General features: G+C 43.9%; 2 protein-coding genes across 2 annotated transcripts; both read left to right on the top strand.

Annotated features, from left to right (window-relative positions):
* Window positions 1-5871: 5871 nt before the first annotated feature.
* Window positions 5872-12617, top strand: si:ch73-362m14.2 (NHS-like protein 2). The gene is made up of 3 exons (XM_063203244.1): window positions 5872-8153; window positions 8932-9073; window positions 10661-12617. The coding sequence occupies exons 1-3, from the start codon at window positions 5915-5917 to the stop codon at window positions 10896-10898; spliced, it is 2619 nt and encodes an 872-aa protein (XP_063059314.1). The 5' UTR covers window positions 5872-5914; the 3' UTR covers window positions 10899-12617.
* A 3946-nt stretch (window positions 12618-16563) lies between these two features.
* LOC134451807 (retinal guanylyl cyclase 2-like) lies at window positions 16564-54006 on the top strand. Its single transcript, XM_063202206.1, has 22 exons — window positions 16564-16568; window positions 17762-17826; window positions 17965-18645; window positions 20008-20312; window positions 21402-21650; window positions 24547-24667; window positions 28295-28379; window positions 31278-31374; window positions 32385-32513; window positions 37316-37396; window positions 38687-38863; window positions 40894-41050; window positions 42755-42904; window positions 43381-43529; window positions 43837-44000; window positions 45931-46123; window positions 47865-48039; window positions 49180-49278; window positions 50592-50683; window positions 52589-52674; window positions 53515-53592; window positions 53877-54006. The coding sequence occupies exons 1-22, from the start codon at window positions 16564-16566 to the stop codon at window positions 54004-54006; spliced, it is 3468 nt and encodes a 1155-aa protein (XP_063058276.1).
* The last annotated feature ends 250 nt before the right edge of the window (window positions 54007-54256 follow it).

Below are 54256 nucleotides of genomic sequence, written 5' to 3'. Positions count from 1 at the left end.
ATAGCCCATGGAGACGTTGAGGTATTAACTGTTATGACATTTCCGCCTTTGGCAGTGCTGAGTCTTTAGCCTGGAATCACCTGGGGAGAAAAACAGTCCCAAAGCAGACCCACCTCCCTCCACCCCTCTCCTTTAGTTCACTTCCCTCCTCTCTACACTTCACTCTACCTCTCCCCAACCTCTCCTTTACTTCTCTGCTCTCCTCTGTCCTCCTCTCTCGTTTAGTTATCTCCTCTCCTCTCCCCTCCTCTGCTCTCCTCTCCTCTCCGCTCCTCTCCTCTCCTCTCACCACCTCTGCTCTCCTCTCCTACACCTCCTCTCCTCTCCTCTCCTCTCACCACCTGTCTCCACCTCACTTTATTCTCTCCTCTCTTCTCCTTCTCCTTTTCCTTCTCCTCTCCTCTCCTCTCCTCTCCTCTCCTCTCCTCTCCTCTCCTCTCCTCTCCTCTCCTCTCCTCCTCTTTAGTCCTAGATTGATTCACTACAGCACATGCTCTTGGCTGGGAGGGAGGCCAGTTAAAAAAGGCTAGTTTGATTCTGTTTATTTTATTAAACCCCCGTGTCTGCTTCGGTGGTCTGCGAAGTTGCCTGGTTGCTTATGGGCGTCTTAGTCAGTGTGTGCTTTAAAACCCCAATGAGAACTCTCTCTGTATGTCTGTCTGTGAAGGACTACTGCTGAAAAGCACACAAGGAAAACACTCATCAGGACTGCCTGGCCTATATCTTTTACACACTACACGTATTACGTAAAGGTGTCTGCTTGTATTGTCAATTGGAATCCGTTTTGTTGGCCTTTATATAGCCCACACTCGTGTCTTTCTATGAAAAAATGCAGCAAAGAAGGGAAAAAAATCTTCAGAGCAGGCTATGCATATCATGGGAATCTGATGATACTGAAAAAGGGGGAACAGATTTGCAGCCTGCATACAGTTTTATCCCTCACTTTGATTTCCACCTTTTCCCCCTCAAGTATTTTTTTATTTGGCTCCTGCTGAAGTTGCTTTGTTGGATGTGCTTGCCCTCCATAACTCTTGGGCTGATGGTGATGCAGATCATTGCAATGCATTTAAGAGGTCTTTATGGTAGATATATACAGTATATACCATTAGTGTTGTTTGGTACAGCACATTCATTTTAAGGATACATGAACTGAGCTGAATGCTATACACGTCAGTGGATCCATGTCTTTCTTATTCTGAGAGCATACGAGTTTGTGGCCTTCACTGTAACGCAGAGCACAATGGATGGGGGGAGACTGAAGATTTGTTGAGCTCACCCGGATCTCCCCTACACCTGGTGAGCTGCGGCTTTTGCCGGACAAGTGGCGACACGGTGATTTTCACCACCACAGTAGAGGCAAAGGTTGGAGCTTAGACGGCGCCGACGCTCCTCGGGAGTCAGAGAGGCACGGCCAATCTCCATGGGCTCAGGCTGATTGAGTTGGCTTTGGGACTTGACAGGCAGGGGCTGGACAGAGGCGGTATCGACCCGAGTGCGGATGGCAGGTTGACTGAGACGGCCCTTCTCCCTCCTCCGGGTCTGTATACGGCGGTCAATGCGGACGGCAAGGTCAATGGCGGCATCAAGCGTTGAGGGCGGGTCATGGGAAACAAGCTCGTCTTTGATATAGTCCGCCAGGCTATGGAGGAAGGCTTGCACCAGTGCCTCTGGGTTAAACAAGCTTTGACTGGCCAGGGTACGAAAGTCAATGGAGAAGTCTGCCACTGTCCGATTGCCCTGACGGATGGTGAGCAGAGCTTGTGACGCTTCGGCTGTTGGCGAGCCTAGGTCAAAGACCTTTAACATCTCCTCCTCAAAGGCACTGAAGGAGGCACAGGCTGGGGTTTGCCGGTCGAATTCCGCCGTTCCCCACAACCGAGCTCGACCGGTGAGATGTGTGATGACATACCCCACCTTGGCTCCCTCTGTTGAGAAAGTCCTGGGCTGTAGTGCAAACTGGATTCGGCAGCTGCTCAAGAATGGTCTTACTTGCTTCTGGTTGCCATCAAAACGTTCCGGGTTCCCAATCTTTGGTTCAGGAGTGTGGGGATCTGGTGGCAGCACTGCCGGGCCTGCAGCATTGGGACCTCCAGCGGAGGGATGAAGGAGTGTCGGTGGTACAGGAACAGAAGGACCAGGGGGGAGTGCAGGTGGAGTTGCCGGGTTTGAGAGTAGTTGCAGGGCTTGGGCTAGCTGTTGTTGCTGCAGTTGGAACTGTTGCTGTTGTAGCTGAAACTGTTGCTGCTGCTGCTGAAGCTGTTGCTGTTGCTGCTGGATCTGTTCTTGCTGCTGGTTGAATTGCTGTTGTTGTTGGTTGCCTAGCTGGAGAAGTGAAGCGATGTCGCCAGCCATCCGATTTATGTCTCCCTCAGAGCGTTCCAGTCGCTGTAGGGCAGTCATCTCTGGCTCTTCTTCCATCGTGGTCAGGGAGTGCGCTGGGTCCATGATGGTCAGATCGTTCTGTCACGGACAGAAGAGGACCCAAGAGCGCAAGTTCAAATTCAGAGTTCTTTATTGAAGGGTTTCAGGGGGGAAGAGGAGTGAGATGATCGTGAGGTCTTGGGAGGTTCCGGTTCCAGGGGTGCTAGGAGTGCCAGGGGTGTCAGGGGTTCCAGGGGTGCTTGGGGCTCTGGGGTTTTTCAGGGTCCTGTGGGTTACCTGGGCTCCGGGGGTCACCAAATGTTCGGGGGTGTCCAGTCCAAGTGCTTAGTGTGTGTGTCCCCCAGTGATGGAGCGGCGTATCGGGCTGAGGGTGGTGAAGCGTCTGGGCTCGCTCATCTGGTGGTCGGAGACCTGGGGGAACACACACACAACAGCAATATGAATGGCAGGCAGAAGTACAGATCAGGGCTGGGCAAATATCGTGGTGAAAGACAGAAGGCAGAATCGAGTTACCGGAGGGGCTGAAGATCGGAGAGTAGTCGAGATCCAGAAGGCAGGTCGGGATAGTCGGGGCAGTAGAACAAGGAGGCAGTCAAGAAAGGATCGGTATCACAAACAGGAGTCAGAGCGCAGACAGGCAGGTTACTGGTCCGGGTTTGAAGACGATCTGACAGGGCTTGGCTGAAAAACAGGGCTTGATATACTGGGAGAGGTTAGTGGGGAAATGCAGTGCAGCTGGCAGAGTAATTAGAACAGAGTGAGGCAAGGTGAGGATGGTGAGTGGGAAATGCAGTGCAGCTGGCCAGGTAACAAGAGCAGAGCAGGGCGGAGCCAGGTGGAGCTCGTTAGGCAGAGTAGGGAGAGAGTGAGCAGAGTGGCAGAGAATTGAATGCAATTAAGGTTGCTACCAGGGAGAGAGAGTGCTCATGACACACATGTGTATTTGTTTGCATGTACGTTGACAGTAGCGAGACACACAGTAGGCCACACACATTATAACCGTCAAACTAGAAGAGGAAGCGAGCGAGGGCAGTGTGGTTTAACCGAAAGGGGAGAGCAGAGGGCACAGAGTTCACTGTAAATGAGTTCAAGACACGGTATTTACTCCGCAGTTCACACCACGGGGCACTCATTGCTTAGATGAAAATGTACTGAAACCTCAATCTTGGCGGCTTAACCGTATGTATCTAATGGATAACAATGAATGCCACTTACTATGTTGCATTTGTCACCCTTCTTAATCTTACCACCACTTGCCTGTCAAAATGACTACAAAGCATTTTCATTTTGGTCTCAATGCCACCACAATGCAAGTGGTAAATCCACATGCACTTTCAACCCTTTCCTGAGTTTACATATCTGCAATGCAATAGTGGTCCTGACCGATATTTTGGTGTTAGCTGTCGTCTCTGTTATTGGACTAATTTGGATTTTGTCTCAACCTGCTTTAGCAGCAAACATTAAGAAAATCAGTGATGACCACTCTTTTGTATTGCAGATCATTCGGAAAAGGAGATAAACGTGCTAAATCGTGGATGCATCCTTTAAGTTAAAATTAGTGACAGGGAGGTCATCTCGAACAATAAATAAACTCATCGACCAACAGTTTCCTCCAAGCAGACTTTGCCACACCTGACAGATTTCAACATCATGTCCATCCTGTACTTCAGATTTCATCGGTGTGTTGCAACTTCGGATATGTTTCCCACGCTGTCCTCAGTGTGCTTAACATTCACTTTTCACATTTCACTTTTCCCCCATGATGACACCACAACATCCTTCTGCTTCTGTCTCAATGGCACTTTCTCAATCTGATTTCCTCACTAAATACTGCTTGGGGTATTCATGTAGTATCTCCTCCTACCTTATTTCTCTCCCTCCCTCTCTTTCTCTTTCTCTCTACCTCTTCACTATCTCTCTTTCTGATTCTCTATCTCACTTTTACTCTTTCTCCCTCTACTTTTTGCTCTGCTTCTCCGTCTCTCTCTCTCTCTCTCTCTCTCTCTCTCTCTCTCTCTCTCTCTCTGGAAGCACAGGTATAACTGTTGCCATAGAGAACGCCCACTCATGTGTCAAACACCCAGAGAGAGAGAGAGAGAGAGAGAGAGAGAGAGAGAGAGAGAGAGAGAGAGAGAGAGAGAGAGAGAGAGAGAGAGAGAGAGAGAGAGAGAGAGAGAGAGAGGAGGAGGAGGAGGACAGGTTTCCTCATTTGTTGTCTGTAATTCAGGCAGCACTACAGTGGAACATTTCTACACACAGCTGCTGCATTGCTGCACACACAAACAGGCAGGGTCAATTCAACACTTAGAGTGTCGATTTAACACCTCGCAGAGTGTACTTGGTCCCAGAGTACTATCTAAGAGTTGAATTGACACTACATTTTTTTAGTGGAACATTTCTGCACACGACTGCTGCATTGCTGCACTCACTACACTCCCAACTGCCGATAACCAGATTGACCAATTTTTAAGAAGCCACAGCAGTCACGTGTTGCACCAAAATCACCTCCCACCTCTCTGTCTAAATTTGTCTGTTCTGATAATACCGATGCCAGCACGAATACACACGGCTCGCTGGCTGCGTTGTGCAATCCTACATGTCAGCTGCAATGTGTTTCAAGAGAAAAGCATAGGCACACAGTGTTTTGGTTTACTCAGGGTACCTCAGTCAGCAGGGGTGTAGTGGGCGCGGTACGCAGGGGTACGCAGTCCACCCATTTCTTCTGAAGTGAGATTTAAAAAAAAAATCTTCTGACCATGTTTGAATACCAAAAGGAATGACCACTTAGCAGTATTGCAGGTGATTGACCAAACAGATGAAAACGGAGAAGCAATGACGGTAGATTAAGGACAGTGGGGGGGTTTGACACAAGTTGTAATTATTTGATGATGTTAAAAATTGCTTACCCTCACTAAATATCCCCACTACACCACTGTCAGTCAAATATTCTAGGAGTATTATCTTATCCAGTCTCTCTGCCTCAATAGTCTGGAAATACAGTACCGTACTGTAGATTCTGTAGATTCAACTTGTCTTACTGTCACACTGAGCAGTCATGTCTGCAAAGGCTCATATAGACTTTCACTTGGTTTGCAATGGGTGTTTCACAGTCACAGTCACATTCACAGTCCCACTATGTTTTATGTGTGTACATATTATATACACTATGTGTGGTCTCACTTCTTTTTGCTTTAGTCATTGGTGTGAGGCAGCCATCAAAATATTGCCATGTCTTGCAGTGAAAGTGTCTGTGTGAACTGTCACTCATATATTTTTTTCCCCTCCTTGATTTCAGATGCCCTTCAAGTGATTGGTGCCTGAAGATCACACACACAGAGATGGAGCAGACGGAGAACTGCTGCTGTCACTAACAGTCTCATCTGTCACCAGAGCGTCTTGTTAGCCTCTCTCTCTCTCTCCCTTGTCCCCAATTCCACCACCCCCAACCCCAAACCCATTCTCCACCCCACGACCCCCCCTCCCCTACCCTCCCCTGTGGACAGACTCTGTGTTTTTTTTCTGAGCCTGTTCCATGGACCAGACTGACCTGATAGTCCGCCCGACCCCGTCCTGGAATGGGCCCAAAGGCTCCACCTTCTCTCCCGACTGGAAAGACGCCTTGACCTTCCTGACGCCCGACGTCATCTTGCCTTCACCTCCACCTGACTGCCAGCACTCGACCTCGATGACCGACCTCCACCAACACCACCACCCCCTCCTCCGCCAGCCTCAGGTAGGAGGAGGAGGAGTGTTCATCACTGCAGTGCCACCCTCCACGCCTACTGAGGCCCCCGATGCGGGTCCAAACGGACTCACGGGTGCCAAGGTGGAGCCCAGTTACGGCACCGTGCAGAAGAACCACCGCCGAGGTCGCCCGGTCAGCGCTGTCGACCCGCACCGACGCTCTCAGTCGCTCTGCGCGGCGGCCGCAGCTGATGGTGGAGCTGGTGGTGGCGCCGGTGACCCCGTGACCTTGAGGCGCCGGTGCGAGAGCTACGCCATGGCGTACCCCAGCAGCAGCTCCGACGACAGCGGGAGTGACAGCGCCTCCACCAGGAAGGGAGGAGGAGGGGAACTGCTGCCGGACGCCGTGCCGCGACCCCGCGCGCGCAGCATCATCCTACGGAAGCTCAAGAGGAGGCCGGCCCCGCCGGAGCGCACCGTGTCGCTCGGGAAGCACGGGGGCGAGAGACGCTGCCAGAGCCTTTACATTCCCCGGGACCTGCACAGTACCCTACTGCCAGACCTCATCCCCATTGCCAAGCTCGAGGACGGGGACACTCCAGGGACTCCCCTCCCTACAGACGCCACCAAGACCACCGCCACAGCCACCGCAACAACCATCACTGCCACTGCCAAGGTGAAACCAACCGTGTCGTCGACCAGCTCCAGGCCTCTGAACGAGTTGAGGTCCAGTGAGCCGTGTAAGACCCTGCAGCCTCTCCAGCCCTGCTCTGCCGCTATCCCCGTGCCCCCGCCGGCGCCGGGTCCTCCCCCCTCCAGCGAAACCGCCAAAACTCCCAGCAGCTCGGACTCCCTGAACTCGCCCACCTCCTCCTGCCGCTCCTCCCCATCCCAGCTGCCCGCCACCTCGCCCTCGAAACCCACGGGCTCCACGTCTCCCTCCAGTGGCTACTCCAGTCAGTGCGACACCCCAACGGGGCCCGTGCGTACGGCCGCCATCTTCGGACCGTCCCCCATGGGCTGTCGGATGCGCCCCAAGCCGGCGGGTCAGAAGTCTCGCGCCAGCCGGGTCCGGTTGTCCTTGCAGCTTCCCGAGACGACGGCGACGGAGACGGTTCTGGACGAGCCCGGCGGCGCGGACCCGGATGGCAAACCCAGTCGGCGTTACTCCGACTCCTCAGCCACGGCTAAGCCCAAGCCCCAGCGGTGCCTGAGCATGCTGCTGCCCGTGGTCACCCAGGAGGACCTACAGAATGTGCGCCTGAAGTCCGTGTCTAGCGACGAAGGCGGACGCTTCGAGGTCTTCGCTGACGCCATTGCCGAGGAGGCGGAGAGAGACACCCCGACTCCGTCCATCGAGAGCCCCAAAAACAGGCCGCCGGTGGCGCCGAAACCTCCTGCGTCCGTCTGGCAGCCCATCATGGCGGGGCAGAGCATCCAGCCAGAGCAGCAGCCTCCGCCTCAGGTGTCTCCCTCTTGTGGCCCGGAGAAGAGGCGCGCTCCCATTCCCAAGCCCAAGAGGTCTTCCCTCTCACTGTCAGGTGGAAGTGTGGATCACAGCAGCACCCAGCCCAACCTCAACAGACCTGTCTCTTGCCATGTTCCTGACCCGACGGCACAGTCCAATTTCAACAGACCTGTCTCTTGCCATGTTCCCGATATGGCACAGCCCAATCTCAACAGATCTGTTTCGTGCCACGTTGCGGATATGCCACAGCCCCCGAGCAGACCTGTGTCTTACCACGTTCCGGATACTGCACAGCTCCCAAGCAGACCCGTGTCTTACCATGTCTCTGACACAGCACAGCTCCCAAGCCACACATTCCCGGCCCCAACCACAGACTCTCACCACTGCGATACGAGTGACGACAAGAAACGGGCCATGCCCCCTCCTCCCGTCGCCAGGAAGCCAGAGGTGCTCATACTGCCCAACGGCCATGGCGTGTGTAACAGGGACATGGGCATGATGCCTGCTGCTTACGTGCCAGCAAACGGCTACCCAGACCCGAGACTGGTGAACATTAACAACATGCCAATGCAACACCATTTCCCCATGGAGCACGGACATGGCAAATACAACACAACGGGTAAGGCGCTGTCAATTTGACACTTCTGATGGCACCAGGGCTTGACATTGACTCTTAATGCTCACCAGTTAATGTGCCTGAGGCTTTACAGCAGGGGTGGGGAACCTATGTCTCGAGGGCCTTTTGCGGCCCTTGAGGCCGTTTTATCCGGCCCCCGATATAATTTTAATGTTATTCAGCTTCACATGAAATATGACATATTTTGTAAAGGAATCTTAGAAAATGCATTTGCAATACGATTAAGTTATATTGAGGGAACCTAAAGAAGGTGGTGTTTGTTTAAAAGGTTGCTGCCTTAAATGTAGGCCTAAAGTGAAGGGGAAAATCCTGGTTTGTGTTCATAGTACGGCCCTCTGATGAGTTTGAAGTGGCCCTTCGAATGAGAAAGGTTTCCCAACCCTGCTTTACAGTCACTAGCCATTCAGCCTTTCTACTAGAAACACTTTTGATCACAGTTATCTTTTTTTTCTACCATGATAGCCCAAGTTTACGCTTGGAAGACATTTAACTGACATGAAACTAAATCAATCAGACAAATACAAACCAAGTGTATGATGCCCAAACAACATAACAGTTTATTGTGCGTCATGACCAAGAGTAGGCTACTACCTGCTAAACTGACAAGTGACACTGAATTCACTACTAGACACACACAAATTTTACCAGCATTTGGCTGGTTGACAGGTGTCAATGTCAAGCCCTGGATGGCAGATCTCTCTGTTCGGCAATGAAGGCTTTGATCATGAACTAATCACGTCACACTTGTTTTCTCAACTAGGGAGGAACTCATCAAGTGATAGACATCAGAGCAGAGCCCCACACCTGGGCATGATGCAACGCTATCCAGAGATGCAAGACGACGTGTTTGTCAACAAGACATCGTCTCGCACCACTGAGGACCTCTTCACCATCATCCACAGGTGCGTGTTAAGCTGGTCATCGCTATGTTCCCTGGGTCCTATGTTCCCAGCAACCGGGGAACTTAGGACCCTTTTTTCAAAAAAGGGTTCTATGTTCTCCGTTGCTTCCAAGTAGGTTGTTGTTCCACCTGTGAAAGGTTTAGGGATAGTTTTTGCATTACTGACAGCTTAAGTTTAGGGATGGTTTTGGGAAGAGTTAGATACAATGTGGGGAACATAGAACCCTTTTTTAGAAAAAGGGCCCTAAGTTCACCAGTCCCATACAAATACCAGGGAACATAGGACCCGAGGAATATAGGACCCGGGGAACATAGGTACGCTCCCGTTAAGCTAATGCGCGTTCACTCACTGAACCATGAGCCCCGACTTCTAAGCTTACACTTACAGAAGCTTCACTTGGGGACCCTTTTCTCCATTCTTGTAAAACATTGCTCACCACATGAAACTGAAAGTCAATTAATGGTGTGGGAAGAAATAAATCATCATAATTCACAATAACTGTTAATAAAACTTGCACAAAGAAACAGAAACACTTGGCTAGTCATATTCTGAAAATGTCCTACCCTGAAATTTGTCCTATTACCTGCCATTTAATAAGTTTAATGAATTAAGTAATTTAACTCACTACCAGTGATGTACAGGAACAGACCCCCAAAGTAATGTGGAAAAAATCATTTATCATTGCACCACTTAAAAATGTGTAATAATCATCAAGTTCACGTCTCTTTACGATTCCTCTGATCCCATTAAACCAAGAAATAAAATGCTAACCAACACACAGCTGATTCTAAATCACCATTACATTGCCAATCCAATTCATTTTCCCATTGACCCTCACGGACTGAATAATAAAATAAAATAAAATAAAATAAAATAAAATAAAATAAAATAAAATAAAATGCTAACTAACACACAGCTGATTCTAAATAACCATTACAATGCCAAACTAATTCTTTTCCCATTGACCCTCACAGATTGAACTAACACATAAACTATGTTCTAACAAAATATTTCTTCTAAATCCTAATATAAGGGTATAAGTACAAGCACACGTCAGGGTGGTGCAACGACAGCTAAATGCCACTATTGTATGGATTATATGTTTTTAGTGGATTATCTAAGAAACATATTTATTGCAGTACATTCATTAATTACTTACTTACTTTGGCCCATCGCTCCCAATGGAGCATAGGCCATCAATGACTCCTCTCCATGCAGCACGGTTTTGGGCTGTCCTTTCCGCCTCTCCCCAGCTGGTTCCCAACCTTTTCAGCTCCGCCTCAGAGTCCCGCTTTAACATCTGGGCAGCCGTGGACTAGTGGTTAGAGAGTTGGTCTTTCAATCTAGAGGTTGCCGGTTCGAATCCCCCATGACCTCTCCCTACATCTCCGTCCATGGTTGAAGTGCCCTTGAGCAAGGCACTTAACCCCATATTGCTCCAGGGACTGTAACCAACACCCTGAAAAATAATAGCTGTAAGTCGCTTTGAACAAATGAAAGCATCAGCAAAGTGAAATGTAATGTAATATTTACTATTTACAAAAAACGTCATTGACCCCTAAACTTTTTACACACCACTCCATACAGGTCGAAGAGGAAGTTGTTGGGCCGTAAGGACTCGTTTGAGGGCCGTCCGAGTGACCTGGGCATGCAGACGCTGGGGGGCGCCCCCCGCCAGAGCTCCCAGAACGACAGCTTCATGGCCCTACTCCGGAGGACCCGCAGCGCCAAGGCCGCCCCGGCCACACACCGCATCTCTGCCGCAGAGCTGCTGAGGAGCTCCAAGCCCAACGCCGCCGGACAGGCCTCAGCAATGAGACCATGAGGGGAACCCGGCCGTGACGGCTGCAGCTGCTATGACTATACGGAGAGTCAGGCAGGGGATCAAGAGAGAGATTCAGGCGGCGTAGAGAGAGTAGAGTCTGCACACTACAGCTCCGATTGTAAGGTTTATTCAAGATATAGTAACAACGTTTTGACCCATCAGGGTCTTCATCGGGCATGTCACATGACACATGCTTGATGAAAACCTGATCAGAGCTGCAGTGTGCTGACTTCTACTCTCTCTAATGTCAGATACACTGTTGTCCTGCACCTGGCCTCAGTGATGTGGGAGGTGCATACTTTTACTCTTGTGAAGAGATTCAGGGGGGCGCACAGAGGACTATGACAAATGGATGGTGCAGAACAAGAACTGTTTACTTTCAGGGGGCCAAGAATTGTATTGGGCTTGCAGCCCACAAATGGACCTAGGTGTGCTACTAAGGGTAGTTTTGGAGGGTGAGGCTGTACTCTAAAAGAGGACAATTAGTAGGGGTTTGGGCTTAGAACTCTTTTCTTCCCGGGGAAACCATTTTTTAGGGGACGGCCCTACTGTAAGTGTACCCAGAGGCACTAAGGTGGGAGAGGATAATTCAAGGGGCCCACAGCTAAGCAGGGGCCATAAAAGACCAAGATAAGGGTTGCGGTGGGGTGGGGGACCCAAAATTATTTTCTTTTAGGGGGCCTGCAATTGCTTATGTGGACCACACTCTTCTTGTGTACCGTAAGCCCAGCTTTATATAAAGTGTGCTGATCAGAGTTTGCCCGGTAAACCACCCCCTCCTCCTTGCATTTCATTTTGCACACAGGATCTGGGTGTGGTTCACTTGACCTGGTATTCACAGGTAGAATCTATACTTGCTAATCTATGCCAATCAACAAAAAGAGGGAGTATGTGGGGTGATGACATTTGCTGTGTCTCGGATGGCACACTTGTGCACTTAGGGCACTATATAGTATTTCAGTGCGTAACCAATACGCCATATGCACTGAAACATAGTACCTGAAGTGCACAAGTGCGCCATCTAAGACACGGCAACAGACTGTGTGCTACTTTGCAATGCTAGCATGAAGAAAGTCTCATGGCTAGGCTAATTTCATATGTCACAACACTACCTTAGCGATTTGGTTAAGACAGGGCCAGTCATTTGAAACCTCAGCAGTGTCTACTCTTTCAGAAAAAAAATAACAGCAAAGGTCCTCTGTATGAACTGAATTGAGGTGCAAGGGGTTGGTTTACAAGGCTAGATCAGACCTACATTGTATGAGTAAAAAGATAAATACCACTGTGCACTTTTCCTGTGAGTAAATATAATTACATGTTGCCCACCCAAACCCTCATTCCATTGATCTAACATTCAACCTGTAATTGCATGTATTTATATGGAAATGCACCTACAGTATGAAGCCCATTTGGTAGTTCAGTAATATGTACATAGAATGTTCAATGACACTTGATATGAAATATCACTTAATATAAAGTGGGGCCATTTTTTGTATCATTATTTAATTTCAGCCTTGTTTGTTTTTGTTGGGTACTTTCTAATGGTTTTAACTTTGTGAATTAACAACAAAGAGTATGTGTCATGATGATGTTGCACATTTCCAAATGTATGACCAATGCCATAAAAAAAAACATAACACAACACAACTTCAAGGCCATAACGATGCCATAGTAACACCACTTTAGTGTTTTGGGTCACATTTTACTTGACGCCAGTGTCATAGGCATGTCATTACAGTGTCATAACAGTGTCATGGCACACTTATGCATGTGTCATAAACAGTATGTCCATGTCATAATAACTTTATGACTGTTGGCCTTAAGTGAAATTCGGTTATGGCAAAGGGTTGTCTTTGCCATAACCGAATGTCCAACAGTCATAAAATGCTTATGACACTGACATAATGTTCATGACTGTGTCATGACACTATTATGACACTGTAATGACATGCATATGACACCGGCGTCAAGTATAGTGTTACCGTGTTTTGTTGTTGTGGTTGCTGTTGTCGTGTGCCTTGCCTCAAGATTTTGCTCATGTGTATTTGCCAAGGATCTTTGCTTCAGAGTCTACGGCATGTATATAGCTTCTACGGTACCTACTACTGCACTGTGGCTCAGTAAATCGATTCACCAAGGGGAGAGATATAGTAACACTTTACATTAACGAGCCATTGCATCATCTTCATGCATCCTCATGATCTACAGTAATGTGTCTCTCTTGATGTAATAAAGACACAGCCTAGGCTTCCAAAGGGAGGCGGTAGATGTCTGGGGCGCAACCACCAATCAAATTACAACCCTCTTTTCAGTGATTCTAGACCCACGTCTCCATGGACTGTGATGGACTTTCAGCGGATGATAGGCCTTCAGCGTGGTGGTTTTCAGGGCAGTGTTAGAATGTAACAACACCAGATTTTCTTTTTGAGTAGACAGAGGCGTGTGAGGTGAGATTTAAGTTACAGGAGGAGTTATGGCCATATCAACAATATCGATACAACCATAATTTGTTTTGTTCATCACTGCTGATATTCATGGTTAACTAGCCAATCATAAGAAAAGAAACTATTGCAAAAAAAGAAATCATGTTTTACATTTAAAGACTTTGGATGTCGTGAGTTTTCTTCTTGAACAAGCCATACTTTTATCAAATTCACTGAAATGATGTATGATCACCTGATTATTGGAGTGTTCAATAATCTATAGTTATGCACTCAAATTTATATGATGTATGTTGATGGAATATTAATGTAAAGGGTTGCCAGCTATGTCTTTCCTCAGCCATTGCCACCATCAGTGTTGCCAGATTGGGCGGTTACCCGCCCAACTGGGCTGCTTGGGATAGCCGTCTGCGGGTGAAATCGGGAAAATAGAAACCAATGCAATTTGTTGAAATTGGGTGGAATTTAGCGGCTCCTAGCGGTTTTTGAGCACCTTTTGGGCGGGATTTGATCAGACACATCTGGCAACACTGGCCACCATATGTCAGCACGCACCCAAGCGAAGTTGATGGGCGGGGCATGATGATGCAACGATAGAGTAAACTGTACTTGCCTGAATCCTATCTCTGTACATGACAATCAAAACAGAGCTTTTAGAATATGTGATAATGGAACTGAGTGGTTGTGGGACGGATGTGCAAACAATGTGGATAGAGACATTCTTTAAAAGAGCTATCTTTGACAAAAAAATATATATATGCTGTTTGCTGTTTGAGTTGAAATTCAGTGCTCTGCTCAAATTAATAAAAAGAACTTTATTCAACCATTCATCCTGACTTGGATCAGTTCATGAAAATATCATAATACCGGTATTCTAATGCTGCAGAAACCTAGCCATCTTTCCCTTTTTATTATTCAACCAATTTGAGTTTCAAATGTTGTTCAATCCTAAGAGGTTCCCATAAATGTCACTGCAAGATACGACTTTTCACCTTTGTGCTGTAGGCAATGGTGAAATGGTGAATAGCTTGAGTGGTGAAGTCCTTGTGAAATCAACATAGTTGCCTGCTGGGACTGTCAATGATCACTTTAGCCAAGGATAGATAACTGCACGGGCCTACTGGGCCCAGGCCTAGGGGCCCAAGAGTTAAGGGCCCCCTGAAGGCCAAGCCTCTATTTCCTTTTCATATTGCGCTAAAAAACGTAACAACTCTATTTTCAAATTTTCTCATTGGCCATTCCACCGAACCCCCAACAACAACATAGGGTCTCTAACATCTGGCCTGAAACCCTGAATCTTGTTAAAGACTAGAAACACCCATGGAGGGTTTTTTTTGTTGTTGTCTGGCCAAGGGGCCCATGGAGTCATAATCAGTCCCTGACAGTAGCATACAGAAAAAAACTGCATGCTCTGCCTTTTGTTTTTCTAGAAGCTAGCACATGCTAACATATGTTTCCATGCTAACATAATAATAATGGCAATTCCAATTCCAAAAAGTTAAACCCTGTCTGTTTTTTCAGGACTATTTTTTCAAGCCATTGTGTTAGCACGAAAAAAACAAATGTTCACTCCCAAATTACCATCACGGTCATGTCACCTACCCTTCATGTCCAAGGAGAAGAAAGTGGCCAGTGAGGTCATAGGTCGCCATTTCCCGTGCAGTTCCTGCTGATTTGAATTTAGATCTTTCTATCCTTCAATGCCTATCGAATATTCCTTGAGGGTTGCAGCAGCTCATCTCATGCTGCTTAGGTTTGACTGACATTTACAGCAGCCTAGATGTTCAAATTCCTCTCACATTCGATGGAGTTGAAGCAACTCTTGGTCATTTGAACAACCACCTGTCACCAGTAAGGATAGCCTTCTAAAGTTTTCAGATATCAAGCCAAAAGTAAATACAAAGGTCAGAGGTAAGCAGTTCTAATGTAAGGTAGGCCACAGCTAGGCTATTACTGCATATTACCAGTCATCTGCTCTTGCAATATATTGCGCATGTGTTTCATTTGGACATGTTAAATACATAGATAGCCTACAGTACATGTTAAATACAGACTTGCACCAGAACATTGGCAACACTGCTATAAAACAAAGACCGTTCTTGATTTTAATTTTACCTATTTATTTTTACAAAGCACATGGAAGCGGAAAGGCCCTGTAGGCCTACTCTTACAACTTGAATATCCCCCTGAACATTATTATTTCACATACTACATTTTGTATATCATACATATGCATTATTCACACACTAATTATAAAGGGTCATTAGGAATAATGGAATTCGTCTGTTTAAATATTAATGTGTTGCTTTGTACACATTTGCATTGTCTTTAGGACATGCAAACCTACGTAGTCCATAGGCGTAGCCAGGAGTGGGCCTGGGTGGTCCTGGGCCCGCCCACTTGACATCCAAGCCCACCCCATTCACACTTGACAGTCAACTGTTGCCTCATTGAACTATAATTAATGGCATAGCACTGAGCGATAATTAATCATTTTGTCAAAAGTCTGGTTCATCTTCTGTGATTTCTTTGATTTCAATTTCAAAGTATCATTTTTGAGCACGATATTATAATATCTACCTACACGCTATCGGGTTGGGCCCGTCCATTTTTTTCTGGGCCCACCTGTTTCATTATTTCTGCCTACGCCCCTGCGAGTAGTCATTATGCTTATAAGTAGCAGTAGGAGTACAGTAGACGTAGTAGTTGTAACAACCATAGGAGTGACTACCACTACAAAATCCTTCATTGCCTTTACAGCTAAAATGTCTGATTAACAAAACACTTCAACATCAATGCAGCATGAATTCAATTTAAATCCCGGCAGCAAATGTAACTTGGGTGTCATCCATGAGAAATGTCTTTAATGTAGCCTACAGAGCAGAGGTGGCCAATGCACCAATATTTTTGCTTCAATTGGCCCCCTCACTCCACACTGATGAATATCACAATCCTCCCTTGCCCACTCTCAAGTTCTTGGCCCCCTTTAATTTCCTGTCTTGCCCCCCTTAGTGGCATCCAACTGCATTGGCGGGTCCCTTTCCGGTAATGTGCAGTAGGCCTAATGGAGGAGGACTTAAAGATGGACAGGCAGTGAGCCTAAGGGATTATAATTATAATCTGTGTGTGTCATCTGCAGCACTGTTATATACACCTGATACAGAGTGTGACTTTGAGAGGATTATATGCGTAGCAACATGTAGAACAAAAACTGGGGTTTACCGATGCGGTACCTCAAGTTTTTGTCCTAAATTTCCAGTTACAAATTCGTTTTAATGTCTTTGGAGTTAGTAGGTCTTATTAGACAGCAGTATGTGTGGATGGTTGACTGGAATCAGACAAGGTCCTGTGTAATTCTGGCTGAGTAAAGGATCTACTCTGGAATGCTAATTGCACCTAGCATGGTAAGTGAATCATTTGCTGCAGCTATATTTAATATATATTGTATATATATATTAAACTTTTTACGATTTCTCTCAAGCTATTGGACAAGTTTACTAAGAAGTAATACACATTAGGAGCAGTATGCTATATGTGCAATAAAGTGAGGTAAATCTCTACTTTCATGTGAGGCCTAAATGGGTAGGCCTAAGGCTATACTGATATCACCCCCTTTCAAATGATCCTTTCACACATGTAAACATTTGTATAAAGTTGAAAAAAAGATAATCTAATGAATTCATGTTGTGAAAATTCCTCAGAGAATTATCTAGTTTTGGTTGTTTTTACAGACATGCTACACTAGCAGGCTATCCATTGCTAGTATAACACAAGAGGACATTAGCATCAATTCTGACACTCCTGCAAAGAAAATCCTGAGTCCTTTTGCTGTGAACACTATATCGTATACTTGAATTATACTGGTCATATCTATTAAATGTATATCTTTCCTTGATATGAGCATGTAGCCTAAGAGGGCAAAGAAAATAATTTAAAATTTATTTTTTTGTGTCCTTTCCTTAGCCTATGGCTGAAGTTATTCTGATTGTAGTGATCTATTCAGTAGGCCTACTGTACTTTACAAGCACACCATATGTACTAGTAGGCCTATGTACTTGTATTTACAGAAAGATTCATTGTGTAGCCTCTTTGTGCAGATGGGATCACCGGCAGGCCTATTCTCTTTTTGCTGAAAATACGCTGCATCATAACAACATTGCCATGACATTACTCAGAGCCTTAAATTACAGATTAAAGCCATTTTTGGCTCATAGGCTCTATGGGGTTAAAGGTTATTGAATTCAGTTGCTTTATACAGTACATGATGGCTGACACATAAAGTAGCCTACTTATTTTGGTTCACACAAATCACATAATCTTTGTGATATTTGCATAATAAACAATGAGGCTAGTATTTATAGACAAAAAGCATTGTTTCCAATCCTCATGTTTCTTATCCTCACCCCCTCTCACCTCTCACAGTCTCCACAGTGTCTTGTGCCTGAGAGCGAAGCAGAGCATCTTGAGGACGACCACTAGGCGACAAGGTGCAACCTCTCCCCTTGCCATGCAAGGACAACTCTCCCTGCTACTCTCGCTAACGCACGCATGCCCACCACTCTTGGCCCATCAACATGGCCCATCCTCCTCATCCTCATCCTCATCCTCATCCTCGCCCACTGCAGGCCTCAGGGAGCTGCCCAGGGTTCCCTTCCCCCCGTGTGGCATCTGGCTGCTGTGTTTCCTGTTGGCCACCCTGTGCCTCCCCTGTACGGCCCCTGTGCCGGAGGTCTTCCGAGTCGGGGTGCTGGGCCCATGGGCGTGTGACCCCATCTTCGCCAAGGCCCACCCACGGGCAGCCGCCCAGATCGCCGTCCAGCAGATCAACGAGGACCCCAACTTGTCGCTGGGCACCAAGTTCGACTACGTCATCCTGGAGGAAGACTGCAAGACCTCAACGGCGCTGAACCGGTTCCTGGGGCTCTACACACACGCCGCTGCCCTTCTAGGGCCCATCAACCCGGGCTATTGTGACACGGCCTCCCTGCTCTCCAAGACCTGGAACAAGGCCATGTTCTCCTGGGGGTGCGTCAACCACGAGCTGGACAACAACAAGCGACACCCGACATTCGCTCGCACCGTGCCGTCGCCGATCCGGGTGCTGGTGGCCCTGGTGCGGAACTTTCGGTGGGCCAACATCGCGATTATCGCGTCGGCTGATGATGTCTGGACAGATACGGCCAATAAAGTGGCTGATGCGTTGAGGAACTATGGATTCCCTGTCAGGATGGTGCTCTACACTGGCAACAAACCCAGCACTATCCGCCACATGCTGGCAAAAATCAGGAAAATGCCTGAAATCCGCAGTAAGTTTTCTGTAGCCTAGTAAACTTTTGAAATTATTTTTTGCCTGCGAGTGGGTCTAGCCTCGGACAATGCCCCAGGCCCCAGAACTGGCTGGCCAATCACAATACAGAGATTTTTTGTATTGGTTTTGAATCTTTGGATGCAAAGCGGACAGGGTTTTGAGGGAGTGACGACAATGCGTTGGCCAATTAGGCACAGGCACAGTTTGAAGAACAACAGATTGTTCCCATCAACAATCTTCATTCATCGGGGCCTGACTAAATTACACATTTAATCTCACATGTAGTCTGGTTTATCAGGCTAAGTTGTCTGTGTTGTTTAAAGGTAGCTGTGCACACATAGTCTTTCTCACAAAGACTGAAACGTAAGTAAGATGAACAAACATGTTCTGACAATTTTGTGTATTTTTGTGGTATTTTCAATATCATCCTGCCGGATGACCCAACTGCAGCTCTGTATATGTCAGTGTTTTAGCTACAGAGAAGGAAACATGCTTACACTCTTTCATCCAGGATCTCACCTCAAATGAGTCGCTTCATATGGCTCTTATGGGAGAGGATATCCATCTTTCCCCTTTGATCTTATTTTCCTCTGACATCTCGCCGTAGAGACATGCCATGGCTTTTAGGGCTTCTAAGTGTTTGCAGACACTTGGCAAAATAGCACAGTAGATGAGCCTCCAGAATGCTTCAAAAGACGTGCTGTGAGTAAAGAGCAGTTCACCAGCTTCTCAATTTTAAATTCTGACCTTGCCACTCCTGACAGCTGGTACTTAGAAAAAGCATGTTACATCACAACTACTTCAGACCTCGACTGTACATGTACATCTGATACAGGTCCAACTCTTTTCACTTTTCCCCTGCTCTAAAAATCCTCTTGCCTTTCAGAGCAGGAATAGTAAATCCCTTAATTAGCACAGCGCTAGATAATTCACACGGTTTTTAAACTCGTGGCCCGTGCAAAATTCAAAATTCATCTCGGCAAGTCCTTACGTAACCTGCACCATTGGCTCTTCCATGTGAAGTCTGGGAAGTTGTACAGATATCTGGATTTGGGAGGTCAGTAAAACTTCACTTCACAGACTCTAACTGTGCTTTTGATATTCTCTGTTTTTCTTTTCTTTCTTGCTTGCTTGCTTTCTTTTCTTTTCTTTTCTTTTCTTTTCTTTTCTTTTCTTTTCTTTTCTTTTCTTTTCTTTCTTTCTTTCTTTCTTTCTTTCTTTCTTTCTTTCTTTCTTTCTTTCTTTCTTTCATTCCTTTGGTCTGTCTTTCTTCTGGCCTTTCTTTCCTTCTTTCTTCTCATTCTTTCATCCTTTCTCTCCACTCTTTTCATTCTCTCACTCATCATATACATCGTCTCAGTGGTGGTCCTCTGCATGCACTCCGTTCTGATTGGTGGAGAGGTTCAGAGGCTGGTGTTGGAGACTGCCATGGATATGCATCTGATGGAGGGCTCACTGGTCTTCATACCGTACGACACCCTCCTCTACAGCCTGCCCTATCGGGGGGTCACGTACCCGCCCCTGCACAAGAACAGCAAGCTGCGCCGAGCCTACGACGCAGTGCTCACCGTAACCATGGAGTCCGGGGCTGAGAACTCCTTCCATCGGGCGTTCCAGGAAGCCATGCGGACCAATCAGCTGCCTTGGAACACCCAGCCTCTCCAGGTGTCTAGTGCACTGCTGTGCAAACATTAGAGCTCAGTAGAGCGCACATGGTGTAGCAGTGTGTGTGTGTGTGTGTGTGTGTGTGTTTGTTTGTACTGCACCAATCTACCTACATGAGGCCACCGCTATTGGAGCACACCAACAAGGTGGGGCCTTCGCTCCATGTGGGGTCCAAATCCTGGACCGTGTGCGTGTGTATGTGTGTGCATGTATTTGTTCGCACATGCAACACATGCCCTTCTCTCTGTGTGCACATGCATGTGTGGGTGTTAATGTATGCAAAAACATGCTGGCCTATGTATAGAATTGCTATAGGACTGTGAGAGGATGCATGTTCCACCAACTTTGACATACAGGCCATGTACAGTACAGTAGATCCTTAGATTAATGGCCGTAAGGCTGTATGGGAAATCTATCCATGAGAAATGTATGTGGCTCTCGCTTCCAACTTCAACAATCAACATTTCAGAAGCTTGCACACAGGCACCCTCATAGTATTTGTCTTCATACTTTTCCATGGCTGAAATGAGACCACAAACCGGCCCGGGTATATTAGGCATAGACCAGCCTGGCTGTCACCCCCACCCCCACCCCCACACTAAAATTATGATGGGATGCGTCCACTGTATAGCAAGGATGCACTGATGGGTCAACCCATCTAAACTGCGGGGCCGGTCAATAAAAAAAAAAAAAAAATAGCCCCTGATGACTGTCGTCCCACCAGGAAAATTCCCTGTATGCCAGATTGCCATTCCAGTCCTGTACTTCTCCTACTGTATGCAACAACACAGGTCTCTCCGGGGTTTATCCAGTGCACACAGGGCACAACATTTCTTTGTACATCTCCCCTCATGCATCCACCCAGGTAGCTCCTCTGTAGTCTTTCATGTCAGCACTCTCATGGCATCTCACAATATTTTCTCATACATCTCTCATGCAATCACCCAAGTAAGGCCATCTCACAATATCTTCTCATACATCTCTCCCTATGCAATCACCCAGGTAGCTCCTCTGTATTCTTTTGCGTCAACACTCTCATGGCATCTTACAATATTTTCTCTGTACATCTCTCCTTACGCAATCACCCAGGTATCTCCTCTGTTCGGCACCATCTACAGCTCCATCCTGTTTATGGCGAGCGCCATGCAGAACGTGCGTGACTCCAAAGCATGGCTCACGGGCGCATCCCTGGCGCGCCACAGCAAGAATGTCCACTTCCACGGCTTCACCCACGCCAACCACACCACCCCCGTCCCCGGGAACTTCAGGCGTCGCATCATGGACTACGTGGTCCTCGACACGGATGGCGTGTCATGGGAGCTGACCCCCACCCACCAGGTGAACCAACAGTGGCATGTTTTAAAAAGAAAAAAAGAAACAGCTTTATTTTCATTTGCCTACTGTAGAACATTGCAGCCAGTTAAAAAAGCATGTTGCCCTGCTGCCTTAAGTTTTTAAATTAACTCAACTTGAGAAAGCCTCAAATTGAGTTAAGCCTCAATTTGAATTAACTTACAAACTTAAGGCAGCAGGGCAACTTACCTTTTTACGTTTAACTGGCTTACAATGTTTAGCAGTATATAGTTAGGGTTATTTGGTACGTTTACATGACGGTCTTAATTACGAATTAATAATTCCAAATTAATTCACCTTTGTCTAAGGCCCGCCCTAAAATGCTATTTGACCAATCACAACGCAGCAAAGGAACAAGGTCGGACAGACCTCGGACAGTTTGACAGCGCTCTGTTGAACTCAATGCAGAATCGTATGTTTTCAAGTCGGTTTTAGCAAGATATTACTGTCATATAGGGTTGCCAACTGTCCCTTGAAATACGGAATCGTCCCGTATTTAGAGATAAAAGTAGGGGTTCCGTATTGAACTGAAATGGGACACGGGACGTTAAAATGTGTTAAAATGCCAGACCCCCAGACCCCCGCCACAATTAAATGTCCCGTATTTTTTTCATTGACAGTTGACAACCCTACTCTCATTTTATTATTAAAATATGATTGGAAATTGTGCCTGGGGTATTCGTGACAAATGTGTAAGTTTCCCCGCTAGGTAATCGCTTTCTCCTTTCCCTAGAACTGGCCTAATGCTACTAGCAGCTGGATAGTCTGCCTTGAAGGGTCTCGGCATCTTCACACTCGACTAGAAAGCACACGGATCAAAAACATAATTTGTGTGCTCCAATCATACCACCAGATCATTCGTGTCACTTTTCAGTAAGGTTGTAAGCAAACCACGTACCTGTTTCAGAGTAGGATTTTGGATTTCTGACCTAATTAATGAAGAAACACCGCTAGCAATGTTAACTATCGGTCACGTCAGGATTGTTTTGACTGGCAGCTGATGGATGTCATTTTGTTAGGCTACTGAAGATATAAATGCCAAACGTTTATGTTAGCCTACACATGGGCTGGATCTCAAATGGCGCACTTTTGCACTTCGGGCACTATGTTTCAGTGCGTAACTAATACGGCATACGCACTGAAACCTGAACACTAAAGTGCACAAGTGCGCCATTTGAGATTCAGCCATTGATGTGGTAGCTTTGAAGATGACTACAGCCATCACATTGTGTGATTTCATTTTAGTCTAGCAAGTTTGAGTCAGGGCTCGAAGATATTAGCTTACCATGGTGCTGGTTACAATGCCTATCGATACGCAGGTGAGAATGAGAGCCCATAGTTTTAACAGCTTAACAGCTGTGGTGCATGACAGTTCAGGAAATAAATGCTTGCATTCACAATACTATGAATGGAGTTTTTTTTCATTTATTACGAGTGAATAACTGCTGCGATTTGCAGTCACTGCATAAATGACGTTGATATCTCAGCATTGAAAGTTTATCTGTCCGACCTAGCAGTAAATGTAACTAAAGAGGGCGGGGCTTAGCCAAAGGCAACTTGTTCTTTCAAATTTACTTTGATCTTTCATTTAATTCCAAATTAAGAAGTGTTTATATGACATTTTCAAAGTGGAATTAAGCTTTATTCAGAATTAAAATTAGTTAATTTGTAATGAAATGTCTCATGTAAACGTATTTCATTTATGGATATAGAGTAGAGTATCCAAGGGAGTAGGCCTAGGCTACACGTAAAAATGTTAAACACTTCCAACTTGGTCCCTGATGGAGAAGGACAAGACATACACTGTAAAACATTGCAAGTCAGTTAAACTTAAAAAAGTAAGTTGCCCTGCTGCCTTTAGTTTGTACATTAACTCAACTTGAAAATCAAATTCTCAAGTTGAGTTTACTTACAAACTTAAAGCAGTAGGGCAACTTACTTTTTTAAGCTTGACTGACTTGACTTGACTTGCAATGTTTTACTGTGTAGAGCCACATGCAACAAATATCACATGTCAAGGACATCCCTAAGTCACATAGGCCTTCGTGATTGCCTACTTTATGCCACAAAAGTCCTGACTTTTTGTGTAGGACTATTCCATGAAAAAATCCTGTGTGGAAGAAAGAGTTATGTGCCTTGCCCTTTACTGATGGTACTTTGCAAGGGTTTTGTTTCGTGAGTGTGTTGATAATACTACACACTAATACAGACATCCCATGGTCCAAAACCTGATTTCAGGGAGATTTTTAATCCTAATTTTGCTGACTAAACCAATCAGCGTGCTGCTCTCTGTCAAGCAGTCGACCTGAGTGAAAGCTCGTTCTGAACAGAGCACTTGCTTTGAACAGACATGCGTGCATATAGGTTCCATAGACACACATCCTCTCCTTCTCTCTGTCTCTCTCTCCCTCTTGTAGCCTACCTGCACAATCTAATCGAAGTATTTCACACATGACGCACAAGTTATCATCTTGCTTGCACGCCCTCACTCACATTGTTAAAAAAATCAGGGATATTTTATCTGAATCGAGGGCTGTAGGGAGCAACTACCAACAGTGTTGCCAGATGTACGATAATTATCGTATTTGTGCCATCATTTTGTTCATTTTGTCCTCTGTACCATCAAAAAAACATGATGTACGATAATTTCAGAGTTGTCATTCAGCTCATTTAGATGCCTTGAAACAACCATTTGGGTCTTAATGTCTTCCCAAAAAGCGCCATAAAACGATAATTTTGAGGTTTTGGTACGATAATTCAGCATTTTGCCATACAAATACAGTACTATTGCTATTGCTTTTGCTACTGCTACTGCTATTGCTATTGCTATTGCTATTGCTATTGCTATTGCTATTGCTATTGCTATGCTATGCTATATCAGGTGGAACTGGAGGTGGAGATGGTGAGGGCAGTGGGGCGGCCCATCCACTACCCCGCGGGGGTGCAGCCCAGGGCGGACAACAGCTGCTGGTTCACCAAAGGTGCCCCGCTCTGCACCAGGGGTGAGTGAACCACTAGGATGGGACACACAGGGCCAGTTGTCCAGGTGCCAGGCAGAGGGGGTTGAGTCCAGAATTGGGTCTCCTTTTCAGATGAATTTGTCTTGGGCCTGGTCAAAGCTATCATCAGCAGCCATGGTCCTAGGCTCAGTCAGAGGGTGGGCCCAAATTTGGGTCTGCATTGCATTTGATTTATTGGGTGGGCAGAGGGGCTTTTCAGTTGACTTTTGTCCTGGGCCTGGTCAAAGCTATCAGCAGCCATTGTCCTGGGCCCAGGCAGAGTGTGGGCCCTGAATTGGGTCCTCATTATATTTTGTGTTTTTGGGTGGGGGGGCCTTTCAAATGCCTTTGTTCTGGACCTGATCAAAGCTGTCAGCGGCCACTTGGTGAGCCACTCGGAAGCTGTGAGGTGGAGTGGAATAAATGCATGAAGGAAAGTGGGGTAGCCTGAAGGGGAATATTTAAGGATGTTTGTATAACCGACTGAATTTTAAAGAAGCCTTAAATTAGTACGCACAAGGGAAATCTGTTTTTTTACCCTCTTTTTTTGCCTCCGCACTACCAAAGTCCCCCTCGATACCTAGGGCCCCCACACCACCCAGGCCCACGCTACCTAGCCCCCACAATCGACAAACTGTAAGGGTATATTAATTAATTAGTCTTTCTGCAGTTGAGTCATCTAACTTCCTCTTTTTCACAATTTTGTACAGAAGGTAACAGGAGCCATTATATAGCAAGGATTGAACGTACACTTCTCGATGGCGGTGGGTTGGTGAGATGTAATTTTTTTCATGTACCACTTAGTTTAAATTGTAAAAACCCCAAAAATAAATGCAGAACATTAGAATAATAGTTTTGAAGCAAAACTAATCTATTATTTTGTGATAATTAAGTTAATGTTTGAGAATATTAGCTTCAAGAAGTGCAGTGCATGATGGGTACGCAATCTAGGCCAACAGACAACCTACCCAGCTCTGAGCCTACGTTCTTAGCTCCTCCCCTCACTCGTGAAATTTAGATGCTATCCAAACAATTTGCCATGTATGTAACAACAGAAATATTATCATTGCTGCATTGGCCATGCATTGCATTTCTGACTAAGGGCGTACCCATCATGCACTGCACTTCTTGGAGCTAAGTTTCTCAAACATTAACTTATTTATCACAAAGGAATAGCTTAGTTTCACTTCCAAACTATTACTCATCGTTATATTCTGCATTTATTGTAGGGTTTTTACAATTAAAACTAATTGGTGTATGAAAAAATGACATCTCACCACCCACCGTCATTGAGAAGTTTACGTCCAATCCTTGCTATATAATGCTTCCAATTACCCTCTGATATCTTGAGTAGAACAAGTGAGGTCAATGTACCCGATGAGACCAATGTAGGTTCAGCAACATTCTTACACTTTGCCTCCCGGGGGCGGAGTGTGGGTAGAGTGGGGTCCCTTGGTAGTGTGGGGGCCCTAGGTAGTGTGGGGGCCCTAGGCCATCTGAGCTGAGCAATGCATCACTTTAGAATAGGGACCCTTATTCCACATCTGTTTTCACACTGTTCAGGGTTTGTTCACACAATGTACCAGGAGCTTATACACATTGTATTCTGGCCCTTACTGCTTACTCATAAATAGAAATCTAGGTCTACTAGGTCCTTACTAAGGTTATGTTGGTAATAAATCCCTAATTGGGCATAAACAAGACATTTGTGAATACATGCTTAACAACTGTCTTATTTTGCTTAGTACATGCCTTACAAGTTACTTACACAGGCATTAATATTGTATGTATTAGTGCTAATAGATGTATCCCTAAAATAAAGTGTTACCATAATTATTTGACATCAAATAATGTGTGTCACAATTATTAGCACCCCTGTTGTTAATATTTTGTACAACCCCCTTTTGCCAACAAAACAGCACCTAATCTTCTCCTATAATGTTTCACAAGATGGGAAAAGACAGAAAGAGGGATCTTCAGCCATTCCTCTTTGCAGAATATCTCTAAATCATCCAGAGACCTGGGTCCTCTCCTCTGTACTCTCCTCTTCAGCTCACCCCACAGGTTCTCAATGGGGTTGAGGTCTGGGGACTGAGATGGCCATGGGAGGAGCTTGATTTTGTGTCTGGTTAACCATTTCTGTGTAGATTTGGCCATATGTTTAGGGTCATTGTCTTGCTGAAAGACCCAGTGACGACCCATCTTCAGCTTTTTGGCAGAGGGCAACAGATTTTGATTTAAAATGTCCTGGTATTTCAAAGCATTCATGATGCCATGCACCCTAACAAGCTTCCCAGGGCCTTTGGAAGCGAAACAGCCCCACAGCATCACTGACCCACCCCCATACTTCACAGTGGGTATGAGGTGCTTTTCAGCATGCGCATCTTTCGTGGCACGCCAGACCCACTTAGAGTGTTTGTTGCCAAAAAACTCAATCTTGGTCTCATCTGACCAAAGCACACGGTCCCAGTTGAAGCCCCAATACCGCTGGGCGAACTCCAGACGTTTGCGTTTATGATTGTGGGTCAGGAAAGGTTTTCTCCGTGCATGCCTCCCAAACAGCTTGTTGGCGTGTAGACAGTGCCTGATGGTTGATTTGGAGACTTTGTGACCCCAGGATGCTACCATTTGTTGTAATTCTGTAACAGTGAGCTTTGGAGATATTTTGATTTCTCTTACCATCCTCCTCGCTGTGCGTGGTGGCAAAATAAACTTGGGTCCTCGTCCAGGCTTGTTTACCACTGTTCCAGTTGTTTTGAACTTCTTAATTATTCCTCTCACAGTAGATATGGGCAGCTGCAGTTGAGTGGCAATCTTCTTGTAGCCTCTGCCTGACCTGTGAAGGTCGACGCACATCTGCCTCACTTGTATGCTGTGTTCCTTTGTCTTTCCCATGTTTAAGAGTGGATAAGAGAAATGGCCTCGGTGTCACGTCATATTTATACCCCAGGGAAACAGGAAGTGATGAATTACTAATTAAATGTTCCTACATACTCTGGTAAACTGTGTAAACTACTGTAGAAATGACAGATATGCTTCAATTATATTTATTTCCTGGGAATTGTTAAGGGTGCCAATAATTGTGGAACAGGTGATTTAATGAAAAATAATTATTTTTTAGTCAGGGATTTTTTTTATTTTCCTACAATTCATTTGAGTTGAAGGCTACATTTTCCTAAAATTTTCAGTGTGACAGTATTCTTCTGCAATAAACACTGAATTTATTTTAAGGCTTTTAACACATCTCAACCAGGGGTGCCAATAATTATGGAGGGCACTGTATGTACCGTAGCCACACACTATGTGTAGGCATAAAAATAAAGGCGAGGTGACAGTGGCTCACAGACACAGTTGGTTTAATTTTAGCCAAAAAGATGGAAAAAGATTCAAACGGAAAGAAAGAAAAATCGCCACAGGATCGCTCTGAATGATTCACTTTGAAGTGCCACTTTAAGTGTGTGCACTTGAAATAGCTTGGTACGTTTGTAGATGGAGCCTTGTGTAGGAGGATGTACTGTACGTACAAGGAGGAGAACTCTTTCACACTCCCTTTGCGTGTCTTGATTTTCTGTGATCTTGTGTGTATGTGTATGTGACAAATAAAATTCATTGTATCCTTGTTTTGTACAGGTGTGGATCCATTTTTGCTGTTGAAAAGTTTCATGTACACTGTGCTGTCCATCCTACTGTCTGTGGCGGTCTTTTACTTCATAAGGTATGTGTATGTGAAGTGTGGTTCTTTTACTTCATAAGGCATGTGTATGTGAAGAAGTGTGGTTCTTTTACTTCTTAAGGCATATGTATGTAATGAAGTGTGGTTCTTTTACTTCTTAAGGCATGTGTATGTGAAGAAGTGTGGTTCTTTTACTTCTTAAGGCATGTGTATGTGTAGTGGCATACAGTAAGTGGCGTTTACGGCATAGCTGCCCTACAAAGCAAAAAGGCAGTAACTGCATCGTTGTTGAAAATGAGTTACTATGACTTCAATGTCATATATATCAAAGTCTGAAGTTAAATAAAATAATTGATCTGCAAAAAAGGTGATAATATAAAGTAACAAAACAGTCACATGTCAATAATCTCCCCAAAACTGCTTAGACTGGATTGCAGTATCATTTTAAAGTCATTTTACTCAGTTTGAAGCGCTGCGCAGTTACTGCCTTTTTGCTTTGTAGGGCAGATAAGGTATGTGTGTAGTGTGGTTCTTTTACGGCATAAGGTATGTGTGTAGTGTGGTTCTTTTACGGCATAAGGTATGTGTGTAGTGTGGTTCTTTTACTGCATAAGGTATGTGTGTATGGGGTTCTGACCCATGGCCTATGGATGTGCTTATTTGTTTATTTGTTTATGTACTGTATTTTAATATTTGTTTTACCTGTCCAGGGACTGCAGATGGAAATTAGCTATATAGCTATAATCTGGCACAAGCCATCTTTTTACTTCTGTAAACAATGTCTATCGTGCATGGTCCCTGCTGAACTAAACTAAATAAACTAAACTAAACTAAACTAAACTAAGTGTCCCTGAGCAAGGCACCTAACCCCACCTTGCTCCAGGCACTGTAACCAATACCCTATAAATAATTGTAAGTCACTTTGGATAAAAGTATCAGTAATGTAATGTAATGTAATGTAATGTGTAGTGCTGTTGTTTAGCGCAGCACTATGGCTCTCTGTAATGTCATAGCAATGTTATTATGATATAGTTAAGCATTTTCAGCAAGTGAATAGGGTCGCCGGCGACCCCAGCTGCAGTAAGAGGCTACGGTATGTGTGTGTGTGTAGTGCTGTTCTGGAGAGCTTGAGTTGCTGCAGTTGCTGATCCTACTGGATTAAACTCCACCGCTCCCCAGATTAATTATATCAAAGGGATACATAGCCTGTCGATTACCTTGCCTGTGTGACGATCATGCCTGATAACTCGGCTGTCAGATATTAACAGATGCATTTTTTCTGTAGGTTATTTTCAAACATTGGCAGTATGAATCGTATTATTTGTGATATTTACAGCGAGGAGCAGGCTTCATTCTTATTTACATTATGAGGGTGCTGTCTCATATGCTGGTTCAAATGCTTCTAGGGTTTTAAAAAAAAAGAATCACCATGCTTACAGTGCATCAAGAAGCACCAAGAAGCACCATGCATATAGTGTTTTTTATTGCAACGATGCATGTGCTGAAATGCATCTGTGCAAGTGCTTCTGTGCAATAAAAAAAACACTCATTTTTTGAAAAATGTTATCATTTGTGAGCCGTGGAATGAGAAAGAAGCTGAGTAGCCATTATAAAGTCATCACTGTTTACTGAGCGGTGACAGTCTGCACTTATTGTACTGTACCCAAAGGTGTAATCATGAGGTGTGGAGTCTTTTCTTGTCTGTGTCACTGACATTTTATGTAATAATAATTATAATAATAATAATAAAAAAGAGGTTGCTTTTGGTTATGCAATTCGTATGGGCGTTAGACCTTAACAAAGCAAAAATCACTCCGCTCGTAAGTCATAAGAACAGAGAAAAGCAGAGTGGTCAACTCATTACAGCTTACCTAGTGGCCATCATCCACACTTACACAATGGTAGAATTATGGGATATTGGCAGTGTCATCACTAAAATTATCATCTTTGCCATTGGCATTTCAAACCTAACAATTATATCTGCCAATCAGGCCACAAATGAATCGCTAAACATTTTTGGAAGTTAATAGATTATAGATTTTGTGCCAACACATTGACAAGAGTTTATTTTTTACAGTAACTAAAGGCATACAGTATATTTTGTAGTGTTTATTCAGCTCTTAGGGTGTAGGGACAACACTATGCCTATGTTCAATTCTACCCTCTAAGTGTTGAATAGACGCTGAATAATTTATTGTAGAGATGTTTGTCTCTATGGGCATTTTCAGATATAGTCCCCTTTAACCCATTTTTGCCTGAGGCTGCATGTTGTTTGACCTTTGGCGCCTGGAGCGACATATACGCTGCATTCAGGCTCATGAGATTTGAGCTTTTTTTTTTTTTTTTTTTTTACAAATAGACTATGTTAGAGCTGAATGATGCTTGCATTCTAATGCAAGATGAATGTCTTAGCTTTTAAATGGAACTTATTTCATGTTTTTATTTGCTTTGGAGGCTGAGATATTCAGGTTTTAATAAGCAAGGGTACCTTTTACCAAAAAGGGCTTAGGCATTCACAGGCGTTTTTTGCAGGTGCCTTAAGACAAAATGGGTTAAGTGAACAAGTAAGTGGACCAGAAGTGAACCAACAGAAAAACAACTCAGTTCTGTTTGCCCACACATTGTGAGTGCATTACAAGTAGGACCAGTTGCTCTTTCGTGTTCTGCTCGGCTTTTATGGAGTGTCAGTCCTCTTTTTTGACCAGACCCAGTCCTCTACAACTCTGCTTAAATTATTACACCTAGTCACAGGGGAGGATTGTCAGATCTTTTTAGCAAATCGTACTGAGACCATGTCAACAAAAGGTGTCAGTACGGTTCACTTCCGACTCGAGGGGTCAAAATGCTGAGTCACAGGTCTGAATTTGCTTAAATGGCTGAAAGGGACCATGTGTGAAAATGCCCTAAGTGTGCTCTAATAGCTGATGTCCTCTCTCGCAGGCGGCGCATCAACAAGATTCGTCTCCTGAGGGGTCCCAACAAAATCCTCCTCACCCTCGCTGACGTCACCTTCATCAACCCGTCACTTAGCAACAAGGTTCGGTAGTTCTGACACACGACCCGCTTGCTCGTAAATGTCCAGCAAGGTCACCCGTTGTTGTGCTCTTGAAAGCCCGCTCTTGTAGAAGAAAATCAGTCAGCAGACTCAAGAACTGCCGTGGTGGGGATTGGGGAATGAGTTGTTATGTGGCATTCAGACATAAATCACAGTAAAAGCAACAACAGAGTATTGCATTCGAAGCTGGAATAAAAAACCCAACCTTTTTGTAGTCTGTAGAGACTTGTGGCATGATATTGTGCCGTCCATTTCACCAGTCAGTGAGATAATGAACCTTATTCTTTTTATCAGCAGGTGAATAAAAACATTGACCACAAGGTCATTATCTTTGAATCCTTTGAGCTGCTATGTATAGGAAAAACATGCACGTTTACTGTACGTCCATTTGTTTGGCAAAGAAACACTGGCCTACATTTACTGACAGTTAGACAGCAATATCCAGGAAAACTACAAACGTGGAAAATTGAAACCATAGCCTACATTTTTAATTGACTCATTTATTGATATAGATCCATGCAGTCCTTTGAAGTTTAGAACTTAGTGAAGTGAAAAGAAATCCCGCACACTGTCCATTCCACCAACAAACTTTAATAACACCACAACAACGTTTCGGTCATCCGACCTTCTTCAGGTAAAGTTACCTTAAAGTAACTTTACCTGAAGAAGGTCGGATGACCGAAACGTTGTATTAAAGTTTGTTGGTGGAATGGACAGTGTGCGGGATTTCTTTTCACTTCACTGACAACCCGGCTGGGATAACATCCTACGCACCTGCCCAACTACAGAGGTGTGCAAAAGCGTCTTTATTGAACCAAGTTTAGAACTTACCCAGTGTAGTAATGAAACAGGAAAAAACATGTTTATTTAACTTAGCTTACGTATATAAAGCTAAAGCCTAAGGCCTTCCGCCCAGCCAACAAAGAGACAGTGGAGAATCTGAATATAAATGGGTAAAATACAACTCACTGTTTTCTTTTTATCTCCACCAGAAAATGAGTTTTATGAGCAGCAAGGCGAGCGACATGGCCAAGGGCGACGACGAGGAAGTTAAAACCCCCTCCTCCATCTCCAGCATCACCCCGGCAACGTACGAGAACTCCAACATAGTCATATTCGAGGTAAGCTAAACTCCAATGTAGTCATATTCTAGCTAAGCTGAACTCCAACGTGGTCATATTCGAGGTAGCCTAAGCTAAACTCCAACGTGGTCATATTCGAGGTAGCCTGAACTCCATCGTGGTCATATTCTAGGTAACGTGAGTGAGTGAGTGAGTGAGTGAGTGAGTGAGTGAGACTTTATCAATTCCCAAAGGAGAAATTGAATGCCACCTGACCATCCACACAACATATAACAACAGGACAAGCAAGTCAAACACATAATAAGTAAGAGGTAAAAAAAATAAATAAGAAACAGACCATCATAAAAACCCAGAAAGAGTCACTGCAACATATATATATATTTTTTTTACAAAAACACAGGAGGAATCATCACAACATTAAAAAAGCAGTCACCACCAGCTGAGGAAAGCTTAGCTGAGCTGAGATGTCCCCAGGGCCTACTTTGGGGACTGGCATGGCACCATCGTGCCCTCCTCGCCTTTCACATCTGAGGGAAGGCGGAATAATCACATTGCTGCATGTTCCACTGGCGACTGACTGGTGGCTGTAGGACGCTGCAGCAGCACACAGTGGCAGACGTAGCAGCAGGAGCAGCTATTGGGCATCCTCATAGACTACCTCTAAATAGCTGAATGCAGTTATGCGATTAAAAGGTGCTAAACATAACCAAACGATTGCGAAAAATGAAAGAGAAATGTCTGCAGACTTATATCCTTTTTGTTCTTATAATGGACAAGTTTCGTTCCTGTAAGCTTGGCCATTAAAAGAACAATAGGGATATAAGTTTCAATTAAGTTTTAAGATCTTTAGTGCTTTATATGTTAGGAGTAAACATGTAGGAGAGAGATGCATTAGGTTTGGGATATGACCCATACCGGATTCGAACCTGGGTCCCCATGAGCATGCATGCCCATTTATGGATGGGTGCCTTAGCGCACTGCACCACATCACCCCAAGATTTTAGCTAGCTGACAGACTCCCCCTAAGACTGATTTGGCCAACATGATCTCCAAAAATTCCGTGCTCCTGGACACGGATGTTAAGGACACAAAATCCGTGTCCAGGAGCACGGATTTTGCCAAAATTCCGTGCTCCTGGACACGGAATTGTTTTCCGTGCTCCTGGACACGGAATTGGTTGAAGTGCTTTCTATAGGCTATTTCCACAGTCTTATATTTTCTCAGGATTTTTCTAATTTCAAATATTTTGTCTGAAAAAAAAACATTTCTTACTGACAGGTTAGGGTTAGGGATTGTTTTGGTCTGGGCACAGCTAGTTTTCTTTCATTCATTATATGAGTTTTATAGCCTAGCAACCAACTGGAAAAGGTATTTCTCAAAAATATGTCTTTAATGACAGGTTAAGGTTAGGGAATGTTTTGGTCAGGGCACAACTTAAATTGCTATAGCATTATTTTGTTTAGGATTAGCATTTGGTATGTATTTTCTAATGATATTTTCTAATGATAGAGTTAACACAGTGCTGTGGTAATAGCCTATAGAAAGCACTTCCGTGTGCCCATCACGGAAACCAATTCCGTGTCCAGGAGCACGGAAAACAATTCCGTGTCCAGGAGCACGGAATTTTGGCAAAATCCGTGCTCCTGGACATGGATTTCGTGTCCTTAACATCCGTGTCCAGGAGCACGGAATTTTTGGAGATCAGGCTGATTTGGCTGCAAGTGAAAGCTGCATTGTGAACGCTTCATCATGATGAGTGGTCCACTCTTACCTCTGTCACAACCTCCACCGCATACCATGTTTTACTCTGTTGTATGGCAACTTTGAAATCCATTTTCGTGATGTACCTAGTGCTTTAAAATCTGAATGCAGTGGCAGGTTTGGACTAAAAGGGGGTGCTTTTAGATTTGGTTGATTTAGCTGATGTGAAAGTGGCGATGCGAATACCAATGAGGAACATCCAGCAGAGGGAAACTCTCCAATTATCCAACTCTCACATTACACATTGCTGCTTCTAAAGGTGGTTCGGATTCAAGGACTCATTACTGTTTTAGTGTGCATTAGCAATCATGTCAAGGTGTTTTGCGGCTAACAAGAACTCCTTATGCTCTAGAAGTTACTGTAATTACGGAAGTGTCGACACAAGCGAAGTCAAGAGCTTTCCTCACACATACTCTTTTGGGAAATACCTCTTCACTACCTCTCTCTCACCCCCCCCCCCTATATCTCTCTCTCTCTGAGCACAACCATCACAGCACAGAGCACAGCAGAAAATCTTGACAGAGCATTGTAACACCGTGTTATTCCTGAGGCGTTTCACTGCCCCTCTCTGTCAGTTTGGATATTTGTCCTGAAATATATAAAACATGAGGCTTCAGTTGCACTTATTTTAGCTGTCCTCCACGGCCATACTCCGGGGCTGGATCACAGCTCAGCTCCCCTTAATATGACGGTCTGCTTTTTAACAGAATTATTTTAATCATGACATGGGTCACCGTAGTAAGTACATGGCCTTCAAACTGTTGTTTGTTTTGTCTGGGGTGAGAAAACCCTTGGCATAACAAACAGCTCTCCTTTTTTCAACAGAATTAAGAGGGATCGTAAACAATGATGTTGTTTTGTCTGCAGTAGCATATTAATTAATATGTAAAGACAAAACAAATGTGTTTTATGCAGCGATACTCTTGTTGGTTTTCTGTCATCAGTACATGTAGTCATTTGTTTACTTGTTTGTTTACCTGTTTGTCAGTGGTGTAGTCTACTTTTTGTGGTGGGTATACTGCATCTGGGCAGCTGTTGGTGCATACCTAGTTCTCAAACTAGGGGCGGGAGCAGAGGGAAGGGAGTATTTCAGAGGCAGAGGGAGCCATTGTTAACACCTGAAAGAATTTTGATTGTGATCTTACATTGTTAGCCTGATTATCATCGACTTTCAAATCTCTTCGAAACTTGGTCTGACCAAGAGCATAACAATTAACATTTCCCAAATGGCATGATCAGCCTGCCTCCCTTGGTTTGCTAATAGTTGTATGCTTCCCGACAAAGTGGGAGGAGTTCCCGATTTTTCCAGAGCTCAGGAACGATATTGTATTGCTCATGGCCTAACTAGAAGCAACGCTGAAGGTGTCATCATTGATTACACATGCCTGTGCTATTCTAAATATTTTATATAATAAATAATATATGTAGAGGAGTGTATATTGGAGTGTATATAAATAGATGTGAGTATATGTGGATGTCTGAGGATGTTTTTGTGTCTATGAGTGGAAATGGTGTCTATATGTACACTGTAACAAATAGTTGTTAATTTAGGGCAATTCTGCAACAGCATTCTACTGTTTTTTGAAAAAACAGACAACTACTGTGAAAATACTACTTTGAGTCAAGTATTGAGCATAAACAGTAAGTACTGCACAATAGCATAAAAAAAAACAAAAACAAAAAAAAACTGCACAATAGCAGCATTGGCCGTTGTGGAAGCAACCAAAATATTTTTGGCAGCACCATTGAAACCCAATCATTCTCCACTTGTCCGTGCTCGCCATCAAGCTGCAATAGCCTACCACCTGAAGAACTTATCACTGGTTAAATATTCTCTGATACTAACAAGCATTAAACAATTTCTAAGGAAACTACAATACTTAAAAAGTGTTTGATGCAGCACATTATGATGATTTTCATCACTATGATTTTGATATGAAAGTGTGAATGGCTGAAACATTTTAAGAATTTGAACACTCTTGCAACAAGCAGCCCCATCTAAACCAATCTGCTAATCAGTGCCTGGCCTCACCTGAGTAGGGCTGTTATGCCATTATTCAATTACGGGCGTCACCTGCCAAGGGCCTGATGACTCTGGTCACATGGTACTCTTGCACCTGTATATAAATCTGGACTATCAACACTTCTGTTGCTTGCCTGCCTGCTGGCTGGCCTGCATGGCACAGCATAGCACTTGCTTGCCTACAAGCTTGCTTACATGCTTGCATACTTTCCTCTTTGTGAAAGCTTGCTGTATGTGGCATTATTTGTGTCATTGCTTTGAGAGGCATTGCTTTGAGAGCTAGCTTGTAGTGCTGCTTATTTGCTGTGCTACTTGGTGCAAATTATTTTTTTAAAGAATGACCAATGCTGTATTCATCATTGGCTCATCAAGAGATACAGTAAAAAGCCCACCTCGCACACTATCATTGTAACATAGCACTGCGTACTCTGAAATTTTATTCATGCCCACACTTTCAAAGGACCACCGCAAACCATTTTCTCAATACAGCATAGCGGCATAGTATCATGCTCAAGGCACTCCAGTCATGGTGAACGATGGGAGGGTGGTGTGGTAACATGGCCAGGGTACCACAGTTATGGAGAATGATGGGTGGGGTGGGAAGTTGCCATGGCCATATTCATGAATACAACTATGACCCAGTCATGAATACAACTATGACCCAGTCATCACACAGTACAATTCAACTTTTTAACTGAAATGTACTGTTATTTTACTTATACTACTGCATAAATATTGTAGAGCACTTTTAGTTTAACAATACTAATACTGTGAATGTTCTGTAGAGTACTGTTATTTAAAAGTTCAATTGCTGCTGAAAACATTTTATATACTGTGATACATTAAACAGCAATGAGCTGTATTTGATTTTTGGTGTGAAATAACAGTAGAATTACAGGTTAATATAATTGCCAGTAACTGCCGTTATTTTGCAGGGAAATTTTCTTAGAGTGTATTGTAATGAGATGTGTCCCACAAAGATCTAACTTGATGGAACCTGATGAAACAAATATCCCTATGGGACAATAAAGAATATAATCTACCTGTTTACTCGCAGGGAGACTGGGCGTGGCTGAAGAGACTCCCGTATGGGAACTTTGGAGCCTTAAATCCCCAGACCAGTGATGTGTTTGAGCTGGTGAGTCTCTCTCTCTCTCTCTTTCTCTTTCTCTGTCTCTCTCTCTCTCTCTCTCTCTCTCTCTCTCTCTCTCTCTCTCTCTCTCTCTCTCTCTCTCTCTCTCTCTCTCTCTCTCTCTCTCCGTCTCTGTCTCTGCCTTTAAAGCCATCTCTGTCTCAGTCTCAGTCTCAGTCTCAGTCTCAGTCTTGGTCTCTTTCTCTCTCTCTCTCTCTCTCTCTCTCTCTCTCTCTCTCTCTCTCTCTCTCTCTCTCTCTCTCTCTCTCTCTTATTTGTCTGTCTCCGTCTCCATCTCAGCCTCAGCCTCAGCCTCAGCCTCAGTCTCTGTCTCTGTCTCTGTCTCTGTCTCTGTGTCTCTGTCTCTGTCTCTGTCTCTGTCTCTGTCTCTGTGTCTCTGTCTCTTCCTCTCTCTCTCTACCCCCATATCTCTCTCTCTCTCTCTCTCTCTCTCTCTCTCTCTCTCTCTCTCTCTCTCTCTCTCTCCCTCTCTCCACCCCCTCTCTCTCTCCTCTGTCTCTCTCTCTCTCTCTCTCTCTCTCTCTCTCTCTCTCTCTCTCTCTCTCTCTCTCTCTCAGTGCAGGGTTGCAGAGATATTGCATTTGCTGTCTTGATTGATAGGAGAGGCATAACTCCTGTGATGAGCAAATTTAATAAAGTCAAACTTCTCTGCGCCTCTTTGCAATAAAACGCAATGAAGCTATAGCGTACTGTCAACAGAACACAATATTATATATTTGAACATGAAAGCAATGCAATGTCATGAGAGCAATGCAATGTCATGATCTGAGGAAAAGTAAACACTAAATGCATACTACAAGAGCATTTATAACCAAAACCCTCTGTTAATCACAGATAGTGACTTTCACATATTATTTTGTATTTATATAATTTTCACAACTCGAGTTGCCTTGTTTTAGTTGGATTGTTGTTTTCACAAGGCCTGAGGACAGTCCCACCAATGAATTGAAGCATTGCCATTTCTTGGAGCTAATACGTAGTGTGCAGATCACATCATCTACTCCAATTGTCTGAAACCTGTATTACTGTCTGTGTGGATGTGCACACCCTAACTTAACTTTTAAACACTCGGGCCCTACTGTGGCTCTAACGGTAGGGCACTGGGCTGCTGCTATGCTGGCGACCCGGGTTCGATTCCGACCCGGGTCCTTTGCCAATCCTTCCCCATCTCTTTCACCCCATTCGCTTCCGGTCACTCTCTCACAGTCCCGAATAATGTCAGAAAAGACATTTAAAAAAAAAATCAAAAATCATTAAAACGCTGGTATTTGACAGATGAAGGACCTGCGGCACGAGAACATCAACCCGTTCCAGGGCTACTTCCTGGACTGTGGGGTGTTTGCCATCGTGACGGAGTTCTGCTCCAGGGGCAGCCTGCAGGACCTGCTGCGGGACCCGGACGTCAAGCTGGACTGGATGTTCAAGTCCTCGCTGCTACTGGACCTCATTAAGGCAAGCATGGGCCCGACAACAAAAAAGCGTGCCTCATTCACTTCTCTGCAAGTGCACAGGGCAGGGATTGGAATGTCCCATCACATCCGTTGTTCTGTCCAGGCTCTAGACTAGATGTAGCCACAGCTGTAGAACACAACCAGGGGTACATGTAGGTGTACGTGGAAAATATTAACAAAGTATAGTCACATTGGGATAGAAGAGGAACAGATATACTGCATGACAACGGGTGTACTCATGGAATGACAAAAAGATTAGGAAACACTGCTGTAGAATTGCACTTACAAAACATTAGGGTAAATATGTGTAAAAACAACATCATACTCATTATTGCCTCATTACTGCCCGTTAGGAATATACTGTATGCACACATCACAGCTATCACCTACATCCACACAGGAAAATGTAATTTAGAGAGACATTAACATTTTAGTCGTAACATTTATGAATTTACAACACATCCACTGACATTATAAAGAAGGGGACAAAAGTCAAACAAGAAAAGGCCAAGTATCCCCCTTGGAACGTGTAAATGTCAAAGGCGAAGTACAGTAGCTCACACACACATACCGTCATAGCTATTCTGCACTTAGGTGATGTTAGCTACTCATACACAATACCTTAATACCACAGTACCTAACAGCTGATATTTTATATTGTTTTTTTTTTTACCATTTTATATTTTGGCCATTTTTACATTGTTCTATCTTCGTCATTATTTGTAAAGCACTTTGGGTTTCCTTATTGTGTAGAAATGGGCTATTAAACTTGACTTGACCTGACTTGGCTTGACTGATGCTGCTATGCACATTATGCTGCCTACCAGTAAAACATAAATATCTCCTACATCACAAATACTGTATTACAAAAAAACACACCTATACTGAAAGAGGAAGATGGCCCTGCCGTGGCTTAACGCACTAGGTTACTATGCTGGGGACCCGGGTTTGATTCCGTCCCAGGTCATTTGCCAATCCTCCCCCATCTCTCTCAACACACTCACTTCCTGTCATAATCTCCACTTTCCTATCAATAAATCCCCTAAAAATATATTTAAAAGAAAAAAGAAAGCGGAAGACAAAGAGTAACAGTAATGGTCACTGGGGCTACCTCCCTCCATGGGTCATGACGTATCTGCACTGTCATAACACTATTATTGACCTTACAGCCACTACTGGTATATCTTAGCCTGATTATCCTTGACTTTCAATTCTCTTCGAGAGATGTGGTCTGACCAAGAGCATAACAATAAACGTTTCCCAAACAGCATCGTTGACCCGCCTTCCTTGGTTTGCTACTGGTTGATTGGTTCCTGACAAAGTGGGTGGAGTTTCTGATTTTTCCGGAGATCAGAAACGATATTTACATTACTCTTGGCCTGACAAGAAGCAACGGCAAAGGTGTTGTGTCACTAGGAGGGCACGGCCTGGCTAGGTATACAATATCTACCAATAGTATCAACAAAACAGAAAAGTCTATTACAGCTACTATTATCAATAAAACACCAACAGTACACTGGCCGTAGCAAGAGGAAGAGGAATGTTGACGACTAACAATCTTCAATGGGGCTTCCTCCGTCGACATGGAATGAAGTGTCTGCACAATCGTAATGTGCTGTTACGGCCGGCTGAAGTCCACTAACAATTTTAACAATAAAACACCAATATCGCCCTTGTCTCCATAGCTGGGTAAATGAGGGAGAGGATAGAATAAAAAAAATGGATGGGTTGTATGTGGAGGAGAGGAATGTAATGTATAGGTACCGTTTGTAGAGGAGTGTATATTGGAGTGTATATGAATAGATGTGTGTATATGTTTTGTATGTGGATGTCTGAGGATGTTTATGTGTCTATAATGGTGTCTATATGTATACCAAATATGTACTGCAAGATCTAACCTGATGGAACTGAATAGTCTGATGTGAAAACAAGTATCCCTATGGGACAAAATCTAATCTAATTACCAATTACCAGTTGCAATGTCAAAGTCACAGAGTGACAGTTTTCAATGGGGCTCCCTCTTCTCCATAGGGCATGAAGTATCTGCATCATCGTGGTGTGATTCATGGGCGGCTGAAGTCCACTAACTGTGTGGTGGACGGCCGCTTCGTACTGAAGGTCACTGACTACGGAGTCGCCGACGTCCGAGAGGCTCAGAAGTACCCCTACGAGGAACCCACGGCAGAGGGTATATTATACTCTATTATGTTCGGTTATATTATATTATATTATATTATATTATATTATATTATATTATATTATATTATATTATATTGCCTATACTAGTCTACAACAGAGGCTCTGCGTAAACGGGGTTAAATATTTGGGGTATTTACACCTTTATTTAGACAGGAGAGTATGAGAGAGACAGGAAACGAGTGGGTAGAGAGAGGTGGGGAAAGAATCGGACCTCAGGTCGGAATCACACCCAGGTCCTGGGTGAAATGGTGCGACAACTTCACCCACTGAGCCATTGCCCCTGAGCCCCGCATATAACTATATCCCTTTCATGATAAAGCTTAACGATCAGACAGTAGAATGGGAAATGTGATACGACTGACCTGTTTCCCAGCTCAGCTCAGCCCTGGCTCTCTCTCCTACGTATCTCTCAGAGTCCCACATATCTAGTCATCCGTCCATATCCAGCTACATCTTAAACTCTGTGCTTCAGTTCTTTAAGAAATGAGGTCATATGATTGCCATAGAATGGGTTGATATCTTCCTGCATTGTGTAGTGTAGTGTAGTGTAGTCTGGGGTATTCAAGTGTGCCATGGTCAAATAATTGCCTTAGATTGGGTTGATATCTTTCTTCAGTGCAGTGCAGTGTAGTGTGGTGTAGTGTATTCATGTGTGCCTGCAGTGGGCATTTCTCAAAGTGAAGTGTTCTAGCCTTGCAAGTGCGAGTAATAATAATAATAATAATAATAATAATAATAATAATAATAATAATAATAATTGTATTTGCATAGCACTGTATCATACAAGGCATGCAACACAAAGTGCTTAACAAATGGGAAAAAAAACACAATTTAGTAATGTTAGAGTAACATTAGAGTAACGCCCATTCTTCACAGATTTCACCACAGAGTATCCAATAACTAGTTCTAAGTAATTAATAATTGGATACTCCTTGGTGATCCCGTGAACATCCGCAAACAATGGGTGTTACTCGCACTAGCACTAGACTAGAACACTTCACTTTGAGAAGTATCCACTGTGTTGCTGCGTGTGTGCTTGTTGAGCCTATTGAAGCCTGTGGGCTGCTGTCCATGGTGCTGAACCCACTGCAGGCAGCAATGTAGTGTTCACTAGTGCATTATACTAGTCTGTGACTTATACAACTGGTAACTTCTTCTGTGCTGTGAGACCAATGAGTCACATATACACGGCAGATGCACAGTGCTGTAAATACTTGTGTGTGTAAGTAGATATTTCTGTGTGTGTGTGTGTGTGTGTGTGTGTGTGTGTGCGTGTGTGTGTGTGCGTGTGTGTGTGTGTGAGTGTGTGTGTGTGTGTGTGTGTGTGTGTGTGTGTGTGTGTGTGTGTGTGTGTGTGTGTGTGTGTGTGTGTGTGTGTGTGTTACAGCTTGCATGTTAAACCACACTTAGTATTTGCATTGTGTTAATTGACTGCATATTAATTTGCATCTGATTATAGCTCAGTATGTAGGAACAAAATGGAACATAACATGACAATCCTTTGAAAAAATGTATTCCATGATGGCAAGATTACGTATTGAGAATTGTCTTCTTGAATCTGAAGAAACTTAAAGAATCTGAAAATGTATTTTAAATGTGACTACTCACTCCAAAATTTCAACCAGCCAATTTTCTGCACCTTTACCCGAGATGTGCGCAGTCTTCATTCTCCAACTGTGTGCCCCTACTATAGAGCTGTTATGGACGGCCCCTGAGCTGCTGCGGAGTACACATCCCGGCACGGCCTGCTCCCGAGAAGGAGACGTCTACAGCCTCTCCATCATCATGCAGGAGGTCATACTCCGCAGACCCCCCTTCTTCATGCTCAACCTATCAGCAGAAGGTCAGAAGAGCCTCCTTTACATGTCTACTATATCTCTCTCTTTGTAGCCTCTTACTTCAGATGGGGTCGCCGGCGGGCCTATTCACTACTTGCTGAAAATAATCAACTACATCATAATAACATTGCAATGACAGTACCGAGAGCCTTAAGTAACATATTAAGACATAGCCATTACTTTCCACGTCAGCACTTAAAGCACTTTGGCACTATTACCCAATAACCCCCAAGCCCCTGTTTTGATTCTGAAAACAGATAACAAGGAATGGTCCTCCTCTGTTAGTAGATTTAAAATGCATGTTTTTCAGTACTTTTTCAGCATATGAAGTCATAAACCAACCAGACACATATGAAAAACAGACAGACATAGTTATAATTATTTGTTTCTTATTACATGGGGTTATATATTTATACTGAGTGGTGTGGTGATGGGTTGACGTTGACCGTATATATTATTTTTATTGTAATCTTGTCGTCAGAGATCATCCAGAAAGTGAAGAAGCCTCCACCCCTTTGTCGGCCGATAGTGACCCCTGACCACGCCCCTCTGGAGTGCATACAGCTCATCAAGCAATGCTGGAATGAGCAGCCAGAGAAACGGCCAGACTTCAACGAGATATTCGACCTGGTAACAGCCTTACACTGGCAGCTTAACAATATAATTTTATCTGTGCACAATATGCATCGTATGGGGGTAAGCAAAGTTTTTCTTAGTTCTGGTCATTTACAAAATGATCGACTAAAATGTACTATTATGATCAAAGTACAGTAAGATTTGCAGCTNAAGAGAATAAAATATAAAACATTTCCCCACATCCCACTTAAACACTGTAAAGCTTTTCTTTACCATGAGAAACGTTTCAATTATAGATCAAAGATTTCACTGAAAACTTTCCCCTGCCTTCTCTCTCCTCCCTCGCGACTTATTATTTCAGTTCAAAGACATCAATAAGGGCCGTCGGACCAACATCATCGACTCGATGCTACGCATGCTGGAGCAGTACTCGTCCAACCTGGAGGAGCTGATCAAGGAGAGGACGGAGGAGCTGGAGATCGAGAAGCAGAAGACAGAGAAGCTGCTCACCCAAATGCTGCCACCGTGAGTACAGCACAGGAGAGAGAGAGAGAGAGAGAGAGAGAGAGAGAGAGAGAGAGAGAGAGAGAGAGAGAGAGAGAGAGAGAGAGAGAGAGAGAGAGAGAGATGGGGGGACAGAGGGAGAGAGATAGAGAAGCTCAGATGCTGCCATCGTGAGTACAGTGCCAGGAGAGAAAGAGAGAGAGAAAGAGAGAAGCTCAGATGCTGTCACCCTGAGTACCACTGAGAGAGAGAGAGAGAGAGACTAAGTCAGATGCTCTCCCTGTGAATACCACACCCCGCAGGACAGCTGAGAGAGAGAGAGAGAGAGAGAGAGAGAGAGAGAGAGAGAGAGAGAGAGAGAGAGAGAGAGAGAGAGAGAGAGAGAGAGAGAGAGAGAGAGAGAGAGAGAGAGAGAGAAAGGAAAAGAGAAAGAGAGAGTACCTTAGATGCTGTCCCTGTGAGAACCCCACTGCGCTGGACAGCCAAGGAGGATGATGATGATGTTCATTCAAGTGTACACACACTCTCACACACACACACATCTGTCCATGTACGCACAAACACACACACACACCCACACACAAACACAAACACACACACACACACACACACAAACAAACAAAGAGTGCATGTCCTAAAAATGTGTACATATGCTTTTACCTGTATGAGCACCCACACAGGTATACATACAGTACATATACAGCACCTAATACACAAATGGACATATGGACCCTTGTCTGAACATGCACGCACACACACACACACACACACACACACACACACACACACACACACACACACACACACACACACACACACACACACACACACACACACACTGCACTCACTTACTCCTGCCTAAACACAGATAGACAGACAGGCACACACGCCCACACACACACACACACACACACACACACACACACACACACACACACACACACACACACACACACACACACACACACACACACACACACACACACAGACATGGAGAGACCCACACACACACCCTCCATAAAATATTAAACCACAGCCTAAAAATAACCTGGTGCCAAGTCCATTCAAGTGAGGGCACTCTGCTGCAGCTTTCACTTCTGCTACAGTACCGTATGCCTCCTCACATCTGTTGATGCACCATGTCCACACCCAACAGCTCCAGATCCGGCCGGCCGGGGCGTTACGCAAACATGCCACGTCACATATAGGCTGCATACACACAGTACAGTTCGTGACATGCAAAATACACTTGTACATCTCACTGAACACGGGCACACCCTGTGCTGGGAAACCACCAAGCAGTACCACTATGTGTGAAGAAACATCAAGCCAGGAAATGGTTTGAGGAAATGTGTGGCAGGGTGGCATACTTTATGAAACTGAGATTGACACCTCTGCCATCAATTCAATATGAGCTATGTCAGTCTGTAAGTCACTGATCAAATTAATGTGAAAGCAGTCAATCGTTCTTTTGAGTTACCAATCATTGTATAACCACATAGTATACTTTTATCATTGAAATCATCTGTGTTGAATGCACAGGTAAAAACAGCCAGTTTGGAATATTGTACTGTATGTGGAGCTGAATTAGCATCACTGTGTAAACATTAGGGCTGTAGTAATACACTCAACTCATGATTCGGTTCGTATCACGATTTTTGACTAACAGTTTGATACACCCCCACGATTTCTGAAATGTATCTCATTTGAAGCTTGGAAGCACAATCACACCAAATTATATGGTTGTTTTCTGGACTGAAGGATAACAAAACTTTGAAAGGGCGTATCACGATACTGCCTCCTTACATCACGATACAGTATTGTGACTCTGAGTATCGCAATTTCTCGGATCGATCCAATATCGCTACAGCCCTAATCAACATCTCTGTCTCCCTCACTCTCTCGCTCTATCTCTCTCTCTCTCTCTCTCTCTCTCTCTCTCTCTCCGCAGGTCGGTGGCGGAGGCGTTGAAGGTGGGGGGTGCGGTGGAGCCGGAGCATTTTGACAGCGTGTCACTGTACTTCAGTGACATCGTGGGCTTCACCACCATCTCGGCCAACAGCGAGCCCATCGAGGTGGTCGACCTTCTCAACGACCTCTACACAGTGTTCGATGCCATCATCGGAAACCACGATGTGTACAAGGTATACAGTCAAATAAATGTATGGTGTTGATGATTGTAGATTTTTTTGTGTAGAATTCCTCCACACCTCCTTTGACCAGGTCCAGGTGTGTAGGAGGGGAACCTCTGGGTCACCAACGTTAGAGACAAGAAAGCTACCGCACACTGTTCACGTTTGCAGTGTTTAATAGCTTTTAGTAGAGAAAGTGTGCTCAACTCCGAAATGTTTCTTACAAGGTCTTTGGGTGCGTAGCGAGCAAACAGCAAAAGTTCATGTGTGGTAAAAAAGCTGCACTCCCGGATCAGTTTCTTGCAGTTTTAATACTGGGTTAGCATGGCAGTATTAAAAATGCAAGAAACTGATCCGAGAGTGCAGCTTTTTTACTATACAGTGTTTAATAGCAACATTTCGGTCTATTGACCTTCTTCAAGCAAGAAACATCGCTATTAAATGCTGCAAATGAGCCCAATACAAGAGCTCTCTTGTCTCTCATGATGATGATCGTAGAACAATGAAAACTGACACATGACTATTATGACTACTATTGTGATGAGCATTGCAAAACAATGAGGACAACTTTGACACTGGCTGGCATTGAATACAATAGAGCTCGAAAGTCCCGCCCCTTAGTTCCGCGTTTCACGGGACCTAAGCTGACCATCTAACAACATGGTAGCGAGTAAATATCTTCTGATCTCAGTCATTATACTGTATGTGCTGGGCTACAAATATGCTGTTTAAGATGATAGATAAGGATTATTCATGCAGAAGTATCAATGTTTTGTTCCGAGGCCGTCGGCATGAAAAATGTGAAGAAACACAGCTTTCTAAAAAATGTGGGGGTTCCTACGAAAAATTAAGCAAAAATATCAGAAACAACATATATGGAGCTCGTGGCACAACTCGAAGGGGATCGAAATGCCATTTTAATACCGCCATTGGATTACATGCTACGATTTTCGGCTAAAAACGCAGTTGAGGTCCCATGAAATCGGGGGAAGTGACGTCACTTTCGAGCTCTATTCTGTACATACATACACCTGTATTTGATGACATTTGAAGCACTTCTGTTATGACAATATGAGATGCCAGCATGTTAGGGCCCACAGTGTTGCATCAGAACACACTGAGAAGTAATGGAACAAAGACTTGAAATAACTTCTGAACTTCTCAACAGAAGATTGGTTGATGGTGTGAGCCGAACACCATTCCACGTCAATGTGCTTATGAATGGTAACCATAACAACAAGAGCCTAAATTAAAGTAGCCTAAATTAACTTTTGATTGACGGGTCATGGACAGTGGAAAAAAAAGATGTAGCCTACAAAATACCAAAAACATTGTCCGTGCCTTTCAGAGATCAGAGCTGACCACAGTATTTGTAATGCCTTTTCCCTTCTGACGTGATGATGTCCACTCATTCGAAGAAGGACGTTCTTCATGTTATTTGTAATGGCTTTTAATTCTCAGGTGGAGACCATAGGTGAAGAATGTTATTACGCATTATGAGGTTTCTACAATTATCCCCACTTTGCTTCTGTAATGTAATTATGATGACAGCCTTTGCTATGTCCAGGTGGAGACCATAGGTGATGCCTACATGGTGGTGTAATGTCATACATATTAGTCTAACTGCATTTTGGAGACTGGCCAAACGCAATTCCAATCTTCTGTGTTATCCCTGTTACATAGATTTTTGTGCAATAAAGCACACTTTGACTTTTACTAATGTAATTGTGACTACGCGCTTTGCTGTGCCCAGGTGGAGACCATAGGAGATGCCTACATGGTGGCGTCGGGGTTGCCCGTGCCCAATGGCAACCGCCACGCGTCCGAGATTGCCCACATGGCACTGTACATCCTCAGCGCCGTGGGCACGTTCAAAATGAGACACATGCCCGAGGTGCCCGTGCGGATACGCATCGGCTTGCACACAGGTACGTGCATTAGGCACTGCAGTTTAAAATATGTAGAAACCTGCACACAGGTACAAACATTAGGCACTGCAGTTTAAAATATGTAGAAACCTGCACACAGGTACAAACATTAGGCACTGCAGTTTGAAATACGTAGAAACCTGCACACAGCTATGGGCCCTAACATATTACCTATGTGGGTATACACACATATGGCTACACATAGTTATGGTCGCATGGCGCATAGGGCTGTGCACAGGTATGGGCTCTAATGCAGTACATATAGAAATAGGCCCGCAAACAGGTATAGGCACTATTACATGTGCATATGGTTAATACAGACGTAGCATTTCACACAGTAAGCATACGACTACAATACAGGGGCACATTCGCATCATGCTGCACACAGGTATGGTTCCTTCCTATAGCATAAATTATACATAGGACTATGTAGATGTAGGTGTGGTTCCTATTGTGTAACATATTCAGTGGCCTACATCTGCCTCTCATGCCGTAAGGTCAGGAGTTCGAGCAACAGGGGGCAGACTATGCAGAATGACCTCAGTTAAACATTCACATAGGAAAATACACAGGGATTTCCATGTAACATAACAGATGCTACACACCCATATGGGCCCCAAGACTCATAAGGTTACCCAAAAGAGCATATAGATATACGTAGACAGGCCACCACCAAAATACTGCCAAAATCGTCTTCTTCTGTTCAGCTAAGAATAGTCATTTACCTGTATTTCCAAACGATGACTCAGTCAGTGATGTGTGCGCCACATGTGTGCTCTGCACATTACCAAAGCAACCCCACGGTTGGCTGAGTCACCAAGCAGCAGGGCTGCATACCTGACTCATGACTGCCACCTGGTGGGGATGAGGCATTACTAGCACAGGCTTCTCCACATCACTTGTGCACGTGTAGGCCTTCAGTAAGTGGACTATACCACACGGTGTTTACTGTAATATATAGTAAAAGGAAATACATTTTGTACTGTACAACAAATAATTCACAGTTGGGGGATGTAATGTGTAGAAGGAAAAGTACAGGTATATGTGTTATATACTGTATATGCCAGAGTATAAGCCAAATTAGTGTAAGGTAATATGTATGTCTCTGATGATAATTGTCTGTGTCTCTGTGGGTGTTAGGTCCGTGTGTGGCCGGTGTAGTCGGTCTTACCATGCCACGCTACTGTCTCTTTGGAGACACGGTCACCACAGCTTCTGGAATGGAATCTTCTGGAATGCGTGAGTAGTTGTAGTAGGCCACACAATTCATTAACATACACCAGAGTCTGACACCCTGTTCACGTGTAAATGTAGAGGCGGACGTTCCATTAGGCAAACCTAGGCAATTGCCTAGGGCCCCGACCAAATCTATTCTCCATAGGGGCCTCAAATGTCATACCAGTCGTGGTAAATAGAAAAACATAGGCTTGATCTTAATTTGTCACTCATGTGAAGTAACCGAAGATATGAGACAAAACACTAAAATAGCACCAAAACATATATATTATGACTTTCGAGGGCCCCATGTTTATATTTCGCAGAGGGCCCCAAAAGGGCTAGATACGCCCCTGTGAAAATGGGTATTTTTGTGAGTACATATCAAATAAATTACATTGTAAATATTGTTTGGGCATTTTGTTTTGTGCAAACAGTTTTAGCTCCTTAAAACAGACATTGTTAAACTCTGAGTTTTCAAAAAACTCTCACCTCTCACTCTCACCTCTCAAATAAATTACATTGTAAATATCGTTTGGGCATTTTGTTTTGTGCAAACAGTTTTAGCTCCTTAAAACAGACATTGTTAAACTCTGAGTTTTCAAAAAACTCTCACTTCTCACTCTCACCTCTCAAATAAATTACATTGTAAATATTATTTGGGCATTTTTCTTTGTGCAAACAGTTTTAGCTCCTTAAAACAGACATTGTTAAACTCTGAGTTTTCAAAAAACTCTCACCTCTCACTCTCACCTCTCAAATAAATTACATTGTAAATATCATTTGGGCATTTTGCTTTGTGCAAACAGTTTTAGCTCCTTAAAACAGACATTGTTAAACTCTGAGTTTTCAAAAAACTCTCACCTCTCACAATGGTGATACACATGTAGTATGATCAGGATCAGTGAAGTGGTGAATGGTCACAGCTAATCTGTTTGGAAGGTACATGATGCAGTGTAAATGTATGTACAGAAAGTCCATTAAAGCCCAGTAAAGCTTTGCACAAAGAAAAAGACCTGAAGTGTGCAGATTGTGTCCTTTTTTGTATAATCAGGATCAAAATATGTAAACGGATAAAAAATACCTATTTTTTAAACACACACACACACACACACACACACACACACACACACACACACACACACACACACACACACACACACACACACACACACACACACACACACACACACACACACAGCATAAATACTTTTACAAATACACACTGTATATCTGTATATGTGTAATCAAGGCCTGAATTGGACATTGTTTGTGTCAGCCATTCTGAACCACCATCCTCTCCACCACCCACCCTTTTCTACTGTATTTGTCTACAGCTTCCCGCATCCATGTGAGCCAGAGTTTTGTAAATATCCTGATGGACCTCAAAGAGGGCTACAAGGTCCAACTCAGGCAGAGGACAGACAAGGTACTACAGTCTCAGGAGAAACATTCATGTTGTGTATATTGTTCTCAGGGCTCTAAATTAACACCAGCCAACTGGCCAAATGCTGGTGAAATTTCAGTTTGGCTGGTAGAAAAGACCAACTGACGAGCCACTTTGACCCATTAGTGAGTGTGTGTCTGGCAAGTAAAATTAACATCTAGCCATTTTGGTAGTGAAAAAAGTTAATTTAAAGCCCTGATTGTACTTATATATTCTATGCTTGGCATTTATTTGTGGATGTATCTGTTGATATGGCATCACCAGTAAATGCTAGAGCAGTGGTTCTCAACCTTTTTTGATTGAACGCCCCCTGGACCTCATCATAAGCATCCCAACGCCCCCTTAACATCATCATAAGCCTGACAATGTCCCACTTAGTATTACAAAATAACATGGATTAATGCACCTCAATGGGAACTAAGCCCCACCCCTTCTCAGCTGTAACCTTCCCAACACCCCTCTAGATTTCCCCAACGCCCCCCTGGGGGCTGTACCGCCCCGGTTGAGAAACACTACTCTAGAGAGCAGTGGTTCATTTTGGAAAAGTGGTGGGACTCACAATTTACCATGTCATTATGTTGTGACCCACTTTTTGTCATGCCATCGCAATTTTCAAATAACCAATGGCAATCTTCAAATAAAATCATCAAAAATATAACCATGCATTTGATAACATGCATTAGCATTTGCAGTGTATGCTGCTGACATGCAGGAATGTTAACCATGTTTCACTCTCGACATCACAATAATTTATTCTACAATCTTGTTTCAATTTTGTGACTGACAATAAGAGGCTGAATTAATATTTACAATACAGCTCCGCGACCCACCCAGGACCCCTTCGCGACCCACTTTTGGGTACCGACCCACCAGCTAAGAAATACTGCTCTAGAGCAGTGGTTCTTCACCCGGTAATAGACATGGCGTTATAAATTTGTTCTTACCAGATTGGCAATGACCAAGTCGTAGTGCACTACTCTCCCACCGGGGATCAATAAAGTTACTCTACTCTACTCTACTCTACTCTACTCTACCAAAGGCCCTGTGTTGTGACATAGTATTGCAATACTATGGTACTTAACTTTTCAATGACTATTACAGCGTACATAGTATTGTAGCACTATGGTACTTACATTTTCAATGACTATTACAGCGTACGATAGTATTGTAGCACTATGGTACTTACCTTTTCAATGACTATTACAGCGTGCCACTGAAGGTATGGTGTGCATTGCTACCCTGCGGTGTGCACACACCCTCGGGTGCCCCAAAGATGGCAGGGAGTCCGCAGAACTTTGTTTGTGTTGAAGTTGTGACCAACATTGCGAACATTATAATTAGGCCAAATCAAAAATTAAAACGGGTTTTGGTCCCCATGGACAAGTCATTAAAGTATTGATTGTTTCGAACAAGAAATATTGCAATTAATCACAAAAAGCATGTTTAATGTGTATACACGTGTACAGTAGAAGTTTAGGTTAGGGATGTGCAGCTTGTCTTGGGCACAGGTAAGGGGGGGCTCTAAGAAAAAAAAGGTTAAGAACCACTGGTCTGGAGATACAGGTGACCTTTCATGTTGCTTTGTGATGGAGGGACAAGTTGAAATGAAAATGTTCCCATTTTCATCACGCATGTCAATATACACATGAATCACTAGAATCTACAAATTCAGGCAGTTAACTTACTCATTTTAGTTTAGTGCCCATCGATGCCAGTTACTACTAATACATAAGAAGAATATACATGTATATAATAGAAATCAACACCAAAAGAATAGACATGCTATGGACATGGTAAGGAAAAAAAGATTAGAAGAGGAGAAATATGCCATTTCGGATGTGTCTACGGTTAATGTAAATGTAAATGGGCTACTGTATCCGTTTTTAGGCAAAGGGGGCTGAGGATACCTACTTCCTGGTTGGCAAGGAGGGCTTCACCCAACCCCTGCCCATACCGCCGGAGATACACAACAAGTAAGCACTGCTTCACCTTTAACCTTGATCTTAAACAAAGGGTTAACACATGGCACCATGCGTATCTTGCACATTATTACATTGCACTCATTCATTACATTACACACATGGGGATGCAGGTTTGAATCCGTCCTCGATCATTTACCAGCCCTACCCCATCTCTCTCTCCAACTTAGGCCTACTTAGTTTCTGTGTCTCAAACTGTACACTTGTGTCAGTGCATTGAGGTCTTAAGTGCTTAGTGTCGAGGGAACATTTGGACTTTCAGTGCACTAAATTACGCCCGGAGCACACAAGTGCACCATTTGAGACACAACAAGAGTTACAGGCAAAAATCTCCAAAAATATGATATGTTAAAATACTATATGTTAAAAAAAGGGTTACTAACCTTCATCCTGGAGGACAGATGAACTCAACCAGACTGATACGTAATCAAAAGGGAACATCAAAACTCTAACTAAAATGAATTAATACAGTAAGTCAATCTGTACTGTTACATCAAATCATTACAATTTTCAGTTGTAGAAGCTGAACACAAATGTTGTAGTTGAAGAGAACATCTGGAGCACACTTTTAAAGTTTAAGCATTTATTAAGCGTGTGCTCCAGCGTCCCCCTTCAATTGACATTAAGTCCCACTGTGATGCACCTGCAAGCTGAGAGATGATTCATAGACTCTGAACTCAGCAACCTTTAAAGTATTTCTTCCAAAATCATTAAGATAAATATTGGAAAAGCATGAATAAAAATGACCCATCTGTGGAATTTGTTTGACTACCTTTGCTTATAAATCCAAATTAATGTTGCCATGCCACCCCCCTGTCTTGATGTTTTTTTCAGGCAAATGGCCCAAAAGCTACAGATGGAAGAGATAGCACGACATAAGAAGAAGAAAGCAGAAAGACTGGCTGCCGAGAGGAGAAAATGAGATAATGTTATGCATGGAAAATGTATAACATTACAGTTCATGGAGACTGTGACTTCCAAGACACAAAATCTGGAGGAGTGAAGAGATGGTAAAGATGTCCATGTAAAGATTTTCCGTGTGCAGACCAACAAGTGACCATTTCTGCATACCGACCAAGCAAAGTCCAAATCGCAAAGGATCTCTCCTGTGAACAGAAACAAACAAACAACAAAACACTACTTATTGATTGCTGGTATTCCTCTTTGCTGTGTGGGTGTCTTGCAGGGTGAATAAGGGGAAAAAGGAGAAAAAAAGATGAAAGACTTCAGCTGCCAGCTGTGCGACAAGTGGCCCAGCTTCAGAACACAGACTCTGACTACACCGTCATGATGCGTCATCACGTTTGGATCTCTTTCATTGGCTAATGCACAGATAAGAAAGGAGGAGAAGAAGAAGAAAAGAAGAAAGCATCGTTGAAAGGCTTAAAGTCTTGGCATTGTTCAGTTACATCAGTGGTTCTCTGCCTTTTTTTATTAACAAACGCCCCCTTGACCTCATCATACGTAAGATAAGTATTAAAAAATAAAATGGGCTAATACCCCCAAATGGCAACTGAGCACCCCTCCTCTCAGCTGTATCCTTCTCAACGACCCCCCTAGGCCTCTCTAACGGCCC

This window comes from Engraulis encrasicolus, chromosome 7 (assembly GCF_034702125.1).
Source record: "Engraulis encrasicolus isolate BLACKSEA-1 chromosome 7, IST_EnEncr_1.0, whole genome shotgun sequence".
Classification (NCBI taxonomy): domain Eukaryota; kingdom Metazoa; phylum Chordata; class Actinopteri; order Clupeiformes; family Engraulidae; genus Engraulis; species Engraulis encrasicolus.
This window is presented reverse-complemented; position numbering and strand designations above follow the sequence as displayed.

Coding starts and splice junctions, on each gene's coding strand:
- LOC134451807 (XM_063202206.1), top strand. Junction 28,380..31,277: donor GCGGTCTTTTACTTCATAAG/GTATGTGTATGT, acceptor CCTCTCTCGCAG/GCGGCGCATCAACAAGATTC. Junction 43,530..43,836: donor TCAACGAGATATTCGACCTG/GTAACAGCCTTA, acceptor TTATTATTTCAG/TTCAAAGACATCAATAAGGG.
- si:ch73-362m14.2 (XM_063203244.1), top strand. CDS start 5,915: ATGGACCAGACTGACCTGATAGTCCGCCCGACCCCGTCCTGGAATGGG. Junction 8,154..8,931: donor TGGCAAATACAACACAACGG/GTAAGGCGCTGT, acceptor TTTCTCAACTAG/GGAGGAACTCATCAAGTGAT. Junction 9,074..10,660: donor CTCTTCACCATCATCCACAG/GTGCGTGTTAAG, acceptor CACTCCATACAG/GTCGAAGAGGAAGTTGTTGG.